Source organism: Microcaecilia unicolor, chromosome 2, assembly GCF_901765095.1.
Source record: "Microcaecilia unicolor chromosome 2, aMicUni1.1, whole genome shotgun sequence".
In the NCBI taxonomy this organism is placed as follows: Eukaryota; Metazoa; Chordata; class Amphibia; order Gymnophiona; family Siphonopidae; genus Microcaecilia; species Microcaecilia unicolor.
Window position 1 is genome coordinate 343,150,370 of NC_044032.1, and position 65,576 is coordinate 343,215,945.

Here is a 65,576-nt window from a genome sequence, read left to right on the forward strand (position 1 = left end):
ATCTATCCCTGGTAAGAGCAAAAGGGGGCTGTGTTTTGCATATAGGTGTATTAAGAGAGCTAGGAGTACACCATGATATCTGTCATAGTAGAGAGTGAGGACGTGACTGAATACAACCCTACACTACCAATATGGTAATTGATAAGAGCTGTAGCTCTTGGTCTGACTTTCAAGATTTTCAGTGCCTGGCTCTCCTACCATAAAGGAACTAGAGGACAGGAAGCAAACTTGACTAGGTAAAGATGATTGATAAACCTTATAAACCCTATAACTATTTAACTCCTGCACACTTCAGTACACTGTAATCTCTTGAACTCTTGCTTTGTGTGTAGTTTGGGGACTCCTTGGAGTTTCCATAGTTACCCTGGTGAGCTTGGATTTGTGTTGAGGGTATGGGATGAGGTATCTTCAGGTTCTCCTGGGATGATGATTGTGTTCCTGTTGCGTGTTTCAGGGATATTACTTTGACAGGGATGATGTGGCTTTGGCCAAGTTCTCCAAGTTCTTCCTGGAGCAGGCCAAGGAAAAGCAGGAGCAGTCAGAACAATTCCTGAAGTTCCAGAATAAGCGTGGGGGCCGTGTGGTCCTACAGGATGTGAAGGTAAGATTCCACCCAGCCACTGCTCCCTGTGATACCTCTTGTTGTCCCATCTTGCCCTGAAAGGGTGAAGGGGGAATATCTGGCATGGTTCTACACTCTGATTGTGGGAACTTTAAACTATTGATGGTTTGGCTATAGATTCTTCTGCCAGTTTATAATACACTATATTGAATTCCTACTATCACATGCTGCTTGTACTACCACACATTTCCTATAAAATATTAAACTAGAGAACTTGCAGGCCCACCTCTACCCTGGGCAGTAGCTTATGCTTGGTGACCCTTTTTGATTGAGGTTTTTTTTTGTTTTCTAAACTGGGGCTTAGACACCTTCTGCCTTGTTTCAGAAGCCAGAATCTGAGTGGGAAAATGGAACCCAGGCCATGGAGTTTGCTTTAAAACTGGAGAAGACTCTGAACCAGGCTCTACTGGACCTGCACAAGACTGCCACAGGCCATGCTGATCCCCATGTATGTATCACTACGTGGAGAGTAGGGGTAGAGTTAGTATAGTGCTTTGTGGTGGTAATACAAGTGAGCTCCCTTTTTGGGTTTAAACACAAGACTATTGAGCAAGTGGCACAGCAGCTACGTTTAAGGACTGTGGGAGCAAGGTCAATTTATATTGGGCTTCTTTCAGGTGCTTAGCCACCTAATTGTTGCCTAGTTAATAGCTGGGCTACAAATGTGAAAAACTGAAGGGTTGCAGACACTACAGGATAACTGCAGTCTTTCAATTACAGAAATTGAATGTTCCTGGGCTTTATTAATCTCTGTCCAAGAGCTGCAGGGGTAGACTGGGGAGTGAAGGTACAGTATTCTGTGATTCTAAGCAATTTCATTATAATTCTGGACAGTTGTGTGATTTCCTGGAGTCCTGTTTCCTGGAGAAAAAGGTGAAGCTCATCAAGAAGCTGGGAGACCACCTGACCAACCTGAATAGGATGAAGGCAGCAGAAGAGGGCATGGGAGAGTATCTCTTTGACAAACTGACCCTGAGTGAAAATGACAGCTAGACAGTAGCGCTGTAATCTTCTGATGGAACAGAAAAAAAAATAAAACAAAATAAACTGACACTGGCTGCCTATTTCTCTAGAAAGGGAGGGGCAGGGTTTCCTCATTCTGGTTCAAGGGAGTGCCTTCCCTAAAGGGGACCTTTCAGTCTGAGTTTGGCAGGGCAGTAGTGGGAGCTTCCTTATGCTTTAGAGGTCTAGTCTGCACTAATGACAGGGAACTGTCTTCTGTTCTAACCCCGTGACTGAGGCGGTGAGCCAAGACCAGGAAGGGAGGTTAGAGCAAAGACACTTGCTGCTTCAGCTCCCTTTCTCATTCGCAGTATGGTAACTATGCAGTTGTAGAACTCAGATTCCATGGCCATAAGTCACATCATCAGGGCCACCAAGAGGGGGAGCCTAGTGCCAGGGTCTCTCCTGCTCCTGTGGGTTGGGACTCGTCTAGTTGCATTAAGGTGATAACCTGGGTCCTGGCATGCAGGAGAGTGACAAGAGGAGCAGATGCAGGAAGAAAGGAGGGGGGGGGGGGAGGAAAGAGACGGCAGTGGCCCTGCTGTCTCACAGCCTTGAGTTCTCTGCCTATAGCATATAGGTGAATGGATGCATTGAACAGGCAGCAGCCAGGTTCTAAGCTTTAGCCAGGCCCAGGAAGAGTTCACATGCTGATTGCAGACCTGACAAGACTCCTGTGTGAGAGGCTCAAAACAGGTGGGGGGTAGCTCTGATGTACAGTGTCAGTAAGCAGAGGTGGTGCCATGGGAGCATGGTGTACAGTTGCCAGCTCTTTTTTTTTCTGTAACGCCACCATTTCAAAATGTCTGGGGTGTTAAACATTACAAGTTACCCTCCCTGGACCCAATAACGAAGCTTGTTCAGTTTTGGGATGCTTAGCCCCCAGAGCTGGCTCCTATGAAGTACACTGACTTTGGTCATTCCCTGCTCAAGTCTGACTTCTTATTACAAGATGCAAAATGGTGAAACAGTCAGTTTAGTGCTGCTGATTCTTACATAAGATACAAAAGAACAAGTTGCTGAAAACACTACAGACCACTACCTGAGTTGCTGTTATCAATTTACAAGCATTACAGATTGTTTTTAATTACCCTGTCAAGCTTAACTCGGGTGTTGAGGGACTGAGTAATTTTGCTTGGGTGGCTTCAGCTAAAGGAGGACACTGAGCCAGTGCAGGTTTTACTTCTATTACTTTCAAAGGAAGTAAAACCTGCTGGGGCCATCTTGTAACTCCAGCAGAGACATCTGTAGGAAACAGGGGTTTGGACCCTGCTCTCTGTTTTTCACCACAGCTCTGACTACTATAATAACTTACTGGACTGAAAAAAAAACAAAACAGAAAAGCCAAGTTCCCTATCACTTAAAACACGCTTCTCAAGTAAGTTCAAGTAACATACATGAATATAAAACATTTCATCAAATACATTGCATGCTTAATTATGAGGAAAAAAAAGGAAGGGAGATGCTATTTATTTTTGTTACATTTGTACCCTGTGCTTTCCCACTCATGGCAGGCTCAATGTGGCTTACATGGGGCAATGGAGGGTTAAGTGACTTGCCCAGAGTCACAAGGAGCTGCCTGTGCCTGAAGTGGGAATTGAACTCAGTTCCGCAGGACCAAAGTCCACCACCCTAACCACTGGGCTGCTCCTCCATAATAAATTGGGAGTTTTATTTGAATATCAAAAGGGTATGAGTAGACACACTGGTTGCCATGAGCCTTTATCCATAACACAGAATGGTTGGTTATTTTTTTTTTCATTTGATTTTAATTCAAATTTTGATATAAATACTGTATTCCACCAGAATGTAGCATCTACCATGTTTGCATTTTTCCAGTTGCCTAGAATCATCTTCAGGGCAATGGAGGTTAAAATATCAAAAAGCTTGATCTGATTGATTTCCTGCACATCTAACTGAAGATGTGCTGGATGTAAAATTATCAATTGAGAAAATGGTGTGACAGTGAAATATAGCTTGGATATATTTCCAAATTTGCATGTAGAAAAACTTGATCATCAGATATAAAGTCATATGGGTTAATATACATTTGAATTTGGTACAATGCCAACAAGAGTCATTAGGGGAGTTACACACCTTCCATTTTTTTTTATAGTCCAAATTGCCCTATGTAGTAAAAAGTAAAGGGATTGGGCCGTGCTGGTGGAATGAATATGACCCTTTTTCTAATTGTATACTGTCACAGAAAAATCATGTGCATGCCCCACTACTGGATGAAATTGTGTGTATGTTGGGAGAATGACATTTTTGAATTTGATATAAAAATGGCATTTTGTGAAATACAAGGGGGGGGGGGGGGGAAGTATTAGCCAATGAGTGAGTGTAGAAATAGAGTAATGGTCAGGGCAGCAGGCAAAGAACTAGGATTCAAATCCCACTGTGGCTTCTTTTTCTCTTGGGTGGGATGTTTGGGCCTGCATACAGTCTTGAAGATGGGTCCTCTGGAGCTAGGGAGAGGCTGGTTGTACTTGAAGGTAATGTCCCTATTGGGTACATCTATATGAAGGAGAAGATCAGCATGTGTAAAATGGAGCATGCTGTCTGGGGAAGGTTAGGTATTTTGTGAAAATAATAAATTAATTCTTTTGTTTGTTATAATACTATGTATTTCATAGTACCAGCTTTATTTTTGTAACTCACAGCCACTGCTTCTACTGATCTTGAAGGATTGGCAGCCAGTGTCAGCTGTGAGATTTGAAGTTGCTGACAGAAAAAAAAGCTGAGTGATGGCTTAACCTGAGGCAAGTGTAGCTGTTGTAGTAAGAAATGTGTGGAGTTGGGGCCTAGAACAGGGTCAAAATCTCCTGTTTAGCTATTATTCCTCTGTCCATCTGACTGGGAGAACTGGCCATGCTGGACTACCTGCTACAGCTCTAATGGCCAAAGAGTGAGGAACTGGGTACCCACTAAACTTACCATCACTGCGCCCTCAGAAAGATCTTGGTTTTGAAAGCAAAAAGGACAATATTTTCCCCTCACTGCCTATAACTGCTGTGGTGGGTTTTCAGCAGAGGTAGGTAGAGAGATAATCAAGCATATCATCTAAGTCAGGCGTGGGTAACTTTTTTAAATGGCGGGCTGTATGAATATCAGCACTACCATGGGGAGCCACACACACACATTTTTCCTTGTCCCCCTCTCTCTCTCTTTATATATATATATATATGTCCCACCCACAAAATTATTTCACCCATATATGCTCTCATTTCTCTTCTTCCCTATTTCCCTTCCCCACCTGCATGGTCTCCAGAATCTCTCTCCTTCCTACCCACCACTTCCATCCACCTGCATCACAACCTATGTGGAAGGAAATTCAGGAAAATTCCTCTGGAAATGTTTAACCAAGCACAAAGTGAAATTAAGTTTCCAGGCAAAGTATAGTGTAGCTTAAATCGCCAGCTAAGCCATCCCCAAGTTGAAGCTTTACTGGAAGACTCTCAATTTTTAAGCAAATCTTTATTGTAGTACTCATAATAAAGAAAATCCAATTTACAGTTCAGTTGCTTAGAAGAGAATTGTTGTCTTCTGCAACTAGTCTGCATCTAGCCACCTCAAAGGCAAGAAGATGGCCAGAACCTCAGCTGTGAGGAAAAGATGAGAATAAGGCTAAGGGAACATGAATGGGGAATGAGTTGGGGATATGATGACAAAAATGACTCTGGGCAAGTCACTTAACCCTCCATTGCCCCATGAAAGCCGCATTGAGCCTGCCATGAGTGGGATAGCGCGGGGTACAAATGTAACAAAAAATAAAATAAATCTTGATGGAATTACAGTAGATTAAAGATGGCTCAGTCCCTAGAACAGCTGCTGAACACAAAGGCATGCTAGCAGCAACTGGGAGTATTGCTAAGTAGTTGTGGGAAAACAAGCACATTTTGCTTAAAAAAAGCCCAAAACAAGTGAGACAGTTCAAAAACAAGCCCAATTTTTTAGATGGTGTGAAGTTTAATCATATGCTAAAATACTCTTTTAAACATTAAACATGTTGATAATGTAACTCACATATATCGATTGCACATACTCAGCCCTGGCCAATCTTAGTTAATCAAAACGTCTAAGACATTGTAGACATCATTATGGAGTAAGAAAGGAAGATAGACTATGGTTTGGTTTTGTATCCTGAGTCAAGAGTGGCCAACCCTGAGAGCTAGTCAGTGCGCAGGATGCTGGGGAAACTGTGAGACTCGGGCTACATACTATTAAAACTTTCTCACACAACACCACCTTGTAGCTGGTGAGACATGAGGCCAAGATGTTATTGGGGACCGCAGAACCTGCTGCGGGTGATACAGAGGTGGCTATAGCGCAAATACCAATCTGAGAGGAAATCGGGCATAGTTTCTGAGACCTAGAAGCCACGATCACAGCATTTACAGATGACATACAGCAGGTATTTGATAAGCTAAAGAGAAATGTCTGATCATGGTAACCAGCAGGGGAAGGTGGCAGTGCATTTAGAGAAGCATGGTGAAGATATTGTGCAATTGCAAGAGCAAGTGACCTACCTGACACAGTAAAAAAAAAAAAAAAAGAAATCTTGTTAAAATTAGAAGATGTGAGAATTGGTCACAGAGGAGCAATCTCCATTCATTCTCCTGGTAGTGTCACAGAAAAACCTAGATGGCAGCAAGTGATACAAGAGGAACCTAGAGAGTTAATCTTGAGGGGGCTGTTTTCAGTTTGCTGTGCTTGCCTCTGCTTGGCAATTACAGGTAGCCCCCTATCTAGGAACTTCTCCATATCATGTTGCTAGATTTGAAATTACATTTCAAATTAGCTGGACTTACAATTTCAATCCCCCATGGAACCCCACATAGCCAAAACCTTAACGTCCGTCTCAAAATGGCGTCTGTAATGTCAGATGCCAAAAGATCCATTTAAATAAAAAAAACTGGGAGTAACGTAATTTCCTCTAAGAACAAATATTGAATTATTTTACTTGATTGATTTTTATTTTTAAAACAGTGTTTCAATAAAAGGCAGTCCATTCTAAAGTGGAATTCAAACCGTGCAGTTCCAAAGTGTGCAATTTAAAGATCCAATGTGTCTCCTATTGTTGTATTTCTTCTTCCAGTCTCCATCTCGCTTATGCACCGGCACCCAATCTATCACAAGGCATCTTAGATCATATAGATTAAAGACTTATACAAATTGTAAAAGCGATCATGTGATCTATGCTGTCAAATGCCCCTGTAACAAATTTTACTTTGGTATGACAATCCAGGAGATTCAAAATCTGCATGCTTGAACACAAACATCAAAAGGCACATTATCAGGGCCCCTATGGTGTAACACTGTATTGAAGGTCTAAGATACCTTGTGAAAGATCGGGTGATGTGTAAGGCAGATCAGCTACTAGGGCGTGAAGCTGACTCTGTGAGCTTATGGCCCTCTTGAGAGTGGATTTGACCATCATGGAATGGGGTGGAAACTGGGCCTTCTCGAATCTGGGAGCCTTTGGATGCAATACATCAAATTCACCTTCTTAGGGAGAACCTGGACAGAGAGAGGGATCTCCCAATTCTTCATCTACGCATCCCTGAGGACTGTGTGGACAGGTAAGGTGACTGCCTCCCTAGGGGGAGAGTCATAATTCAGAATGGTTAACAACTCTGTCCTAGGCTCATCCTCGGTCTCCAACTTAAAGGGGATAGCAGTCACCATCCTTTTAACGAAACTGGTAAAGGAGAGACCCTCAGGAGGGTACTTGTTTTTCTTCTGAGGAAGGGAGAGATCTGAGGGAACGTCATAAGTCCACTCCTCTGAGTAGTAGTCTGGCTCCTTCATCAGAGTCCCATGACAGGTCTATCTCATATTCAGAGCTCCTCCTGAGAGAAATGAGTCCTCACCTGCATTGGTCTACTGGAGGAATGTCCAGACTGGTCAGGATGCCAAGATGCAGATTCACCACCCAACCCTAGGGAAGTTTCCTCCCCCAATGTTGAGCAAGATACCAACGTGTGCTGAGGTAATAGCATCAGCAGGTGCTGCACAGCGAAAACTGGGCCTCCAAAGATGGCTGGAGCTGTGCTGTGCCTGGCACAAATGCCCTCAATAGAAATGTCAAGAGTAGCCTTTTGTAAAAGTGGGACCGGTGCCAGTGTGGAAACAGCCTTTAAAGCCATCGATGCCAAACTGAAAACTTAAGCCTGGCTGGAAAGCGGCTGCAGTGTCGGCACCTCAAGAGAGGGGGGGGCGCACTCCTCTAGACATCGATGCTTCTCAGGTATCAACAACGCCAATGCCCCAGTGGTCCCGGTACTGCACTTTGAAAGGAATTGATGCTTGCTCTTCTTGGGCTTGCCTCGGTGTAGAGCATCAGACCCCCATGGTAACAATGAGGACATTGAATCCTCATGTTGCCTCAGTGTCAGGTCTGATGCAAATCAGTCCTGGGCACTAATACAGCACCTGACATTGAGGCAGGGGAGAGACTTCCTTGATACAGGTGCACTCCCAGTGTCCAAATGAGCTGCCTCAGCCATCAGGGCCGATGTTTCTCATGTCAAAAATTCTTTCACGCTGGATCTCTTGGTCCTCTTCTGCATACACAAGCAGACACAGGAATGTGCTGAGGAGGGATCATTACTGTGACCTCTCTTCTCCATGGAAAAACAAAGACTGCCAGTCCCACGCTCGCACATCAGCTGGGAAGGCACCTGCCCATGTGTGGTGGGATGTTGTCAAAGGCCTCTCAAAGACAGAGCACTGGGCAGCATCTGGACCAAGCTTCATCAGATGACATCACCCAGTTGTGAGATATGGTCTGCTTAGCCTCAGAAAAAATGGCATTATACCCCAGCAAAATGTTTTGCGATGTATAAGCAAGGGAATGGGTTATGCTGGTGACTTTGTGGAATGGAAGGCCTTTTGGTGGTATTGTCCCTGCGTTCAAATATTCTGGTCCCAATTTTTTTTGAGATCTCACAATGGAGTTGGAGATGGATAATCTCTCTCCTGCTGTGGGGCATTAGTTAAGTTACATTGCTACAGCAGCTCGCTTGGCTATAGTGACCTGCTGGAAAACTTATGATGGATCATCTTGGGAGCTTTTCCCAGCTAAATTATATTTTGTATATTGTATGGAAAAGCTTACAACAATGCTGGCAGACAAACCACAAGCTTTTAATAATGTGTGGAGTAAATATGAGTGATGGAGGGTGCTCCACGGCAACTGCCTCTCTTCATGATTCTGCAGTTTTGTGTTGGAGGAACCCAATCTACAGCTATGTAATGCAAGGATCCACATTAGGAGTCACCACCCAGGAAAACAAGCAAAGTGTCATCATTCATATGTTGAAACCCTCTGCTCAGTGCGCAGCAGCAGCAAAGAAAGCAAACAATATTAGGAATTATTAGAAAAGGAATGGAAAACAAAAATTTGAATGTTATAATGCCTTTGTATTGCTCCATGGTGCTACTGCACCTTGAATAGCAAGTGCAATTCTGGCCACCATATCTCAAAAAAGATACAGTGGAATTAGAAAAGGTACAGAGAAGGACATAAAAAATGATAAAGGGGATGGGATGACTGCCCTATGAGGGAAGGCTAAAGCAGCTAGGACTCTCCAGCTTGGAGAACAGATGGCTGAGGGGAGATATGATAGATATCTATAAAATACTGAGTGGAACGGGTAGACATGAATCGTAAGTCTACTCTTACCAAAAATACCAGGACTAGGGAGCAAGCAATAAAGCTACTAACAAACCAGAGAAAATATTTCTTCACCCAATGTGTAATGAAACTCTGGCATTCACTGCCAGAGAAATGTGGTATAAGTAGTTAGCTTAGCAGGGTTTAAAAAAGGTTCTGATAATTTCCTAAAAGACCATAAGCCATTTTTAAGATGACTTGGGAAAACCCACTGCTTAGTTCTAGGATAAGCAGCACAAAATCTGCTTTACTCTTTTGGGATTGGATACCACTGGAAACAGGATACTGGGCTTGATGGACCTTTGGTCTGTCACAGTACTGCAACACTTATATTATTATGCTGTACCAGTTCACCCAGTTCTTTGGTACTGTTTACCCTGTCTTAGTGATGGGCCATATATTTTTCAAATGTATGCTTCGCCAGATTGCATCTTCTATGGAAGGGAGGGATGGGTTTTTGTTTTTATTGCTCTTTTTGTTTTATGTTGTTTTTAGTTTAAATAAAGAAATAAAATAAAATTACTCCATGGAGCCAGGAAGTTTGACGGTATAACACCTCTCTTCCTGGCTGAACACTGGCTACCTATTTTCTTCCATTTAGCATTTAAAATCTTGATATTTCAAATTATATGTTCTAGTTCTCTCTCATTTTTGCTGTTTTCTTACCCCTTACAGACCAGTTTGTGCATTGCACACTGCTAATTAGCAACTTCCTATAATCCTTTCCCCTTTTCAAATCCATTCCCACTCAGCCCAATCTTCTTGTTTTCGTTTTGTTGCTCCTACTCTATGGAACTCACTCCCTCGTATAGCCATTCAGAACCCTCTATTCTGAAATTCACAATCTAAAAACGTATTTTTCCCCATACTTTCCCATCTCCCCCTTCTTGATCTACTCTATAATTTTTGTGCTCTCCTTGTCATTTAGCAGTAAAGCGAAGTTACTCACCTGTAGCAGTTGTTCTCCGAGGACAGTAGGCCAAGTATTCTCACATGTGGGCGATGTTATCCGACAGAGCCTGGTGTGGATGCTTCCTTGGGTGTATTAGCTACAGAAAATTCTAGCATGCATGGGTGTCTTCCCACCCAAGTCACAAGCACGGGTCTATCAATCAAATGATATAGCTGAAGACCACTCCTAGGGGAGGTGGTAGGGTATGTGGCCTGCTGTGCTTGGAGAACACCTGCTACAGGTGAGTAACTTCGCTTTCTCCGAGGCCAAGCAGGCCGATTACAATCTCACATGTAGGAATCCCTAGCTACCAGGTTCACCACAACAACGTGAGGAAAACAGGGAATCAAAATGTCAAGGCCTTGAATTCAATTAACCTGAAATTATATAGAAACTGGTCATGAAAATGCAGCCTGGAACAAAACAAACCTGGGCCTGGGAGGGTGGATTGGATTCTAGACACAAATTCTGCAGGACTGTCTAACCGAACCAGCTGTCACATCGGGTATTTTGCTTGAGGTAGCAATGAGATGTGAAAGTGTTGATCAAAGACCCTGAGGCATCCTTGCAGATGTCCTTGATGGAGGCTGATTTCAAGTAGGCCATTGACATAACCATGGCTCTGACATCATGAGCTGTGACATCAAGAGTCAGCCCAGCCAATCTGCTAGCCAACTGGAAATGGTGCATTTGCCAATGGCCACCCCCATCCTGTTGGTATCAAAAGAAACAAAAAGCTGGATGGACTGTCTATAGACTTTAGTCTGCTCCAGATAGAAGGCTAAGGCTCGCCTGCAGTCTAAGGTATGAAGTATGCTTTCATCAGGATGGGCATGAGGTCTGGGGAAACTTGGTAACTTTGACACCACCTTAGGAAGGAACTTAGGGTGTGTGCGAAGAACTACTTTGTTGTGATGAAAGTTTGTGTAAGGCAGATCATCTACTAGGGCCTGAAGTAACCACCATCTAAAACACAACATTTCAGGTTAGATATTTCAGATGAAAAGAGTCAAGTGGCTTAAAAGGAGGTTTCATCAGCTGAGAACAAAATTGAGATCCCAAGACACAGTAGGAGGTTTGACCGAGGGCTTGTCAATAGCAAACCTCTCAAGAATTGAACAACAAGAGGCTATACAGAGACGGGCTTACTCCCTATACAAAGATAAGCACTGAGGTGTACCCTTACAGAGTTGGTTTTCAAACTAAACTCAGAGAGGTCCAGGAGGTATTCAAGCAGTATTTGTGTAGTGAAAGTAAAAGAATCTAGGGCCTTGCCCTCACATCAGATGGCAAACCTCCTCCATTTAAAAGAATAACCTCCTAGTGGCATCTTTCCTGGAAGCAAGCAAGATTCTGGAGACACCCCCAGGCAGATTCAAAGGCTGAAACTCTACGCTCTCAATATCCAGGCTGTGAGGGCCAGGGTCTGAAGGTTGGGGTGTAGAAGAGATCCCTCATTCTGCATGATGAGAGTCAGAAAACACTCCGATCTTCTCGGTTCTTCAGAGGGCAACTCCAGAAGTGGGAACAAGATCTGCCTTGGCCAGTACAGGGTGATGAGGATCATAGTTCCCTGATCTTGCTTGAGGTTCAGGAAAAGTCTTCTCTATGAGAGGTATGAGAGGATAAGCATACAGAAGACTCTACCCACAATTTAGGAAAAAGACATCTGATGCTAGTCTGCCATATGACCTGAGATTGGAACAGAACTGAGGGATTTTACTGTTCAGAGGAGTGGCAAAACTATCCACTGAGGGGGTGCCCCACTCTCAGAAGATCTTGTGGGCTATGCCAATGTTGAATGACCACTCATGAGATTGCATCAGCCTACTCAGTCTGGTCTGTCTGCCAGGCTGTTTTCCTTACCACCTCGGTACATGGCCCATAGGGCCATAACCCAGTGCCACATCCCCATTGCTTCCTGACATAAGGGGAAGGATCCCGTACCCCACTGCTTGTTCACATAGTACATTGCAACCTGTTTTTTTGTTTGTATGAGTACAATTTGGTTCTGTAACCAATATCTGAAAGACTTTAGAGTGTTTCATATGGACCTGAGCTCCAAGAGGATGATGTGAAGATGTTTCTTGATCAGACTATGTCCCTTGAGTGTGAAGTCCCATCTACATGAGCTCCCCGTCTGAGGTTGGATGCATCCGTTGTCAACACCGTCTGAGGGAGTGGAATTTGAAATAGTAGTCCCACAGTCAAATTTGGCCAAATTGTCCACCAGAGTAGGGATTGAACTAGCTCTGGGGGGACTCAGATGGCATCAGTCACATTCCCTATGGCCTGAGACCACTGGGAAGCTAGAATCCACTGGGCCCCTCTCAAATGGAGGGAAGCCATGGTAGTGACATGCACTGTGGAGGCCATATTGTCAATCTCAACATCTGTTGAGCTGTGACCTGCTTGCTGCTACAGACCTGTGAGGCAAACACAATCAAGGTACCCGCTTCTCACTAGGGGCAGGGGCGGAAAGGCCCAAGCTTGGACAGTTTCAAGAGTGCTCCCATGTATAGCAATTGTTATAATGAGCCCTAGCAGCTCTACCACCCGAATAGTTCTCTGCATGGCCCCCACGTCCCTTCATGTGACATGCTCTTGATCAATCGTCCAGGCAAGAAAACACAAGAACTCCCAGTCTGCACAGCGATGCCTGATCTACTCCTAGGCATTTGATAAAGACCCTGGGAGCTGACACGAGGCCAAAAAGCAGAACGCAATACTGGTAGTGGTGCCTCTCTACCCAAAATGAGATACTTCCTGTGACTAGGAAGCATTGAAATAAGGGAATATGCATCCTTCAAGTCCAGAAAGCATAGTCAATCTTTTTCCTGAATCATGGGGAGAAGGGTGCCCTGGGAAATCATCCTGAACTTTTCTTTGACTAGGAATTTGTTCAGGGCCCTTAGGTCTAGGATAGAACAAAATCCTGTTGTCTTTTTGGGCACAAGGAAGCACCTGAAATAGAATCCCTTCCCTTCTTCCCCTGGATGCGTGGGTTTGACCGCATTGGCCTGCAGAAGGGCAGAGATTTCCTCTGCAAGTACCTGCTTGTGCTGAGAGCTGATGAATGATGCTCTCCATGGGCAATTTGGTAGTTTCCGACGCCAATGAAGCACATAACCAAGATGGACTATTTGAAAAACCCACCGGTCAAAGGTTACAAGGTGCCACCTTTGATGGAAAAAAAAATTCAGCCTCCCCCTACCTGTAGGATGTTGACTGGGGAGCCAGCAGGGACTTCTGTGTCCGTGGCTGGCACAGCCAGGACTGCCGGGGTTGGGCCTGCTGAGTACAGCAGGAAGGCAGAAGAAACCTACGTATTTAAGAGTAGTAGGGTCTCTGCCTAGGCCCACTCAAGAACCTCCTAGTAGAGGAAGATGCAGTTGGAGGCTGCTGAGAAAGGAACTGATTGGTGCCCGTGTGTTGCTTGATGAGTCAGCCAGGTATGTCCGCCAATCAGTTTTAGGTAGAGACATGTAGCCATGAGAATCTAAGCATCCCATATTCATGGCAGACAGCCTAGACCCAATACCAAAAGTATCATAGGTGCCCCTGGCCAGATGCTCTGTAGCCTGCTCCTGAGGGAGAGTCCATGAGATCAAGTGTACTGTGTGTAAAAAAAAAACTCAAGGTGAAGGCTAGTGTAGAGCTGGTAGATCTGAATGAGGGCAATGAGCGTTGAAGTCTGATAAAAACTTTCTCCCAAACAAGTCCAGAGTCCTGGCCTCTCTATCTGGGGAAGCAGAGGCACGAGTCCTGGAACTCCTGGCCCATTTGAGGGCAAATTTGATCACAGAGTCATGAGGCAGTTGTGCCCTTTTGAATCCCACAGCCTTTTGGATAGGGTATTGCAAATCTACCTTCTTTGGTATGACCTGCACTGAGAGAGGAGATCACCAGTTCTTCATCAGTGCATCCTTCAGGACAGAGTGTAACAGAACTGTGACTCTTTCCTTGGGAGGAGATTTGTAGTCCAAGACTGAAAGCATCTCAGTCCTAGGCTCCTCCTCAGTCTCCAATTTAAAATGGGATAGCAAACACCATCTCCTTTATAAAATCGCTGAAAGGGAAACCTTCAGGTGACGATTTATGCCTCTTATTTATTCATTTTTCACATATCCCACTTTGATCAAAGCAGGTAATAAGTAAACACACAATTTAAATCTACATAAAAACATATCAGATATTATTTAAACCATCATCTCAAACATCATTAATATAGTTAATCCCTCCACAACAAGCTTTTACTGGGCTTTTGGATACTTTTTAAAATGCTGTTTGTTAAAAGTCTCAGAAGCCTGTCCCACATTGTAGGTCCTGACACAGAAAATGCACGTGTGGGTCTCAGCATAATGATATGCCATTACTGATGGAAGACACAAATGCTTTGCAGTCTCTGATCACTTTGGACAATACATTTTCAGAGTGTTAAGAAAGTACACTGGTACCTTGGCACAAATTCACTGTTGAACCATCAAAAAAAAACCCAAAAAACTTTAAAGATTATTCTGTGCATCACTGGCAACTAGTGAAGCTCTTTTAGCACAGGTGTGATATGGGTGGGGAGGGATCAGAAGAGATACCATAAGGACGACTGCTCCAAGAAGTAATGTGGATCCTCTTCTTGACTCTCATGAGCAGTCCAAAACAGACTTGGTACAGTGGACGTACTGAGTCTGTGCCTGCCCCACGTCAGTGGTAATTCTACCCATGTCCTGAAGGGCGCCAAGGTACAGCCCTACCCTCAGACTCCGGAGAAGCTTCTTCACCTGATGTTGAGGGCAGTATTGCATGGGTCGATGTCTGTCGAAGCACCGGTGTCAAAGACCACTCCACAGGCAGAATGTGGGCCTCAGAAAGGAGCTGAGGTGCAGCTGGCACAAGTGCCCTCGATGCCTGAGCAGAATGCAGCTGGTACATCTGCACCAGCTCCTCCCTGAGCATGGTCTGGTACTGCTCATCAAGGACAGGTATCGTCAAAGGCTGGGGAGCCAGTTCAGAGACAGCCTGGAGAAGTGTCATTGTCAAGCTGAAAGCAGGAACCTGGCTGCTGAAGAATGATGCACCAGCACCTCCACTAAAATGGGGGAGCAATCCTCTCAGTGCCAGCGCTTCTGGTACTCCAGAGCTCTCAGTACCGCGCTTAAAAGGGGACCGATGATGCTTCTAAGGCTTCCCTCACCACTCAGCATCTCAGTGCCAAGGACGACACTAAACCCGTATGTCTTCTATGTTGAATTTGATGCTGACTGGTTGCAGGGCCTGCTATCAGCACCTGTTATTGAGGGAGGTGGAGACCTCTTCAATGCTGATGCATTCCTAGTGGTTTATGCAGTCTGGGCAGCCATTGAGGTCAATGCTTCCACTGCTGATGTCAAGGGACTGGCTTTCGAGGAGGCAAAATGTTTCCTCTGCTGGACCTGATGCACTTTGTGTCTCCTCAACTGCATTTTCAGCAAGAACAATAATCAGCCTGTTGGTTAGGCCCTAAGCACCTGATGTACCAATTATGCAGATACGTTCTACAAATCACCCAATTACATTGGGCGCACCTCTTGAAGCCACTGGGGGGTCTTAGACATAGAGAAAAGAATTGCAGCCAAATTAAACTCGTCAATCTTGGAAGTAAAAAGGGGCACAACTCAAGCTCAGGCCTAAAGAGTTCCAAAAAAAAAGAAAGAAAACTTGAAGGGCCAAATATAATGGATTTAACAGGGAAAAAGTACAGAAACTAAAATATTGAAGAAAAATATGTAAAAGGAGACAAAACCTGCATGGGAAGGCACTTGAAAAGTCAAACAAAAAAAAACCTGCTAAGGCGAGATCGCACAGACGCCACCTCCTAGCTTTGCAGAAGAGACTAGTGGACTTACGCATGTGTGGTGGAACGCTGCTATAAGTTTCTTCAGCTAATACACAATAGGCAGCGTCTGCATCATGCTCCATTGGATAACATCACCTTCATGTGAGAATTCAACTGGCCTGTTTGTCCTTGTAGAATAAGTACATAAGTACATATCCCCTTTAACCTCACATTGTGTCATTTTCTTCACCCCTCCCTCCCTCCCTATTGTATATTATTACTTTGGTTAATAGTAGCATTAATAACCTTATCTCTTCTCCTATACCCATTAATAAAATTGATTGCAATATAGGATTTCCTCATGTTCCCTCCCTTCTTTCTCTTATGTTGATATTTTACTGTAAACTGCTTAGTTACTACTGTTAGTTGAGGTAGGTTAAATAAAGGTGAACTGTGAAATTGTAATTTATGACTAACCTTATTACCTTCAGAACCCAAACAGACCTGCACATTGATTCCTTTGCACCTTCCTCTGCTGTGCTCTTGACCAGCCAATTGTTTAGGTAGGGAAATGCATGCATCCCCAGTCTGCACGGAGATGCTGCAACTATTGCTAGGCATTTGGTGAACACTCAATGCTGAAGTGAGGCTGAAGGGCAGTATTCAGTGCTGGTAATGGAATTTCCCTACTCAGAATCTGAGATACAAATCATCCCAGTCACAGGAAGTATGTGGGTATAGGCACCTTTTAAGCCCAGAGAGCATAGCTAGTCTCCTTTCTGTATCGTGGGGTGTAGGGTGCCCAAGGAAACCGATCTGAACTTTTGCTTGGCCAAATATTTGTTCAGTGCCCTTAGGTCTAGGATGGTCCAGAATACCATCCTCTTCTTGGCAATCAGGAAGCATTTGAAGTAAAATCCCTTCTCTTTTTACAGGAACCTGTTTCACCAGGGAAAAAAAGGAAGAGTTCCTTTGATTCGTAATACTGAGAACTTAATATTGATGCTCTTAGTAGGCAATTTTGCAGTAAGCATTCCAACTGAAGTGTGAACCCATTCACACTAGTTTGAGAACTACTGGTCTGAGTTTATAAGGCCCTTTGCTGGAAAAAATTCACTCCTTCCTATCAGAAGGTCATCCAGGAGAGTTACTGAAATTGCAGCCATGCTCTCCTAGACTTGGTCAAAAACTTGCCCTTTGTTTTGACTGGGGAACTGGTTGGGACTGGTTGTTTGACTGGTGGTCCCTCTACTGCTGTAGACATGAACGAAACCCTTGGTTTGTTTGGGGAAGGTTAAAAGGCAGAGGGGTGGGGGAGGATACCTACACTTTCTCTCTGCCAAAATACCTCTTAGATGTAGAGGCCGAGATGGGGAAGGGGAGCTGAGAGAGCAAGTTGATGGTTTCAGAATACTTTTTGATGAGGTCTGCTGCCTCTTCCACCTTGTCACCAAAAAGATTATCTCCTGAGCACAGAATGTCTGCTAGCTTCTCTTGAACTGCTGCAAGATCTGAGGTATGCAGCTAGGTGACTCTGCACAACCTGATCCCTGTGGTGAAGGCCCTGGTGCTGAAATCAAAAGTATCACAGGATGCCTGAACCATGTATTTTCCACACTCCAGCTCTTTGGCTACTAGCTGATACAGGACCTCAGCTTTCTCCTAAGGGATTTTCTGTGAACTCCGCATTCTGAAATAACTTCTTTCCAAAAGACTCCAATGTCCAAGCTTCCCTCCCCAGGAGCACCGAGAAGTGAGCCTCAGAACTCTTGGCTCTTTTGAGAATGTATTTGACGACCATGGAATGGTGAGGACGCTGAAGTTTTCAAATCCTAGATCCTTCTGGACTCTGTATATAGAGTCAACCTTATTTATCGGCTGTACCGGGGGGGGGGGGGGGGGGGGGGGGGGGGTGTCTTTCACTACTTCATCTGTATGAGCTTAAGAATTTTGTGCATGGGAAAACAAAGATGTTAAATGTCCTGGCCCTGTACTCATGTTCAGTATCCAAATCAAATGGGACAGGCTTAGTCATCTCTCTTACAAAGCTGAAAAAGGAGAGCTCCTCTGGGAGGCAACTGTCTCCTTTCACATGGAGTAGAGGGGTTTGAACTAAGACTAAGGAACCCATCCTCCTAGAGGACCTCTGGTGCCTCTTCAGAAAACCCAGGAGCAGTCAGAATAAGACTCATAAAAGTACTTCCCCAGAGAAGTCCAAGCTCTGCCGGTCTCAAATGGCAGACACCATGGTCTGGCCTAAGACAGAATGCTGAGATGTTCCGAGGAGTTCTCTCTCGCCCCCCCCCCCCCCCCCCCCCCCCCCCGGGACTTGAGATTAACACAAAGCCTCTATGTAGATGTGCTCCCCCTAGGCAGTGCACAGGCCTCCAGAATAGGCTGGATCTCTAGAGGTACCAACACCAATGCCCTCAATACCATAGGCTCTCACTGGGCAAATAAGCCCTGCATCTGCTCCTTGTAGGCTGCCATTTATGAAGGCTGGGGGGGGGGGGGGGGTCAGCCAAAGTGGTCACTTCCTTCAAAAGAATGTTATTAGTTACCTGGTCTTGGCTCAATGGAGGCTGTCACATCCCATCTGGTTTCCAGCAGGATGAGCGGCGCTCACATCAGGAGCTCTCAACACCATGCTTCGAGGGTGATCGATGTCAATACTTCTGTCAAGAGTACCACTAGCTATATCATAAATAACTCGGTATAAAGATAGAAAACTCTTCAATAGATGTATCAAAATTATATTATGCTATCAAAATTTATAGTTTATTTTATATGAGGGTAAAGAACCATCAGAAGTGACCTTGCTGCAATGACTGTCACAAGGTCGGTCCATGCTTTTGCTTCAAGTCCATTAAAAATGTTTTTTTTTTTTAATCAAGTTGTCATCTTTAAATCTTTCTTAGCGTAACAATTTTATAAATCAAACGTGTATATTCATAGCACTTAGCTTAAGTCATGCTAGGGAGTACATGCTGATATATGAATCCATGTTTCGTCTCAGGCTGGTTCAAAGCTCTCTCCCCAATCCGATTCCTCCATGTGTGTCTTACAAGAGGACACAATCAGAGCAGCTTGACAAAGATCTGGTTGTAAATATCCAAAAGTTGGGAAAGAAAGGGGAAATACTGTTGCCAGGAGATTTCAACCTGCTGGATGCAGATTGGAAAGCAGAGAGATTACAGAAGCCTTTCAAAGTGTTCAGCTCAGACAAATGATGACAGAACTGAGGGAAGGAGTGACACTGGATGTGGTACTCACAAATGGGGAAAGTGTGTCTAATGTCCGAGTGGGTGCACACCTGGGCAGTGATCAAACAGTTTGGTTTGATATAACAGCTAAAGTGGAGGGAAGCCACTCAAAACTCAGTCCTGGATTTCAAATATGATAATTTTAGTAAAATGGGGGAGTACCTGAACAAAGCTGCTGGGACGAAAGGACATATGAGAAGTGGAGACACTGGTTCAGGCTGAAAGGAGCTATAAAAATGGTTACTGATCTTTATGTGAGGAGAATAAAGAAAAGAAAGAGAAAATAAAACAGCGATATGGTTCTCCACGCAAGTGGCTGAGAAAATAAAGGCAAAAAGAGTTGGTGTTCATGAAAATACAGAGAAACTCTCGAGAAGAGGAACACAGAAATTATCAGATAAGAAACTGAAAGAAGCAGCAGATAAATGACTAGAAATGTAAGGATACCACCAAGATTTGTAACAGAGTGGACACCCCAGAGGGAGTGAAAAACATGAAAAAGGATCTGCAAAAGTTAGAAGAATGCACTAAATTTTAACTGCCACACAGACCAAAAAAGTGTCGAGTGATGCATTTGGGAAGTAGAAATCCAAGGGAGCCATATGTCCTAGAGGTGAGAGACTGATATGTAGAGAGAAGGATAGGGACCTTGAGGTGATAGTGTCGGAAGATCTGAAGGCGACAATACGGTGTGATAAGGTGGTGGCCATAGCCAGAAGGATGCAAGGGTGCATAGAGAGAGGTGTAACCAGAAGAAAGGAGGTGTTGATGTCCCTGTACAAGTTATTGGTAAGGCCCCACCTAGAGTATTGTTTTCATTTTAGAGGCCATATCTTGCTAAAGGATGTATAAAGACTTGAAGCGGTCCAGAGGAAGGTGACCAAAATGGTATGGGGCTTGCGCCAAAAGAGTATAGAGACTGGAAGACCTGAATATGTATACCCTAGAGGAAAGAAGGGACAGGGGAATATAATACAGACGTTGAAATACCTGAAAGGTAGTCATGTCAGGAAATTCTTTTTCACGGATAGGGTGGTCGATGCCTGGAATGCCCTCCCGAGGGAAGTTGAAGAGACAAAAACAGTGACAGAATTCAAAAAGGCATGGGATGAACACAGAGGACCTCTAATCAGAACATGGATGCTATAAAAAAAAACAACAACAACAACAACAAATGGCTGCATGTGTGCAGATGTGTCGAGTGGCGCTTAGGTGGCAACACTGACTGTGAAGAACTAAGGCCAGTGCCTGGCAGACTTGTATGGTCTGTGTCCTATATATGGCAATCCGGTTTAGGAAGGGCTGGAAAGGGCTTTGACAGCAACTTCAGTTATGTGGAATGTGAGGACAGTGTCAGGCAGACTTTTACAGCGTCCCAGAAACGCCAAAGACCATGATCAAGTATTTTATATCACATTCATTTTTTGTCTAATAATGATTGATGAGTGCGACAGTTGGGCAGACTGAATGGACTGCTCTGGTCTTTATCTGCCTTCATTTCTTTTACTATGTTATGGGCCAAAAAGCTTAGGATCACATTAATCCAGTTTTGAAAGGCTTGCACTTAGTTCTCATTTCTCTGTATATTATTTTAAAAGCTAATACAGTACAGTCTTGATTATTTGACCTTAGCTAATCTGACCATCCAATATATACAACAGATTACACTGTGAAATCATTGTATTTATTTCTATTAAAAACCTTTGTTTTTCTATTTAACCTTTTTGAAAATTAGGAACTCTATACCTTTGTTTATGCATTGTTTGAGTATTTTCTGTATTATCCAACAAAGGGTCGGACAATCGAGACTGTACTGTAGTAGTTTTTAACATAGTAAATGACAGCAGATAAAGATCTGTATGGTCCCATCCAGTCTGCCCAACAAGGCAGCCAGAGCTACACTCCTCTATGCACTGTTTAAAGTGTAAAGATCATTTAAGTTTTTCTTTGATTCTATCCTCTTCCTATACAGGAATCCTCTGAGTTATCCCACACTCTTCTGAATTCCGTTACTATTTCTTGTCCCTATTGCCTTTTAAGAAGGCTTCAAAACCTAGATCCAGTTTATTTGAAAGAAAATTTGTCTTTGTATTTTCCAACCTGAAATCTTCATAGGACATGTTGCTGAAGCTTCCACCAATTAGGGCTAATAGACTAGCGCAGGAGAAATGGGATAGTCTGTTATGCAGGCCCTAAATCCTGGAATGATTTTCCTAATTATAAGTGATATGATAAAGGTATTGAAGATTGTACTGTAATAGATATATTTGACTAAGAAATGGGTAGTTAAGAAAAAAAAAGGGATTGTATAAAAATGTGTATGGGGGTAAAGTGTATAGAATTTGTAATGTTGGGAACAGTTGAGCATGTAATAATTGATGTGAAGAACGCAGGTGGGATGGTGTTGGGATTTAGGGAATGTCTGAGAGGGGTTTCAGTACTGGGGGTTGTGTTAAAATAAATGGTTATGACAAAACATTTTTTTTTTTTTTTTGCCAGCCCGAATGTAACCCCTTGGGTTAAAAATATATTTTTCAAAAACATTGCTAGGTGCTAAATGATCGCCTAGCCTTTAGGACAGGGGTTCTTAACCTTTTATGGCCGCTAATAGTGCTGCTAGAACGTTGCTAAAATTATAGTAGTACACAGTTATACTAACAATAACTTTCCTAATAACTGCCTTCACTCTGTCTAGAAAATGTCAATAAAATTCTCTCACATTTCAAGACCCTTCTCCGTACACTGTTGCACCTCTTCCCTCACTCTTTGGAGGTGTGGGCACCATAGGTTAAGAACCCCTGCTTTAGGAAGACTATCAGAACAACTCTGTTTCAGCTGGCACTGAAGTAAGAGTTCTGACTGAGTGGGTTATCTGCTTTGTCCACCTTGGTGGGGGTATTACTTCAATCTACTGTAGTCTGCTTTTTCTAGTTTTGTGTTTGGGATAAGGAGGAGTAATGGGGTTGAAGGAATGGTTATGAAGGTAAGAGACAGAAGTTGTGGGTGGGATGGATGCAATTTTAGTTGTGTTCACAATGAATAGTTGTTACTCGTGTTTAGTCTTGTTTTTGTATTTGCTTAGATACTATTAGCCCATAATCTGCTTCAAGTACTGGTAAAGTAATGACAGACTGAAATCTTGTCAAAGAAAAAAGTTGTATCTTGTAAATAAGTTTACATCTCAACTCTGTGATAGATATATATATATTTTTTTTTTTTTTGGAGGGGGGGGGGGGGTGTTTGGCCTTCCAGCTCAGTCATAAACAGTTTCTACTGTATTACCATACCATGCAATTTTATTCACAGCTACGGGGGGGGGGGGGGGGGGGGGGGGGGGAGGGAGAGAAGGGTGTTCCCCACATTTTCCATCCACTTTCCAATTCCTACCTATCACAGTAAAGGTTCTTGGCCTGAGCCACAAACCACAGCTTTCTCCAGAACTGGGCTAATGTGCCCATCAAGTCTGGCCAATAGGTGCCACAATTAAGTAATGACTAAAATTCCTTTCCCAAGAGATGTGAAGGCTGCTGCCACTACGCCATCACCAGCAAACAGAAACAGAATGAAAATCAAGCCAGGTCTTCTTCCTGCCAATACTTGCCACCAGGCTGTAGTTTTCCAACGTTATTAAAACCATAGATTTTCCAAACATCAATAGGACTCAAAAGTCTTGCTTTACTGACTTGGGTATAGTCTATAAGGTGGTACTAGCTGTGCAGTGAATCAACTGCTAAACCAATACAGTACATTTGTTTCTATGCCCCAAAACACTTTCATAATACATAACAGCACCATGCTCCCTCATCTATGAGCTCAAGACATCTAATAAGGGCACAGATGCCCACACAAAACAAGGAGCCATTGCAGCAGCACTGGTCTATCTAGAAATTGTGAAAACAGAAATGCAGAACAATGATAGAAAGGATCATAACAGCAGCATGAAAAAGTAAACCAAATAATTAAAAGCCAACAAAACCAAGACACTGCAAACACACATAAAAGACAAGAACAAAGCAGAGACCATTTCCTTCTAGACATCACTATGTATATGGATTTTTTTTTTTTTTACATTTGAAATACAGGTTTGTTAAAATACTGCTAAAAATAGCACATACAGAAACAGTACTGTACTGATCACACAACACAGCTGCTTTTACAGAAAAAAAATGGTCAAACATCTACAAGAAATACTTGATGTATTTAAAAAGTCATTTATATACATCTAATAGTCCAAACGCTATTTGCTCTGGACTTGAGCACCATCATAACAGAGCATCCACAACTGCATATCAGCAAAATAACATTTAAAAAGAACATTCTGAACCCCCTCTACATCTATTTTAACAAACACTACATATTAAAGCATTTCATTATGGGCAAGTATAATCCTAGCCCCTTTTACATGATATGTTTTTTTTTAATCTGTAGAAAGGGTCCAGAACTGTTTGCATTATTTGTTTACACTCATGATTTATCAGTTATTGAACAGTGCTGGTCCTTTATTAAAATGTTCTCTTGCACCTTTAAAAAAATTGTGCATTTATGTTAATTTCCAGGTATCATTGGTTTCTGTATACTTAGAAACTAAGTACTCTTGTGCATAAACAACAAAAAAGGAAGAAATTAAAAAATATATAGACAGCTCATTGTTCTGCATCTTCACTGCTCAAGTATTGTACTCAAGCCATGATCACACGCTTACTTTTAACACTTCTAGGATCTACATAAGTGCTCATTCTCGAGTCCAAAAAAACAGTGTCATTAGTTTATCAGTTCACAATTCTGTAAATTGGCCTCAACAATTTTATTCTTCGGTAAGGAGGGCAGCAGTAGGAAAGTTAAAGCAGCGTGCTGGGAAGATTGCTGCTCTGCCATCGGAGGCACGTGGTTTTGGAATGCTTGTACAAGTGGCTAGACTGACTAAACCTCTTCCCACACTTTAAACACGCATAGGGCTTCTCTCCTGTATGCACGCGAATGTGCTTCTTACAGTCTGTTAAGGTCAAAAAAGTCTTGCAGCATATTTTACAGGCATACTTGCGAGCACCTTCTACAACCAAGACATTGTGCTCTGATAAAGCTTTCTTGCACTTGGAGAGAACGTCCGCAGAGGCTCTCGTCAGCTGGGGGGGACCCTGCTGTGAAGTGTGCCCATTTTCGTAGGAGGATGTGGCTCCATTCATCAGTAGCTGGGCACTGGATGTGCCGTCTTGTATCTGAGTACTCCTCACAGAGGTTACAATGGGCATTTTAGGAGCAATACGTCGATAGCTAGGGAAACTACTTGCACCTCTTCCCATCATGGATCTGTTTAGAGAGTGAAGTCCCAAGCCAGATCTTGGAAAATCCATCCCATATTGATCTGTTCCCCGGTATCCAGAAGACTGGACACATGGGAGGCCCATGATGTCCTGCATAGGTCGAACAAAATGGGAATCGGAAGGATCACTGAATGGATTGTCCCCATGAGACAATGTAGCAGAGGAATGACCACCTGGGGGGCCAGATTCAGGGCTTATTAGGTAAGAGGCATCACCTTCCATTCTACAATCACTGGTTGTATTTGGAATGTTGTCATCGCTGCTTTGATTGGCACCAAAATCACCACCCCTTTTATTCAGAAAATTAGAGATACTAAAAGCTGACTTGTGTTCCAAATTATTTGTAACTTCTAATATCTGTATGTCTCCCACCCTGTCAGTGCTAGACTGTGGATCAGAAAAGCTGCGGTCACTGCTCTCAGGACTCAACTCTATCTTCTCTGCACCAGCTATTCCTCCTTCCACTTCAACAGACTCGCTCCCTTCTGCTTGAGAAGTGACATCACTCACCTCATCTTGAGGCTCTGGTGAACTCAAGGGCTCCGATTTAACTATAACTCTCATGTGCTCCTCTTTCGCTGTAAGACCAATATCTGCATTTTCAGACTGGAAGCCATTTTTCTCACAAGCAGACTCCTGGTCATAGCTGGTTTCAACCTGGGTGGCCTGGGATGCCATGGATATCTGTGACACAGTGCCTCCACTGTTATCAGACTGGCTGGGCACTTGTGTATCTTCTTGAGCACTGAAAGACTGATCAAACATAATGGTGTTATCCTCCTGATGATCAGCCATTACATCAGACTTTGAATTCTCTACCATTTTCAGTGAATCAGGTGAGAAAAATTCCTCCCGAGAATGTATGATTGATTGGCCACTCTCTGGGGTCACATCTGAAATTGACTCATCCATAGAAGGCCTCATGCGTTGCCTGGCTCTTTCTTCAGAAGTCTGCTTCCGCTTATGGAGGCGCCGAATTGGAAAAGTGGCACGCTGCTCTACTATGTTATTTCTCATGGAAGAGCTCATTGTGTTCTGCTGGTCCTCTGTGCTCTGACTGGAATTCAGGGCAGAGCTGACTATACTTAATCCCAACTGTTGCAGCATGAAGGACCGTTGCATGCGTGCATTTTGCTCTTGGACTCTGTCATTAGGGGGAGACATAGGCAGTGTCCGGGTGGTAAGGTAGTGTTTACATGCCTTCACAACAGAATTCAAATGGAGGTGAGAAGCTGCAAGCAAGACATCCATAACGTTGCTCTCCCCCAGCATGAGTGTGGAGGTGTACATCATGTCAATTAGGGCAGCAAATGCTTCTGCAGTCACCACCTCACTGTCCAGCTGAATCATATTCATGATTTGATCTCCTTCTGCTACAGTAAAGAGGGCCCGAAAGTGAGTGCTGCAGGCTGCCAACACGGAACGATGAGCTTTGAAATGCCGATTGCCCACCACAATGACACAATCACAAAGCTGGCCATGGAGTCTCTGATAGTTTAGCTGCTGAAAGATCTGCTCGAAATGCCCTGGAAAATCCATGATCCTATAATATAAGATAAAAAAAAACGAAGAAAATATTAAGGAAACCTGACTGATGATTAACTAGAACTCAAACCGAGACAAAATGGTAATTATAAACTGAACAGTTTAAAAGTTTCTCATTTTCCCCATGACTTTCAAGGGTGAAATACAATCAGGTGGGATGTCCAGATAGAAAGTATTTGGCTGGGATAAAAAAATATTATCCTTTTAAAGTTCTCTCGGATACAAAATATGTTAGAAGATAAGGACCACAAAAGCCCAACCAGTCTGCCTAGTTTCCATCCTACTGCAATACCACATAACAGTGTTTCTTAAACATTTTAGGCAATGCTCACCTTTCTCTGTAAAAGTTTTACCATTTGGGTTAAAGACTATAGATAAAATAGAATAACGTATGCACACCAAACTGAAATTCATATACAGACCTCGAGATTACTCTGAAATTTAAACAGGTGTATAAAGCAATATTGCTTACTTGTAACAGATGTTTTCTATAGACACCAGGATTAATAATACACAGAAACAGGATGTCTTCCAACAACACTGAAACAGAATTGCATGCCTTATCAATCCGGATGTCTATAGAAAACACCTGTTACAGGTAAACACAATCACTTTTTCCATCAACATTACTTTACAAAAATTTGATTATTTTATTGTAATTTGCCTTGTGAGGTGAACAATCAAAATACATCATTCATAATATCCCACCCCATACCATCCCCGATTTCTCAAAGAAAAATCAATTTCTTTATGAAACCATGTTTTTAAATATTTTAAATCTTGCAAATGATGCTGTTTTTCTTACATTATAAGGAAGCGGAGTTCCATAATGTTGGGTCAAGAACTTGAAAAGCTCTAAAAAAAACATTGCCTGTAATGTCACCCAGCCTGGCACCTCCAATAACTCCAATTATCTCAAATTTTTACTAGGTTCATAAATTTTCAGAACTTCACTCAAATATATGGGGACCTCACCATGCAGAGTATTAAAAATTAAGCAAAGAAGCTTAAAAGAAATACACTGCTTGATAGGAAGCCAGTGTAACTGAGCCAGTAATAGTGAAGTCAGGAATACAAGTGGGCAACTCCTAAGCTTAAGGCTGCTCAGTTTCATTTTGCCTTAGTCTTTAGAGCAGCCCAAAGTCAACTGTGAGAGCTGTAAGCTCATATAGAAAGTGTAGCCTGATCCACTGGATGAAAGGCACTGTCTTATGTTTAGGCCTAGTGCAAATAATAATGTTTGGTAAAGCATGAAGGGAGGACATATGCATGATCTGCAGATGGTACTTAACAAGGCAGGCTTTAAAAGCTCCAGTGTTGTTGTAGTATATCTAGTTTGAAAGATACTTGACCTTGGAGCCAAAGAAACACCCGATTCTTTATAGCAGAATTTTAACAAAAAGAAAACAGTGAGGTAAACCAAGGAGGATAGCAACAAATTCTTTATTGAAGATGCTAAATGACCCAACATGGCCGTGTTTCGGCCCAAAGGCCTGCCTCAGGGGTCTTGATGAATCTACATGAAAAACAGACATGAAAAAAATATTGTCTATTGTCTAACAATGAATGAATGAAATAAAATGAAACATATATCGTAAAATAATAGAAAAAACACAAGGTGTGACATATAATGCAATAAAATATAAATTAATAGTCGAAAACCTTATGAATCTTTGGGGAATATTAAATATATGGAACTGTAAAATTGATTATATAATAAAACGCTTTGATCAAAAAGCATATACAAACACACGATCCAGCTTATTTTTGAAGGAGAAGGGCGGCCATCTTCTGACACAAATCGGGAGATGGGCGTCCTTCTCGCAAGGCCGGCCAAATCGGTATAATCGAAAGCCAAATTTGGCCGACTTCAACTGTTTTCCGTTGCAGGGATGGCCAAAGTTCAAAGGGGCATGTCGGCAGTGTACCGAAGGCGGGACAGGGGCGTGGTTAAGAGATGGCCGGCCTCGGCCAATAATGGAAAAAAGAACGGCGGCCCTGACGAGCATTTGGCTGACTTTACTTGGTCCCTTTTTGTTCACAACCAAGCCTTGAAAAGGTGCCCCAACTGACCAGATGACCACTGGAGGGAATCAGGGCTCACCTCCCCTTACTCCCCCAGTGGTCACCAGCCCCCCTCCCACCCAAAAAAAATTAAAACATTTTTTTGCCAACCTCTATGCCAGCCTCAAATGTCATACCCAGCTCCATCACAGCACTATGCAGGTCCCTGGAGCAGTTTTTAGTGCGTACTGCAGTGCACTTCAGGCAGGCAGACCCAGGCCCATCCCCCCCCCCCCATCTGTTACACGTGTGGTGGTAAATGGGAGCCCTCCAAAACCCACCCGAAACCCACTGTACCCACATCTAGGTGCCCCCCGTTACCCTTTAAGGGCTATGGTAGTGTTGCACAGTTGTGGGGAGTGGGGTTTGGGGGGCTCAGCACCCAAGGTAAGGGAGCTATGCACCTGGGATCAATTTGTGAAGTCCGCTGCAGTGCCCCCTAGGGTGCCCGGTTGGTGTCCTGGCATGTGAGGGGGACCAGTGCACTACAAATGCTGGCTTCTCCCACGACCAAATGGCTTGGATTTGGCCGGTTTGAGATGGCCGCCCTAAATGTTGAGATTTGGCCACCCCCGACCGTATTATCAAAACGAAAGATAGCCGTTCATCTTGTCCCTAGAGATGGGCGCCCCCATTCGATTATGCCCCTCGATATAACATATAAGGTTGTAACTTTATAAGTGATAAAAACTCCATAAAGTGGGTCAGTGGAAAATGTAATGTGCAATTCTGAAACATGAAATGGTATGACTTCGTGGTATGATTAGTTAATTAAAAGACGATGATAAAAAATAATAAAAGTTAAAAAAAAAATAGAAAAATAAATAATAATTAATACATAATGGACAAACTGATAAACACACTGCTGATGTGTTTTGTGGATAATAAGTAAACGGATTTAACGTTAGAAGCATAAAATAATGGAATTCCTGTGGTACCTTGGATGTTGTAATGTAGTACTCAACAACAGGAAAGATTACATCCAAGGATCTAGATGTGAAACCCTTCTGTTATCTGAATGAAATATAAATAAATGCATACATTCATGTATCATTGCGTTAAAGTCAAATGATAATTCTTAAAATGAAATAATGATGCTTAAAATCGGTTTGTATTAAATTTTAAGAATGTGATGTAGACGGAGGGTATATGAACTTAAGTGGAAAGTGAAGATATGGGGCTGATTAAAATGACATTTATGGGACAATGTGAAATGAGCTAGTAATAGAAAAAGATAAAAAGGATTAAAGATTGGTTCCAATTACATTTTCTACTGACCTACTTTATGGAGTTTTTATCACTTATAATGTCTGCAGTAACAACCTTATATGTCATATCATGTGTTTGTATATGCTTTTTGATCAAAATGTTTGATTAAAACACTGGAATTCGTTGCTGGAGAACGTGGTGAAGGCGGTTAGCTTAGCAGACTTTAAAAAGGGGTTTCCTAAAGCACAAGTCCATAAACCACTACTAAATGGACTTGGGAAAAATCCACAATTCCAGGAATAACATGTATAGAATGTTTGTACGTTTGGGAAGCTTGTCAGGTGCCCTTGGCCTGGATTGGCCGCTGTCATGGACAGGATGCTGGGCTCGATGAACCCTTGGTCTTTTCCCAGTGTGGCATTACTTATGTACTTATTATATAATCAATTTTACAGTTCCATATATTTAATATTCCCCAAAGATTCATAAGGTTTTCAACTATTAATTTATATTTTATTACATTATATGTCACACCATGTTTTTTTTCTATTATTTTACAATGTATATGTTTCATTTTATTTCATTCAATCATTTTTAGACAATATTTGTTCATGTCTGTTTTTCATGTAGATTCATCAAGACCCCTGAGGCAGGCCTTTGGGCCGAAACAGGGCTGTGTCGGGTCGTTTTTTTAGCATCTTCAATAAAGAATTCGTTGTTATCCTCCTTGGTTTACCTCACTGTTTTCTTTTTGTTGCTCACAGTTTCGTGAGTTTTTTTCCTCCTTTTTGGTTGTGTGGTATAGCAGAATTGTATAAATAACGTGCAAACTTAAAGCTGGTCCTTGTCTTTATACAGACACAGAATTCTGACCAAATGCCCAGGGAATGATGATTGAAAACAGACTAACCATACTTAGTTCAGGGTATCCATTAGTAAGGTACAAAGAGGACACCACTCACTAATCTGGAGTTATGTGGTTACCACTAGAAAAAGAGGCACAGACAAACAGGAAAGGGAATGAAGAAACAGCTTAGAAACAATAATTCCAATGGAATTTGAAACAATGGTGTAGTATTTTCAGGAAATAAACAGTTGCAATCCTGAGGTCTAAATGATTGGCAGATACCTGAGGTATGAAAGGCTAAGCTGTGTGTTCTGTAGGAACAGTTTGGATTTAAAATATTCCTAATTGCATAAATGAAATTAGGCTGGTTAGATGTAGGGTGGAGATCTCAAAACTGAGAACCAATAGGATAGAAGAGGGATTGAATTCCTTAGATGATATGAAGCCTGTGACTCACTGCACAATGAGAAAAGAGTCAGAAACTTTATAGAAGGTCAATGAAAAACCAAAGGTGAGGCCTTGTACTGGAATTGGTTAGATTTATGGTTAGACTAGGGAACTGCTTGAGGGTATAATGGAACATTTGTACCCATATTCCTTAAGGGTCATAGATTTGATATACCACCTTTTTGTGGGTGCAACCAAGCAGTTTACATATATTATATGCTGGTACTTTCTCTGTCCCTATTGGGCTCACAATCTGTTTTTGCACCTGGGGCAATGGAGGGTTAAGTGACTTGCCCGGGGTCACAAGAAGCTGCAGTGGGAATTGAACCCAGTTCCTTAGGTTCTCAACCCACTGAACTAACCACTACACTACTCCTCCACTCCCAATCCCTGAACAGAAGGGGAAGAAAAGTGGGGGTATGAAAATTAAAAAGTTAGTCCATCAGTGATTATGGAAAGGACTCCTAGGTCTGATGTAGTTGCTCTTGTGCAAGACCTCCAGCTGACACTAGTACAGAACCATGAGCACATGTATCTGGTGCGCTCTGGTGCGCTCTGCCACTAGTGCACATTTTTTGTGCCGACTTATTTGGTTACTGCATTTAATAAAAAAAAACTTTGGCAATAAGCTTGTATTAGCATATGGTTCCAACACAAGTTTTATGCATCAATGACCCTGGTTGCTCTTTTCTTCTTCCTCCCTCCTTCCCCCCACATTTATTTATTTTTAGTAGAATAAAAGAATGGGAGAGCCAATACTGTGAATTTTGATTTACCCAAATTTATTGGGAGGGGGAGTGGCCAAGATGACAGATTAACATTCAAAAGGGGAGGCTGTGTGTTCGAGCTACTGGAAGTGTATCTTTTACCTTGCTTTGATATGCCTCACACTAAATGCAAAGGTACCATGAAAAGCTTACCCTCACCGGCTAGAACATCGTTGCTGATCCAGCAGTCGACAGACCGCTATGCTATTCGACCTCCACAAGTTTTGTCCAGGGAAAGCCCTGCTGTAGTATTGGAGGAAGAAGCTTCCAATTCTTTGGGGCAGGATGGAACGCTGTCTGTCCCGCCCACCCCGGCTGTCAACCCGCCGCCGTGCCCTGCAATGGGAAGTCGCTGAGCAAGGTTCAGTGGTGAAGGGAGAACACCCATGGAGTTGGCTGCAGGAAAGAACAACTTATACCATCGGATTCTTTCCTGGTCACTCTGGAGACACTTTGGACAGCCATTATTAAACTGCACAATACAGTTTCAAGATCTGCCCAGGAGACAATTAGTCTTGTGAGTAAAGTGGAGCTTCTTTCACAGTGTCTTGAAAAACTAAAATTAGAGTCTTGAGAACAAATGCAACAGTTTCAGATGGAGATTAAATTGATTAAAGTTATAGTTGCAACTGTGGTGAAGAAGAATATTACTATTCATCACAGATTGGAACAAATAGAAAATTTTAACAGGAGAATTTTGCATTTTCCCAGGGCTCCTGGAGTGACTCCAGTGGATTTCTTAAAAAAAAAACAAAAACCCACTTATTGGAAGTTTTACAATTTTCAACTCAAGCATTGCCTGCCTCCTTTGAATAAGGTATATTTTATGCCTACTAAATTAGTGGACACTCCAGAGGATAAAGATCAAATGCAAGCCCAAGATGGTGATAATAGTGATTTTAAAATATTTATCTGCAATACTGGAAGGCTCTGTATCAGATGTCAACTAGGGCCACTTTGCTGGTTTCCTTTGTCTTTCAGCAAGGCTTAAATACTGCTTTGAGGCTTTATTTCAAGAATTCACAACTTTTGTTTTGTGGCCAAAGACGGTTGATTTATCCTGATGTTACTAGATCTACTCAAGAAAAAAGGAAAGATTTCCTGTTTATGAGAGAAGAGACTAGGTCAATGGGGGCTTCAATTTTGTTGGTATTTCCTTGTAAATGTATGGTCTGGTATTTAGGTATAAAGTATGTTTTCTTTGCACCTTAACAATTGAGATCTTTTTTGGACTTGAAAAAGCTATCCTGAGATTGAGGTTCATCATAGATGGTTGACTTTATTGGATTGTGGATTTAAATAGGCCGTAGTATTATTTATACATTTTTGACCTCCTTATCTGTTTTAACCACTCTCTCGCTAATTTGTGCTCTAAGGAAGATTAAATTATCATCTGTTCGTCATATTTCTTATTTTTTACAATTCTTTTTGGATGGTATTATCCTAAGCTTCTTTCAACACGATGATTATGCTTGTCAATTAATGTTGCAAATGTATAAAGAATTTTTTTTTAATTATGTGCAAAAGAATTACAGTAAAGTTTCATTAACAAGTGGTTTATTTACAGGCGCTATCACTACATACAGAAGATACGTGAACCCTGACATAAGATGTTTATCATGTGGTAATGATTTAACATGCAGGGACAATATTCTTTGCTCTCAAGGATCTAAAACAATTTAAAGTATATGTGCATAGTTCTCCCCCCCTTTTTTTTTTCCATTTATTTATAATTTTACTGAAATTTCCTTGTCACAAACAGCAGATGAATGCAGGAACTGGTGGGTTGTATCCATCTACCAGCAGGTGGAGATAGAGATAACAAAACTCTTGGGCATAAAGCAGACAGTCAGCCCCTCTATCAATTAGTATATCTCTATCTCCAGCAGGTGGATGGAAGGCTTCTCTTCAGCTCCTGGATTCTAGGCCTTTGAGAGTGCTCCTGGGCCGTTTGGCCAGTTGAGCGGAGAGGGGTGGCTGACTGAAGGTGTCAACTTTGGGGGCATACCTTATTGCTGGGTCCCTGCCTCACCCTGTACTCTCTATTGACAGGCTTCTATTCACTCTACTTGGCTCTCTTCTTCCCTCACTTAAAAAAAAAAAATCAGAGAACCATAGAATTTATTTTAAAACAAAATTTGCGGCTGCTATTGGAGCCAGAGTGGTTTCCCTTGGCTCAGGCTGCCGGGAGGATCAGCTGGTAAGTGCCGGCTTCCATTTTCTTTTAGCATAGTGAGGCGACATGGCGGCAGAGACGGTTAAACGCTGCTCCCGTTGTGGGAAGCGGCGTTCGTCGGCAGCAGTGTGTAGCGCTGGCTGAGTGCGCCGGGTGCTTGTGCCATTTTAGCTAGTGGGCCTGAAGCAGTCAGGAGCAGGCAGATGATTCTTCTTCTGTGCGTCTTTTTCAAAAAGATTAATTGTCTTCCTTAATTTCTCAGGCTTTAGAAGCGTTGAATACTGAGGATCCAGACGTAGCGGCTGCTCAGTCTGTGAATCTCAAGATGGCTTGCACTAGACACCCGGCTAGGGCTTTTCCAGTGCATGAGGCCATTGATGAATTGATTTCGGCTCAGTGGGCAGGTCCAGATAGCGCTCTGAGGCTTTCCAAGGCTATGTCTCGACTTTATCCGGTCACATCGGAGCAGTTGGAGCAGTTTGCCTTACCTAAGGTGGATGCCCTGGTGACGGCGGTCACTAAAAAGACTACTCTACCTGTGGAGGGGAGAGTAGCGCTCAAGGACATGCAGGACAGACATCTGGAGGCAGAGCTAGAGCTTGTCTCAGTTGGTTTCATTCTGGTCAGGATTCTCTTCTAGAGCATGAGAGTGCCGGGGCTCCGGCATTTCTGCAAATGGAGGTTGGCCTGGCTTATTTGGCGGACACCCTTTATAACTTGGTTCGTTCTTCGGCCAAGATGATGGCTTTGGCTGTTTCCTGTCGGAGGATGTTATGGCTCCATCATTGGTCGGCTGACATGGCTTCCAAGCAGCATCTTATTCGGTTACCTTTTCGGGGTAAGCTGTTGTTTGGAGAAGACTTGGAAAAAATTGTGAAGGATTTGGGGAGTCCAAATCCCAGCGTCTTCCTGAGGATAAGCCCAGAGCGGCTTTGCGTCCGGGAGCAGCCAAATCCCGTTTTCAGGAGCCAAGCCGTTTTCGCCCAGCTAGAACTTCTGGCTCATTTCAGCGTCCCTGTTTCCAGCAAAGATCTTTCTTTCGGAATGGGAAGCGTACATCAGGAGTCTCCGGTCGTCAGGGAGCCGTTTCTCGCACCTCACAATGATGGGACGCTGGCCCAGTCTGGGGTAGTGCAGATAGGGGGGCGTCTCTCTCTGTTTCTCCAAGAGTGGGTCAAGATAACTTCAGATCAATGGGTACTGGATGTGGTGCAGGATGGATACAGACTGGAATTCAGTGTGCTCGTCACAGAATTTTTTCTGGTGTCTTGCTGCGGGACACAGTCAAAGAAGTTGGCAGTACTGGCTACTTTGGAAGAGCTACTAAGGCTGGGAGCCATCGTAACCGTGTCTCCTTCCGAGTGGAGCAAATGCCGATATTCGATTTACTTTGTGGTGCAAAAGAAAGGCGGAGCCTTCCGACCGGTGCTAGACTAAGGGGTCGTGAACAAGTTTCTCAGAGTCCGGCATTTTCGCATGGAGACTTTGCGAGCCGTGATTGCTGCAGTTCAGCCAGGGGAGTTCTTGACAGCACTGGATCTCAAAGAAGCTTACCTGCATATTCCCATTTGGCAACCGCATCAGAGGTTTCTCAGGTTTGCGGTTATAAGTACATAAGTAATGCCACACTGGGAAAAGACCAAGGGTCCATCGAGCCCAGCATCCTGTCCACGACAGCGGCCAATCCAGGCCAAGGGCACCTGGCAAGCTTCCCAAACGTACAAACATTCTATACATGTTATTCCTGGAATTGTGGATTTTTCCCAAGTCCATTTAGTAGTGGTTTATGGACTTGTCCTTTAGGAAACCGTCTAACCCCTTTTTAAACTCTGCCAAGCTAACTGCCTTCACCACGTTCTCAGGCAACGAATTCCAGAGTTTAATTATGTGTTGGGTTGGGTCATCATTTTCAGTTTCGGGCTCTTCCCTTTGGCCTGGCCATGGCTCCACGTACCTTTTCGAAGGTCATGGTGGTGGCGGCGGCCTTCTTAAGGAAGGAGGGAATTCATCCTTATCTCGACAACTGGTTGATTCGAGCCTCCTCTCCGCAGGAGAGTCGGGCTGTCACAGCCAGAGTGATCTCTCTTCTTCAGTCGTTGGGATGGGTTATCAACTTCAGCAAGAGCCATCTTTCTCCGTCGCAGAGCTTGGAATACCTGGGGGTGCTTTTCGACACAAAGGTAGGGAATGGTCCTAGTGGTCGCAGGGTAAAACTGATAGCTCAGGTGAGCGGCTTATTGCGGATGCCTCACCCTCGGGTTTGGGACTTTGTCCAAGTCCTGGGGTCGATGGCCGCAACAATAGAGGTGGCGCCGTGGGCGACAGCTCACATGCAGCCTCTCCAGTTGTTCCTTTTGAGCAGATGGTCTCAGACGTCTCTGGACCATCAGTGCCGGATGGCATGGACAGAGGCGGCCAGGGACAGTATGTTGTGGTGGATCTGTCCAACCAAGTTGCGGAAGGGCATGCCCTTAGCTTCCATGCATTGGGTGGTGGTCATGATGGATGCCAGTCTGGCCGGTTGGGGAGCTCATTGTCTCCACAGAATGGCTCAGGGGACTTGGTCTCTCCTCTCGAGTCATCATGGTCCATAAATCGGTTGGAGTTGAGCGCAGTGGTGAATGCTTTGGCCGAGTTTCAAGATCGTCTGCAGGGGAAGCCTGTTCGGGTGTTGTCGGACAATTCAACGACAGTAGCTTACATCAATCGGCAGGGGGGAATGCGCAGTTCGTCCCTAGCGGTGGAAGCATCACGTCTCTTGAAGTGGGCGGAGTCTCATGTTCCTTGTCTGTCAGCGGCACACATTGTGGGCCAGTCCAATATCCAGGTCGATTTCCTCAGCTGGACTCTCTTGGATGCAGCGGAATGGTTGCTGTCGACGGCGGTGTTCAGACTGATTTCTCATCATTGGGGAACGCCGGTGATGGATCTTATGGCCACGGTGCAGAATGCCAAAGTGCCCAGATTCTTTTCCTGAAGAAAGCAGCCGGGGTCTGCGGGGATCGATGCGCTACTGCAGCCGTGGCCTCAGTGGGGACTGCTCTGTGTGTTTCCTCCTTGGCCTCTGATTGGAAGAGTTCTTCATCGCATCAGTCGTCATCGCAGGACCGTGGTTCTGGTAGCTCCAGATTGGGTGCAAAGGCCCTGGTAAGGAGATCTGGTTTGTTTGCTGCAGGACTCTCCACTGCGGCTTCCGGTGACTCCGGATCTTCTTTGCCAGGGTCCTGTTCAGATGGAAAATCCCTCCCGCTTTGGTCTTACGGCTTGGCTATTGAAAGGAACCGATTGAGGTCTAGGGGTTTTTCTGAACCCAAGTGTCTTGTCCACAATGTCAGTGAGCCCTTAGGTCCCATAAGGCCCCGAAGGACCTCAAAGGACAGCCGAGCAACCCCAAATCTTCACCCGCAGCGACCGCCTTTCACCAGGGGTTGAGCCCCCAGCTGCAGGCGGTCAGCGGGACTGCTGGAACCGCGGGGTTGACGGACTGACCTGGCTGGAGTCGGGAGGTGTGGGCAACTAGCAAGCAGCAGTCAGGTTCAAAGCAAGTCTCGGGGCAGGCGGCTAGCAATCAGTAGTCAGGTTCAAAGCAAGTCTCGGGGCAGGCGGCTAGCAATCAGTAGTCAGGTTCAAAGCAAGTCTCTGGGCAGGCGGCTAGCAATCAGTAGTCAGGTTCAAAGCAAGTCTCTGGGCAGGCGGCTAGCAATCAGTAGTCAGGTTCAAAGCAAGTCTCTGGGCAGGCGGCTAGCAATCAGTAGTCAGGTTCAAAGCAAGTCTCTTGGCAGGCGGCTAGCAACAGTAGTCAGGTTCAAAGCAAGTCTCTGGGCAGGACTAGGAAGTAACAACACGGAACCATGGAGCAGGCTTCGGGAACAGAACCTGAAGCAAAGTGTCAGCTCAGATTCCGTCTTTAAATATCGAGCCACATTAGCCGCCCCACCCTCGTGGGAGAAAACCACCAATCCGGCCCCGGGAACCGGCAGAGCCCCTCGGATTGGCTCTGCCTGATCCCCCAGGCGGAGCCACTGCCTCGGCCCTCCAATCCGGCGCCTAGTAGGCGGAGCTCCAGGCCCCCTGGCTCTGGAGCGAGGAAGACACCGACCCCCACACACTAGCGCCGCCATCTTGGGCGGCGCGGACCTCGCCCGGCGACAGAGAGACCGGTGGTCGCCGTTGCCGACCGCCGGTCCCGGCCTGATCCGCCATTCCCGCGGCAGCGCCCGCTCCCACGCTGGAGCCTCCGGGCCGCCACCTCGCGCTGCGGAGGACGCTGGCTCCCGCCCCCCACGGCGGGAGAGCAGGTAGGAGCGCGGGACGCGACACCAAGATTACAATGCTCCTACAGGCATGGAAGCGCTCCACTTTGTACGTTTATGCTCGAGTATGGAAACTCTTTTCTTCGTGGTGTGAGCGAAAGACCAGTTCTCCTTTTCTGGCATCGATTGCAGTAACCTTAGATTTCCTGCAGGACGGTCTTTCTAAGGGTCTCGCGTATAACTCTCTGTGGGTGCAAATTGCAGCGTTAGCTTGCTTTTGGGGTCGAGTAGCCAGATTTTCCTTGGCAGCTCACCTGGATGTGGCTCGTTTTTTACGAGAGGTTCTTCATCTTCGCCCGCCTCTTTGGCGGCCTTGTCCTTGGTGGCGGCTAAACCTGGTGCTCAAGGCATTGCAGGCGTCTCCTTTTGAGCCTTTGCGGAAAGCAATGGATAAAGATCTTACACGTAAGGCTGTCTCTTTGGTGGCGATTTCCTCAGCTCGGCGCATTTCTGAACTGCAGGCCTTGTCTTGCACAGATCCTTTTTTGTGGTTTTCCGATTCGGGAGTCTCGATTTGGATAGTTCCTTCCTTTCTTCTAAAGGTAGTTTCAGAGTTTCATCTTAATCAGACTCTGTTTCTTCCTTCGTTTAGGAAGGAGGATTTCCCGGCGGAGTTTGCATCCCTTCGACTGCTGGATGTCCGAAGGGTGCTGTTGCATTACCTTCAGGTCACCAATGAGTTTCGGAAATTGGATCACCTCTTTGTTCTTCTTTCGTGGCCGTGGAAAGGTGAGGCGGCCTCCAAAGCCTCAATAGCAAGTTGGATTAAGGAGGCCATTGTGTCAGCATATCTGTCACAAGGTCGAGAGCCACCTTTGGCTCTATGAGCTCATTCTGCTAGAGCGCAGGCGGCGTCCTGGGCGGAGACCGCTTCATGGGGATGGCATTTGTCGAGCAGCTACTTGGGCGTCTCAACATACTTTTGTTAAACACTATCGGTTGGATGTCGCTTCCTCGGAAGATGACCGGTTTGGGGCTCAGGTCTTGGCGCGGGGGATGTCGGCTTCCCGCCCTTCTTAGGGTTGGCTTTGGTACATCCCACCAGTTCCTGCATTCATCTGCTGTTTGTGACAAAGAAGGTAAAATTAGGTCTTACCTGATCATTTTCTTTCCTTTAGCAACAGCAGATGAATTCAGGATCCCGCCCGTTCGCCGACTATTTCAGTTTGACAACGCGCGATTCTGTTTTTTCTTATGCAGTTTCAATCAGATATGAAAACTACAGATATATAAAAGAAAAAACTCTGCTTCGGCAGGCAATGTTACCATGTTGTTTATGGTTCCAGTTTGTTTTACTGTTGGTTCTCTGATTGTAGTGAGGAGGGGAGTTCTGTTTCAGTGATGGAGCTGTTTTTTTTTTTTAATTACATTTGTACCCCGCGCTTTCCCACTCATGGCAGGCTCAATGCGGCTTACATATTATATGCAGGTACTTATTTGTACCTGGGGCAATGGAGGGTTAAGTGACTTGCCCAGAGTCACAAGGAGCTGCCTGTGCCTGCAGTGGGAATCGAACCCAGTTCCCCAGGACCAAAGTCCACTCCTCCACTTTGGCCTAATTGTTCTGCTTTCGAAAGATATATAGTAATTGATGGGCTGGCCGTCCGCTTTACTCCCAAGAGTTCTGTTACCTCTATCTCCACCTGCTGGTAGATGGATACAACCCACCAGTTCCTGGATTCATCTGCTGTTGCTAAAGAAAAGAAAATTATCAGGTAAGACCTAATTTCACCATCTGCAGTTGAATAATACAACATCTGAACCATCCACAACTTAGGTTCACATTAATAAGCATAAAGAATACCAACAGTTAACTGAATTTTTCTTTTGTCTTGACCCACCCATCCACCCCCTCCCCCACCCCTTCCCCCATTTACATCTAAGATTGTTGCGGAGCAGGATCGGGGTGAGATGACCATAAAACATATGGGTCTCAAATGCGATAAGCTAGTATACTACCCGTACGTAACGCTGTGAGTTTAGACATCAAATGAATATAATCCAGCTTACGTAATATCACACATATGACAGGTAGAGACTGTTGTTTCCAAGCCGCCGCCAGTGCTAATTTGCTGGCCACGAACACCTGCGTGACCAGTCGATGAGTGTTCATGTTCACTCCCTGCAGTTTAACATGCAAAAGACAGTGCTCCATTTTCTTGGGATAGCTGACCTCAGTTAGGCTAGACACAAATAGCAAAACTTTGGTCCAGAACTCTTGTGCCGAGGGGCAAGACCACCAAATGTGATACATATCTCCCTCCCCCCCCCCCACATTGGCGCCAGCATAAGGCTGATCCCACCTTGAACATTCTAACCAATCTTTTGGGGGTATAGTACCAGCAACAGTGTATCTTGTATCCATTCTCTACCAAAGAACTGGACACCAACACCTTAAGCAAGGATTTGAATACCTTTTCCCACTCTGTATATTCATAAGATACCCCCAATGCCTTTTCCCACTTCTGTAAGTAATAATTAACAGGTTTGGTCTGCTGGAGCAATGCCTTATAGATTCACGATATCCCCCCTCTCTCTCCCCCCCCCCCCCCAACCATCACCTGCTCCAATTGCGTTTCCGCTAGACTTAACTCCCCCTTTGCTCGCCTAAGGATGAAGTCTCGTAGTTGGTGATATTGAAATGCATTAGATGAGGGTATCCCATATCCTTCTTGTACTACCCCCAAACGCTATAAGTCTCCCATCTTCCCACACTTGCCCAAGCTTGCATAGACCTGATTGTTCCCAATTGCCATAACAAGGGTCAGATACCCCAGGGAAAAAACCCAGTGCGAATCGTATAGACATATGCAATAAGTGTGTGCGCGCCCTGGTCTTAAGAGGCCACCAAAGAAGGGGCGGAGCTATTTTGACCCCCCCCCCCCCCCCTTAATAGTCTCTCGAGTAACCAGGGGATAGCCCTCAGTGGGTATACTTCAAACCAAGTTTGCTCCAGTACTGTCCAAGTCTTTCTCTCCCCCTGAAGCCAATCAGCCAAGATTCTAAGGTGAGCTGCCTGATAATAAAGAAAGGAGGGGATTCCCATTCCCCCATGAGCTCATGGCTGATGCATTACCACTCGACGTACCCATGGGGGTCTCTTCTTCCAAATGAAAGAGAACACTCTCCTATGCAAGCCTTGAAAGAATTTATCGGATAGAGAAATTGGCAGTGCCATGAACAGATATAGCAATTTGGGGAGCAAAATCATTTTAACCGCATTTATGCACCCTAGCCAAGAGATCGTCAATCCCTTCCATCTCTCCAACTCTAAAAATAGCTCTTGCACTTTAGCAGGGAAGTTTGCCTCGTAAAGATCCTCTAGGCGCTTAGTCAAGTTGACCCCCAAGTACCTGATAAATCGAGGTGCCCAGCGAAAAGGAAAGCTAGATTTCAGCCTCGTAACCTGATCGTCTGGGACTGTGATATTCAGGGCTTCATATTTATCTTAAAGCCTGACACCCTACCATAATCATGCAGAATTGAGGACAGGACTGGGAAAGAGGTACCTGGCTCAGTTAAGGTAAGTAATATGTCGTCTGCACACAAAAGAATTCTTGATTCAATCATCCCCCACCGCAGCCCTTTGATAACTGCATGTGTGTGAATTTAGACAGCTAGAGGCTCGATCATCATTGCAAAGAGGAGAGGAAACAAAGCACAGCCCTGTCTTGTTCCCCGGAACAAGGGAAACTGAGAGGTATGGTTACCATTTACTCGCACAACAGCAGTGGGCCACTTATATAAAAGATGTAGCCAATGAAGCAAACAGCCCAATATTCCCATTCTCTCCGCAACTGCAAACAAGAAGGGCCAATGCACCCTATCGAATGCCTTCTCGGCATCTAGTGAAAGTAAATACATGGGAACTTTCAAAGAGTGAGCATAGTGGATAAGGTGAAGCACCCGACAAATGTTATCAAAGGTTTGACGCCCATGAACAAACCCTGCCTGATCCTCCTGCAGCAGAAGAGGAAGGTAATGTTGTAGATGAGAGGCCAGTATCTTAGTAAAGATTTTATAGCCCACCCCTAGTAAAGAAATCGGCCTGTAGGAGCTGCAGAGTTGCGGGTCTTTACCCGGTTTAGGTAAAACCGTAATGAGAGCCAAATTCCAAGTTTCCGGAAGTGTCTGTGCCTCCCGTAATGAATTAAACACCCTCAAGAGGAGAGGGCCAAAAGCCTACCAAAGATCTTGTAAAATTTATTCGTGAAGCCATCCGGCCCCGGAGACTTGGTGGGGCCAAGGCCTTGATTGCTTCTAGAATCTCATCTAGTTCAATAGGTCTAGATATCCTATGTTGGGCCCCTTCCAGTAACCTCAGTAGACGGACCTGGTCTAGAAAAGCAAATATGTCATCTTCCGAGGGATTAATATCGGAAGTGTAAAGTTTCACATTGAACTGTTGAAACATTAGCTGTAACTCCACTGAGTCTGAAGTTACCACTCCATTGCCATCCCTCATTTGTGAAATATGGGCTCGACTCACCTGCTTTTTTAACTTATGGGCCAAAAGTCTACTTGCCTTGTTCCCAAATTCAAAATGCGTCTGTCGGACCCTCTGCAGCTGCTCCGAGATGTCAGCCAGTTGCAGTTCATGCAGCTCCTGACAAAGTTTATGTGCTTGATCTACTAGAGGTTGAGGGGGAGAGCGAAAGTGTTACGCTATTATGAGTTTTTCCACCTCAGCCAAACGTTTCCGCAAAGAATTCTCCGCCTGCTGGTGCTCTTTTCGCACGTGAGCCTTTAAGGCAATGAGGTGCCCTCGCATGACCACTTTGAACCACTCCCATAACCCAACTGGTGAAACCTCCCCGTTATTGTTTAGTTGGATGTATTCTTTGACCAGACGCTCAACTTGTTGAACATTAGTCTCGTCAGAGAGCAAAGCATCGTCTAAGCGCCAGTGCGGGGTAACTTTCGACTGAGTCCAAGACTGAAGACATAGAACGACCGGACTATGATCTGATCATGTACGGGGCACTATCCGCTGGTCCTGAATACATGGGAGAATTGAGGCATCGCCTTGCCAGAAATCAATACAAGAGTAAGATCGATGGACTGAGGAGAAATACGTGTATTCTTTCTGTGCAGGGTTAGTATGCCGCCAGAGATCTATCAATTGACACCTAGCTAAAAATGCATGAAGCAATGAACGGCTCTGTTGGGCGTATTGTATTGTTACAATCGAGTTATCTAGCCGGGGGTTGAAGGTGAGGTTAAAGTCCCCCCCCCCCCCAACTAACACTGACCCCTCCCCATGCATCAGTAGTAACTGATCCAACTGGTGGAAAAATTCTCTGTGATCTGCATTAGGCACAATAATAATAGAAAACGACTCCCTTTACCTCAAATGTTTTTTTCAATACACCAGAGATGGGAATCATTAAACGCTATCAGAATCCCCTTTGTGTTGCCCCCCCCCGCACGATTAGATGCAAAATACATAAGTGGATAATTACGATGTCTACACACGTTCGTGTTGGGGCTTTAGGTGGGTCTCCTGAATCAGGGCAATGTCCACTTTCATACAGACCAGCTCCCGAAACATTTCATATGCACATTCAGACACCTGACATTCAGGAGCATTAGGTTTATATCTGACATCCTAACAGTGTCATAACCCCACTCTGGCCATCTACAACCCCTCCATTCCCAACCACCATTCAGCCACCCACCCAGTCCCACCCACTCCCAATCAGGTCCCCTCCCTCCTATGCCAAATTGAGATCCTCCCTCACACTCGGCGATGTATCTCCCCTCCATCCCACCTTCCCCATCCAGCCCCCACTTAACCATGACACCCCATCCATATCAGAAAAGGTGCCCAAGGGAAGGAACGTGACCCTCACACCCACAACTGATTATACATCCCGCTAAATCAAACCCCCACACAGCAACAAATGGCAAAATTATGGATCATCAATATATCCCCCAGCACCATAAAATAACAATCCCAAATATCAAACAGGTCCCAACATCGGCCCCAATAGCCAAAACAACACCATTCATACGCAAGCAATGACCCCATGAGGGGCCCAGCAATGTCCGCATAGAAATGACCTTAATATGTAGTCCGGATCAACCCTCATGTGAGGCAGCCAGCCGATTGCTTGTGCCCCACTCGTTGCCACTTAGGATGGGACCTCAAGGCGGAATCAGGCCAAGGTACACGAGGTTTTGAGGGTGTCACCGTCAGGTCACCCCCAGGGAGGACCTCACGCACTTCTGAAACAGTTTTAACTTGGTGCATACGTCCATCTTTATAGAAAACCAGCGCAAAGGGGTGTCTCCACCTGTACCGGACACCCATTTCACGAAGTCTGCCAGTGACAGGCTTCAGGTCAGCCCAGCGCTTCAAAGTGGCTGATGCCAGATCTTGATAAATCTCCACGGAGTAGGAGTCCCATTTGAAATCATTAGCTTGTCGTGCTGCCTTTAGAACCCGTTCTTTCAGCTTGAAATCACGCAATAATATCTTTAGGAAGTTTATTCCTTGTCGGCCCCAAGGCTCGATGGGATCTCTCCAATATTACACTGTCTGGAGCAATAGGTGACTCAATTGCAGAAAGCAGTGAGCTTACCACTCGCTGGACCACCGACTCACTGTCTTGGTATGTTGGGGTTTCCGGAAGACCACGGAACCGCAGATTGTTGCATCGGCTCCGGTTCTCTAGGTCTTCTAGTTTGTCGACCATTTGTTGCTGACCAATACGGATGTCCGCGATCTGCCTGTCCATAGACCCCATTGTCTCTGCCTGCTCATCAATCTGGCCCTTGTTCTCCTCCACCTGATGCCCCAGCTCCTTGATCTCACCTCGGTCAGCCCCTAGAGCTGCCAGGTCAGATCGTACTGCCTTCAGGTCTGACCGGATCTCCTGTAGCCAGAAGCGTAGCTCTGGGAAAACTCCTTCTTCGGGACCTGCCTGGTCTGGCGTTGGGGGCATATCTCCAGAAGACAGGTCTCCGATTATCTCCCGCTCACCCAAGGCCTCCTCCACCTGGGCCGCCATGTGCTTCTTGCTCGTGCCACCTGTGAATGTGAATTGGGATAAATTGACTGCCTCTGCACGAGCCTGCATCACCTCCCCAGAACGCCCGTGCGAGGAATGTCTCTATCGTGCAGGGCAAGTAGAAGTAGATCGCCGTGAGCCGGGGGAATGCAGAAAAACGCTGTGAGTGATCGAGAGCTCGGCGTTTAGGCAGCCATGCTCGCCGGTGACGTCACTTCCTCCAAAGTATATGTACATAGTTCTGATTGTGTAGAGTCAAAGTTCTTTACAGCTTCACACAACCAAGCAGAAATGATCCAGTAGACCATCTTCATTGGCATATGCCATTTCACTAGTTGTTTTCATCAAATACTGTATAGAGTAGAAAGTATAGTCAATTTTACAGTCCAAATACAGTAATTAATTTATAGTTTATAATCAAACTAAGGACATTGCATTTATACTGTATTATTGTATTAAACTTAATCTGTAAATAGTAGCATTGTAAATGATGGAAGATAAATACCTGCATGGTCCATCCAGTCTGTCCAACAACAGATCCTAATCTGTCTTTGCCCTATTTTGAAGCACAAACTATAGACGTCTACCTGGCACCGAACTTACTTCCCAATGCTGGAGCCTCTTCTGATCTGTCTTTATGACTATATTTTGAACCTTATCATAACAGTGAAGTAGCCACCACAATGTTTGTGCCATAGTGTTCTTGTAGAATCAAAGAAAATTGCAGAAGAGATGAGAAAAAAAGTTGTTGAAATAAATCAGTCTAGAAAGGGTTACAAAGCCAAAGCTCTGGGATTCCACCAAACTACAGTGGAAGCCATTATCTCCAAACAGAGAAGACCTGGTACAGTGGTGAACATTCCCAGGAGGGTTTGGCCTGCCCAAATAACTTCAAGGGTGCAGCAACAGCTCATCCAAAAGTCACAAAACATCTAAGACCATCCAAAGAACACACACACACATATATACACATACATACACACCACCTATCCCTAAGCGGCTTACATAATAAAAACAAATAAAAATTCAAAACCAAAAATTGACAAGACACTTTACAACAATAGATCAAGAAAGCCTAAGCTAATGAGATGCCATATTAAATGTCAGGAATTGGAAAAAGCCTGCACATACAAATGTATTTAAAGAACCTTTCTAAATTGCTGTACTGGTGAACAAAATCAGTTGACCTAGTAATGAATTCCATAATCTGGGGCCAGCTACAGGAAATGCACAAGCCAATGTTTCAGTCCTGTGAAAAGTGGTCAATGCTAGTACAGAAAGCTTCATCTCAGTAGCTGAATGCAAAAATGCTAAAAGGGATGGGACAACTTCCCTACAAGGAAAGGCAAAAGGCTAGGGCTTTCAGCTTAGAGAAGTGATGGCAAAGGGGAGATATGATAGAGGTCTATAAAATACTGAGTGGAGTAGAACAGGTAGATGTGAAGGGTAAATTAGACCTTACCTGCTAATTTGATTTCCTTTAGTCCCTCCGGACCGGCCCAGAATGTGACTGATGGGTTGTGTACACCTTCCAGCAGGTGGAGACTGAGAAAAAAACTGTGACTCTAGCCAGCCAATAAGAGCCCTTGCCAGCTAGAGAAAGATCCAGTAATAAAGTACCAAAGCAACAGTAAAACTATAGAAGACATACATAACCTGTGCATCCAAAAACCTGAGCAGCCACCTGCACTTTGCCAACAAAGGGTGAGTGCCTAATAATATATCACAGTCCTTCAAGAGGACCTTTTAGTAAACCAGAAACACTTCTGTTACTTATAAATTTGTTTTTTGTTTTTTATTTCTTAAATATAGAATTAAACTAGCAACACAGCTCCAAAAAAAAAAAAAAAAAACAACTTCCAAAAACACAGATATCTGAAGGGAGGGATCTGGGCCGGCCCGGAGGGACTAAAGGAAAGCAAATTAGCAGGTAAGGTCTAATTTACCTTTCCTTAGCGTCCTTCCAGACCGGCCCAGAATGTGACTGATGGGAAGTATCAAAGCAGTGAAATTATGGGAGGGACCCTAGCAGCCCCACCGACAAAACGTGCGCTCCGAAAGCAACCTGACGACGACTGAGGGCGTCCAAATAGTAGTGCTTAGAAAAAGAATGCAAAGATGACCAGGTCGCCGCCCTACAAATGTCTTCTGGAGGCACCAGACAATGCTCTGCCCAAGAAGCTGCCTGACCTCTAGTAGAGTGCGCCTTAACATGCTCTGGAACAGATTTCCCAGATGATAAGCTGAAGCTATCATTTCTTTAAGCGCACCTCCAATCAGAAGAAACGATAAGACCGCAGAATGTCATCAGTAGACCTAACATACAGCCTTATTTTCGAAAGTGATGGGCGCCCAGATTTCAACTCAAATCAGGAGATAGGCGCCCATCTCGCAAAGGCGCCCAAATCGGTATAATCGAAAGCCGATTTTGGGCGTCTTCAACTGCACTCCATCGCGGGAACGAACAAAGTTGATGGGGGCATGTCGGAGGAGTGGTGAAGGCGGGACTAGGGTGTGTTTTTCGGCCGAGGAGAGATGGGCGCCTTCAGTCGATAATGGAAAAAACGAAAGGCGTTTTTAGCGCAAATTTAGGTCACTTTTTGGACCCTTTTTTTTCATGAACAAGTCCCAAAAAAGTGCCCTAAATGACCAGATGACCACCCGTGACTCCCCCAGTGGTCACTAACCCCCTCCCACCAAAAAAACTCCAACTTTAACAACTTTGTTTTCCAGCCTGTATACCAGCCTCAAATGCCATACCCAGCTCCATCACAGCAGTATGCAGGTCCCTGGAGCAGTTGTTAGTGGGTGCAGTGGACTTCAGGCAGGTGAACCCAGGCCCATCCCCCCTACCTACTGCACTTGTGGTGGTAAATGAGAGCCCTCCAAACCGCCCCCAAAACCCACTGTACCCACATGTAGGTGCCCCCCTTCAGCCATAAGGGCTATGGTAATGGTGTAGAGTTGTGGGCAGTGGTTTTTGGGGGGGGGGGGGATTTGAGGGGCTCAGCACCCAAAGGAACAGAGCTATGGACTTGGGAGGTATTTTACTTTTTTTTTTTTTAATTGTTACAAGTGCCCCCTAGGGTGCCCGGTTGGTGTCCTGGCATGTGAGGGGGACCAGTGCACTACGAATCCTGGCCCCTCCCACGACCAAATGCCTTGAATTTGTTCGTTTTTGAGCTGGGCGCCTTCGGTTTCCAATATCGCTGAAAAACGAAACCGCCCAGCTCAAATCCGCACAACTCCAATGCATTTGCCGGGCACAAACCGTATTATCGAAAAAAAGATGGGTGGCCATTTTTTTTTTTTTTAATACAGTCTGTCCCGCCCCTTCATGTACCCGTTCTCGGACATAGACGCCCATGGAGATGGGCGTTCGATTATGCCCCTCATAGTGTCTCAACACCCGTATAACATCCAAACACTTCAAAAGTCTCTGCTCCTGTGAGCCGGAGAAAGAACCTAATACAGGCAATACCACCAGCTGAGAAACATGAAACCTAGTTACCACCTTGGGAAGAAAGGAAGGAACTGGCCGCAACACTACTCGATCAGAACCAAAATCAGACATCCCCTGTGCGTTTCGACCTCCTGAAGAAGACGCCCTATCAGAGGCCATGGAGGAAAAGCATACACTAGACCGGCTGGCCAAGATTGAAGAAGAGTGCCCATACCCTGCACTTTGGGATCCTTGCAACGACTAAAGAACAGAGGACATTTTGCATTGCGTGCGGAGGCAAACAGATCCATCTTGGGTAACCCCCAACGATCGACCAGCAGCTGAAACGCCACTTCGCTTAGCGAACACTTGCCAACTTACAAAATCTGTTTGAACATTTAGGACACCCCTGCTACGTAAGCCACTGACAAAGCCACCAGATGGACTTCTGTCCATTGAAACAGCAGCGACGCCTCACTCTCCAATGGTAGACTCCTCGTCCCTCCTTGCCGATTGATATATGCTACTGCTGTGGCATTGTCTGACATTACTCGCACTGCTCGGCCTCTCAGGAGATGAAGGAACTACTGGAGCACCAGACAAATCGCTCTGGCCTTAAACAGGTTGATGGAAACAATGTCTCCTGATGAGACCAGAGACCCTGAACAAACTGCCCCTGACAATGAGCTCCCCAGCCACTGCAACTGACATCTGCTGTCACCATCGTCCAGCTGGGATGATCTAGCGGCAGACCTTTGGTCAAATTGGCCTCCCGAAACCACCAACATAGACTGGTTTTCATTTGGAGCAAAAGTGGCAACCTTTGATGAAGGGAATCCTTCTGGGACGACCATCTGGACACAAGTAACCTCTGAAGAGGGCGCATGTGTGCTCTGAACCAGGGCACCATTTCGATCGCCGCCGTCATGGAGCCTAAGATCTGTAGGTAGTCTCTTGCCAACGGACTCAAATTCTGCAAGAAGAGACGAGTCTGAGCCTGCAACCTGAGGACCATAGTCTGCGTCAGAAACACACTGCCCTGGTGCGTGTCGAACCAGACCCCCAGATACTCTATCGACCGAGAATGCTGAAGACGGCCCTTCTGGACACTGACTACCCAACCTAGGGTCTACAAGAATTCTACTACCTGAGCAGCAACCTGAACACTCTCGTGATAAGACTTTACCCGGATCAACCAATTGTCTAAGGATGCACCAAAATGCCTGCCATTCTTAGAGCCGCCTCTACAACAACCATGACCTTGGTAAACGTAGGAGGAGCAGACGCAAGACCGAAAGGAAGGGCCCGAAACTGGAAGTGCCGACCTGGCCCAGCAAAACGCAGGAGAACGTTGATGAGCAGGACCAATAGGAATGTGGAAATAGGTTTCTGAAAGATCGAGAGAAGTCAGGAACTCTCTGGGCAACCATGATGGCCCACAAAGTATGCATTTGGAAAGAGGGCACCTAGAGGGCTAGATTGACCGCCTTGAGATGTAAAAAAACGGATAGAGTAACGACCTTGACACTGGTCCGCTCGAGGGACAGGAGCCAAATGCTCGAAGGGCCAGAAACCTGCCGAGATAATGTGTGATGGCTCCGGCTAGGATGCGAGAACGGCAAAGAGATTCTAGGAAAACATCGGATAAAGGGCGAGCGAACTCTAATGCGCACCCTTCTCGAAAAAGCTGCACTACCCACTGATCCTAAGTAATCTGGACCCACCTCTCCTGAAATGGCGTCAATCGAGCGCCTACCGGAAATAGAGGCTGGGCCCGCACCCCTACATTGCTGAGAACGGGAGTACGAAATGATATGTGCCTGACAGCATAAGATACATGATTACAGACCTATGTTAGTATGCTATAAGAAGACATGTAATTACAACATTCCGCCACCTAAGGTTTAGTAGACCTGTTGAGAATAACTCACATAGGATCAGTATACAAAGAATTAGTGGGCAGTCTGGGAACAGCTGTGGCTACTGACGGAAGCGAAACGAACTCGCTGGATCCTCGCACTGTCCCAGCATGGCAACGCCTATGCACTTATGTTATCATTCAACCTTGATCAGATAAGTCTGTCCAGCCAAATAAGACGACAAGCTGTTGCTTTGGCTGGTTTGAAGAAGCTAGTTAGGGCTGAGTGTTGTTACTACCCCAGGTAGGTGACAGCTGTCCACAGATCTGAAAATATTCAAAACTGCTGTTTGAAGGTAAGCCAGCATCGGGCTAAAGATATAAGAAAAAATATACACCGAAGCTTGAAAAGTGCAATAAAAAAACTTTTTATTCCAGACATCTGCACCCCACTGAAGGGTGGAGAAAAACGGTGGAGAGAGGGGAGGAGGGATAGGAAATATGAGGTTAGAGCAGCCTGATTCTATCCTGCTTTCCAAAGGAATCCTTTCCAGCCTGAAACCAAACTGGCCATCTGCAAAGCTGCAAAAACCCTACAGACCTCAGCAAAATAAAAACAACATAGCCACAGCCTTAATGACAATATGAAAGCATGGCTGTTAAGGAGAGAACCCCCCCCCCCCCCCGCCCCACACACACACACTTTTTTTTTTAACTGAGGCTGACATACTGAGCAGGCTACAGAGGAACCCCTGTTTAATATAACATAAATCAAACGGGTATCTGAATCTTTTTTTTTTTTTTTTTTTGGCCAGGAAGCTAAATATAATAGCTTTGCCTTCTGAGCTGATCCATTCCACTTGCTCTGAATCACAAAGTGTTGCACAGAGTGCTATGCAAAGAGCTGAAAGACACTGTAGATCCTGACAAATTTTACTCAACTGATCATATACCTCAGAGACGCCCAATCTAAGAGGGTGAAGAAGGCTAAAGCCACCCCCCCCCCCCCCCCCAAGCTCGCGGCTCATATACAAAGCACCAGGTTCCCTGCATCAGGATTGTAAAATATCTCTGTCGGTGGACTCTACACTGCTACTTCCCTACTACATTATTAAAATCAAAATGGCAGAGTTTCCCGCCGAAAACGGGGAAGAAGCGACTGGCACCACAACATCAGACTCGAGCCATCCCTCCCGACGGCACCATTGATTTATCGATCGCTGCACCGTGGAACTCAACCGAGGTACAGACCCGCCAAAAACGGGAGCGAAGGAGACGCGATCGCCGGCCCAATGGAAGGAACCCCCAACTGACGGTACTGATGACTGCCCAACCTCAGTACCCTAGTTCTCAGAAGCTACTCCACTCGCTCCTAAAGCCCGCCGCTGACAGGCGGCACAGCGGTGGAGTTTCCCCGACATCGCTAAGGGCAAAATAAACACAAAACAGCTGATCAATTAAAGCTTACTCTACAGAGAGAAAAGAATAGAAAAAGTTTCAGACTGAAGGGTTCACCAACTTCCACCTGCTGGAGACTGAGATTACTGGATCTTTCTCTAGCTGGCAAGGGCTCTTATTGGCTCACTAGAGTCACAGTTTTTTTTCTCTGTCTCCACCTGCTGGAAGGCGTACACAACCCATCAGTCACAGTCTGGGCCAGTCCGGAGGGACGCTAAGGAATCACTTGTTTACTCTTTCCAAAAATACAAGGACTGGGGGCAATAATGCTGCTAACTAGTAAATTTAAAACAAATTGGAGAAAATATTTCTTCACTCTGCATGTAATTGAACTCTGGAATCTGGTACCTGAAAATGTGGCGAGGGCAGTTAGCTTGGCAAGGTTTAAAAATAGTTTGGACAAGTTCCTAAAAAAAAAGTCTATATGCCATTCTTTAATGGATTTGAGAAAATTCACTGTTTATTTCTAAGATAAGCAGCATAAAATGTTTTGTACTTTTTTTGGGAGCTTGCCAGGTACTTGGACCTGGATTGGCCATTGTTGGAAACAGGATACTAGGCTTGATGGACCTTCGGTTTGTCCCAGTATTTATTTGTTACATTTGTACCCAAACAACAAAACAAAAAGTACCAGGAGCCTTCAAAAAAGGGGATAAGAATTTTAATCAAATGTGTAGATGAAACAATCCTAGAATGGACCCGACACGGTCCGTGTTTTGGCGCACAGCGCCTGCGTCAGGGGTCTACATTAAACATAAAAATAATCTATATAAATAATTCTCACCTCCAACGTTCAGTGAAGCACTGAATCTACTTTTCTTAGGGTAGGCTGTCAGGACCACTCACCCTCACTCAGTAGACATGCCCTCAGCCACGCCCCTTCCAGACATAATTCACAACCCCAACGTTCTAATGAAGCAACATTTTCCAACTCCAACTTCCGTCATGGTGTAGATCGCAGTGGAACCATGACTTTCTGCCCCGCCCTCGCGTACGTCATGACGTTGAGGGCGGAGCCACGGAGGACCAATCAAACAGCACCCACAATGCTACGCTACCGAACGACACACACCAATACCTTACACACGCACGAAGCACCGATCCAGGAGCTGCAATAATGCAAGGATACGGGACCACACGGTGTCGGTATGTCACTCACCCCTTCCCCCCAAACATCGCTAAAACAACAAAACCTTGCTAGCGCCCGTTTCATTGCTCTCCGAAACGGGCCACTTTTACTAGTAGTTTAATAATAAAATACATATATGCATGTTAAAACATGTTGTATGTAAACACATCTAATATAATAATTTGCTCTTGCAACATTCCAGTGAGGCTACCTGCGTTCGTAACCATCTCTTGACGTCACTCTCCCGCAGTAGAAGCCTGCTTGCCTGACGTCAGGAGATGGTTTCCGCAATGAGAGACATTGGAACGTTGCAGGAGCAGCTTCAGCCCTTCCTCCACACGCATCAACATTTCCACCCAGGGCCGCCGACAGACTGAGCCGGGGCCACCCCCGGGACCCCGCCCCTGCCGCCCTCGTCGCCACTGCTGCTCCCCCCTCCACCCCCCCCCCCCCCTGAGGTCGCCGCCCAGGCCCAGCCACTTTCCCTCCAGGCCTGCCCACCCAACACAGACCTGTCAAGACTCCCGTGAAACATGCAGCGCCAGCTCCCATTTTCGGCCACTGCTGCTTCTCCTGTTGAGCAGCAGCAGCAGCCGCTACAAAAACAAAGAGAGCTATTTAAAGCACCAAAAATGTTTTTAAAAAGCAAGCACGGCACCGCAGGCAGCCATCAGGCATTGGCTGTCGGCTCTGCAGCCGCTCCTCACGTCACTGCCCCTGGAGCAGACCCCGGAGGAGCGCAGCGACATGAGAGGCGAGAGGAGCGGATGCAGAGCCGACAGCCAATGCCTGATGGCTGCCTGCGGTGCCGTGCTTGCTTTTTAAAAACATTTTTGGTGCTTTAAATAGCTCTTTTTGTTTTTGTAGCAGCCACTGCAGCTCAACAGGAGAAGCAACAGTGGCCGAAAATGGGAGCTGGCACCGCGTGTTTCATGGGAGACTTGGCAGGTCTGTGTTGGGTGGGCAGGCCTGGATGGAAAGAAGGGGATAGAGAGAGAGACACGGGATGGAAGGATGGGGAGAGAAATGGGGAGATGGATGAATGGATGCAGAGAGAAAGGGGAGAGACTGGAAGGATGTGGAGAGAGAAGGGACACTGAACAGAAAAGGGTTGAGATAGAGAGACACTGGATAGAAGGAGGGGGAGAGAGACATTAGATGGAAGGATCAGGAGAGAGGGTAGATGGGTGGAAGGATGGGGAGAGAAAGAGGTAAGATGCTGGATGGAAGGGTACAGAAAAAAAAAGGAGACACTGGATGGAAGGATGCAGAAAGAAAGAGGGGAGACGTTGGGAGGGGGTCCTGAGACCAGAGGCGGGGGTGGAGGGGGTCCAGAGACCTGAGGGGGGGAGAGGGGAGGGAGGGGGATAGGGGAGGGGGTCCTCAGACCAGGAGGGAGGGGATCCCTCTGTCATACACACACTCTCTTTCTCTCTCTCTCACAGTCTGTGTCTTTCTCTCTCTCTCACACACTATGTCTCACACTACATCACATTCACTCTCTATGAGTCACACAGTCACTGTCAAACACTCTCGATCTCATACACTCTCTCGGTCTCACAGAGAGTCTGTGTATCGCACACCTACTCTCACACTCTGTCTCTCACACACACTCTCTCTCTCTCTCACAGACACACTCGCACCCACACTCACTCTCTCTCTGTTACACACACACACACTCGCACATTCACTCTCTCTCACACAGTCACTCTCACACACACTCTCTCAAACATACACACTCCGAGGAAAACCTTGCTAGCGCCCATTTCATGTGTGTCAGAAACGGGCCTTTTTTTCTAGTATGTATATAAAACAATAGGAACCATGAGTATTGAAGCATAAAATGTAACATACAGTGGGGGAAATAAGTATTTGATCCCTTGCTGATTTTGTAAGTTTGCCCACTGACAAAGACATGAGCAGCCCATAATTGAAGGGTAGGTTATTGGTAACAGTGAGAGATAGCACATCACAAATTAAATCCGGAAAATCACATTGTGGAAAGTATATGAATTTATTTGCATTCTGCAGAGGGAAATAAGTATTTGATCCCCCACCAACCAGTAAGAGATCTGGCCCCTACAGACCAGGTAGATGCTCCAAATCAACTCGTTACCTGCATGACAGACAGCTGTCGGCAATGGTCACCTGTATGAAAGACACCTGTCCACAGACTCAGTGAATCAGTCAGACTCTAACCTCTACAAAATGGCCAAGAGCAAGGAGCTGTCTAAGGATGTCAGGGACAAGATCATACACCTGCACAAGGCTGGAATGGGCTACAAAACCATCAGTAAGACGCTGGGCGAGAAGGAGACAACTGTTGGTGCCATAGTAAGAAAATGGAAGAAGTACAAAATGACTGTCAATCGACAAAGATCTGGGGCTCCACGCAAAATCTCACCTCGTGGGGTATCCTTGATCATGAGGAAGGTTAGAAATCAGCCTACAACTACAAGGGGGGAACTTGTCAATGATCTCAAGGCAGCTGGGACCACTGTCACCACGAAAACCATTGGTAACACATTACGACATAACGGATTGCAATCCTGCAGTGCCCGTAAGGTCCCCCTGCTCCGGAAGGCACATGTGACGGCCCGTCTGAAGTTTGCCAGTGAACACCTGGATGATGCCGAGAGTGATTGGGAGAAGGTGCTGTGGTCAGATGAGACAAAAATTGAGCTCTTTGGCATGAACTCAACTCGCCGTGTTTGGAGGAAGAGAAATGCTGCCTATGACCCAAAGAACACCGTCCCCACTGTCAAGCATGGAGGTGGAAATGTTATGTTTTGGGGGTGTTTCTCTGCTAAGGGCACAGGACTACTTCACCGCATCAATGGGAGAATGGATGGGGCCATGTACCGTACAATTCTGAGTGACAACCTCCTTCCCTCCGCCAGGGCCTTAAAAATGGGTCGTGGCTGGGTCTTCCAGCACGACAATGACCCAAAACATACAGCCAAGGCAACAAAGGAGTGGCTCAGGAAGAAGCACATTAGGGTCATGGAGTGGCCTAGCCAGTCACCAGACCTTAATCCCATTGAAAACTTATGGAGGGAGCTGAAGCTGCGAGTTGCCAAGCGACAGCCCAGAACTCTTAATGATTTAGAGATGATCTGCAAAGAGGAGTGGACCAAAATTCCTCCTGACATGTGTGCAAACCTCATCATCAACTACAGAAGACGTCTGACCGCTGTGCTTGCCAACAAGGGTTTTGCCACCAAGTATTAGGTCTTGTTTGCCAGAGGGATTAAATACTTATTTCCCTCTGCAGAATGCAAATAAATTCATATACTTTCCACAATGTGATTTTCCGGATTTAATTTGTGATGTGCTATCTCTCACTGTTACCAATAACCTACCCTTCAATTATGGGCTGCTCATGTCTTTGTCAGTGGGCAAACTTACAAAATCAGCAAGGGATCAAATACTTATTTCCCCCACTGTATACACGACATATATATACAAATAAGAGTATTTTTTTAAAAATGTGTATAAACACACACACACACATATATATATATATATATATATATATATATATGTGTGTGTGTGTGTGTGTGTTTACATACAACATGTTTTAACATGCATATATATATTTTATTATTAAACTATTATTTTTATGTTTAATGTAGACCCCTGATGCAGGCGCTGTGCGCCGAAACACGAACCGTGTCGGGTCCATTCTAGGATTGTTTCATCTATACATTTGATTAAAAATCTATCATCATGGGAAAACTTTGTCATGTACTTTTGGGAAGGAGGCTGGGACCATATCCCCAGGTTTTCCATAGCAGATAATAAATCAGAGGGTCGTGAGAACTAGTGCATAGGAATGCTTAAGATTCTATCCTGAAATATGTATGGGGGGGGGGGGTCCTCCCCTATTAAACATAGCAAAATCCTTCTGTCTCTAAACTGCCACAGGGCTTTTGTAGTATTTCTTCAAGAAGCACACCTAAATTCCTTTGAACACAGTAAACTACGCCAAATAAGAAAGCAAGAACAATTATTTTGTTTCATAGGGGTTTGACAATGATCCAACACACAGTGATAGCAGATGTTGGGGGCCAATATATTGTAGCTCGTCTCACAGGGGATAACCATTATTGCTTTGTAATGTCTATGCCATGAACACTTATGACCCACATTTTTATAAAAGGTCGATAGTGCATATTCAACAATTTGAACACGTTCTTCTAGTCCTTGGAGATTTTAACTGTGTTCATGACCCACTGTTGGGCAAAGCCCACCACCATCAGCACCACCACCATTATGACCCTAGTAGAAGTCTTTCTTTAGTATACATTCTTTTAGGTATTTTAGATGTCTCAAAGGTTCTGCACCCACAGGGCCATGATTATATCCATTTATCATTCAACACAATCACATATTGTTGGTAGCCAGGAATTTATTCACAAAGGTTCGATATGCAAGAATAGGCCCCTTTGCTATCTCTGATCACACCATGATCTGGATCAAGCTCCAACTTTGGCCCTCCATCTCAAAATCTTCTCTCTGGAAGTTTCTTCAGGACCTCTATACTTATGAGAAGTTTCATGAATTTATACTCCCTAAATGAAGGATGTATGCCTTGAATGGGGCTCATAGGCAGCAGCCTACCCTGTTTTGGGATGCTGCAAGGGCAGTACAGCAGGGGAAATATTAGCCTATTCTAGTCATTAACAAAATGCTGGAACTCCAAGTCAGGAAGAATACACAGGCTTATGGCACACACCCTTCATCCCACACTAAAGTCCAACTCCTGAAGACACAGCAAGCTCTGAATAAGACGATTCACTGACGTCGTAAAATCCCATTTGTTTTACAAATATACCCCTGTTTACTAAGTCATACTAGCGGCGGCCTTGTAACAATACAGACACAGCCCATTCAAAGTGAATGGGCTGTGCTGGCATTAGAGCACGGCAAATATAATCTATACACATTTGGAAATGGGGAGAAGGGAGGGAAAGCTGCTACCTAGACTTGCCAAAACATGGGATGGTCCTCATAGAGTAACACAACTACAGGATGAAGACAGATGGATGGAGCATTCTGATCAGGGCTGTGGAGTCGGTACATCAAACCTTCGACTCCGACCTTATTAGGATTTAAATTTTTTCTTCTGTATCCAAAGTACTAGTAAATATAACTTTAGATCCAGAATGAATATATGTACATATAACAATAACATTATTTTTTTTAAGCTACAGTCGGGTTTCTGTTTATTACTTTATATACAAAATGGTGATTTACAACTTCTTATGACTGCTGTATCGAGACCCTGTACGTTCCTTGAGGAATCTGAAATCCGTTCTATTGTTGTTTTTCATCAATAAAAATTTGTTTTTGAGTAAACAAACCAAAAAACAGTGAATAAACAAAACAAAAGGTTTGGCATGAGTTCCTGGAGGCAGTGCTGGATTACTCAATAGGCACATGCCTATATACCCCCTTCTGGTGCTTGACAAGTTTTCTTTGAATTTAGGAGCCAGCCATTGAGACTTCTCCTGCTGCTCCCTCCTCCTTGCCACCACCGACTCCAAAATTTAGGGGTATTCCCTCTGAGGTCTGCTGCAGCTCATTAGGGCCTGATCTACCAGGACTGTTTTCCCTTGCTGTCTCTATGCAAGCAGTTAGTAAATTTGACTTCTGGGAGACTTACAGCTGGACAAGCATTGCAATTAATAGAAGGACAGAGTCCACCAGTATACAAAGGGAAGGAAGCAAAAGAATTAAAAAAAAAAACTTCACAGAATTAGACCAGCAAATAGGGAAAAATAAGTGGCAAATGCATAAATATAATGGAAATACAAAGTGTTACTCCAAATCAGACACATGAATGGTTGAGGAGAGGTGAATTGAAACCTATCAGCAAATGATAGTTGCAGCCCAGGACACTGGATTACAGTTGAGATGATACATAGCAAACACAGAACAAAAGGCATCTATAGATTTTCTACGCAACAGCTAGAAAGTTACTCATCTCATAACTGGCTGTGAAGTCCTGTTGGCAAAAATAAAATAAAATTTCTATACAGAAAGGCACAATAAAGTGGCACATCTCATCCATCAAAGAATGACACGGTTATAAACACTTGGGACATTCCCATCACAATCAATACAAATCTGGATGTAGGGGTAAAAGGTAAACACCAGAACAACACTGAGTATTGAGGTGTCAGTTTGAAGTGATTATTCTATGGATCATAAAAGAGACAGAAGATCCTCAATTACCCAGAAATGCAGAGAGAGAGAGAGAGACCATAAAAATGTCACAGAAAGATATTGTATTTCTCCATCAGTTTGGGTACCACCAGCTCTATTGAAAAGAATTTTTAATAACATCTTTCTAAGCACCAGAAGAAAGCGATTTGCTTTGAAGTATTGTGAAAAGCATTACAGTAAATTTGAGAGATACCCTAGCTTAGGAGCGAAGTTCATTAGCATGGTATGCACGAAACTAACCCATTTAGAGACATCTTCCCAAAAAGGCCCACATTTTTACTATGAAAAAAATAAACACTTGTCCCAGATCTTCTAACTTTCAATTACTTCCACTACTGAATCCCCAAATGCATAGCGAAGAATTCTGTTTGGGGCCTCGAAGAGAACCAGAGTAAATGGATTTCAGAATTCTCTTTCTAATTTGTTCCCAGGATAAAGACATTTTTTCCCCTCTTTGCAATTTTTTCCCATGAAAAAGGGGGGGGGGGGGGGTGTCAGATGGCTCTCCACGTACATTTTCACTCGCAGCATTTGTTCTACCTGTGGTTTATAAACATCAAAGCACTAAGGTCTATATAGCAACATATTTTATACATCCCCAAAAACAAGCTAGAAAGGAATGAGGGAACAACTGTGGCTAACACCACAGTTACATTACAAAGCGACAGAGCCACAAAGACAACCCCGAAAAGGGGGAACAACTATCAGAACGCCTGCGCGTGCGCACGTATATCTAGCTCCACATCCCCGCCGACATCAACCAAACCCAGACCTCCCAAAACATCAAGCGTTGCACCCTCCCTATAGACGCCGAGCTCCTCACCGGTACAGCTCAAACACTCCGGCTTTCTTTTCTTTCCCACCTCCACTCCCTCTCGGCGGCGGAGCTTGTAGGAGCCTCTATGTCAAACGGAACTGACGACACTACCACGGTGCGGGCACAGAAAAGCCACAGCCAATGAGCAACCAGATTCCTCCCCCAGTCCCCACGCCTTGGTTGCTGACGCGACCGACGTCACGTGCCGTGCACTACTGAAGTGCGTGCGTGTGTATATGTCACTAAGAGCGCCCGATAGAAGAGCGAGTGTTTGAAAGGTCTCATTAAATGCATTTTTTAAACCCAACAGCTAATTGTTTCAAATGCAGCAGCAGCAGCAGCAGCAGCAGCAGCATATCTACGATCTCTTTCAAATGCAAAAGTATTAATAGAACCCAGATAATCATAAAACAATAAGGAAAGCAGTAGAAAATACAACAAAGTAACATGTCGCTCTGTATCGCTTCACTAATCTAATGATTAGTTCAGACCAGTAGGAGAACCCGGGGGAACTGGATTCAGTTCCCATTGCAGTTCCTTGGGACGCTGTGCAAGTCAATCCTCCCTCCAATGCCTCGGTACAAAATAAGTACATGTATTTGTAGACCGCTTTGATTGTAACGACAGAAAGGTGGTAGGTATATCCAGGGGTGTGCTGGTACATTTTTAACAACAGGCTTTTTCTCCGGACCCACGTAGCCAGCTCTGCAGTTGGAAGGGCTAGGGATGGCCGGGGTGGGGGAGTAACACTTGCCTCTCTCATCTTCCTCCCTCCCTTCAGGGTTGCCAGGTGGAAAATTTTTTTCCAGCCTAAAGGAGCCCAAAATCCAGCCCAAAACCCGCCCAAACTCAAACCCCGCCCCTGACACCCCCGCCCCCGCCGTCATCAACCCCGCCCCCGCCGTCATCGGCCCCGCCTCCCCCGTCATCGGCCCCGCCTCCCCCGTCACTAACCCCGCCTCCCACGTCACTAACCCCGCCTCCCAACGTCACTAACCCCGCCTCCCAACGTCACTAACCCCGCCCACCGCGGCCGAAAAGCCGGCCAAAAAACCGCCCAAAAAAACGCAACCCGCCGCGGGCAAAAATTTCCCGCGGCGGGTCGCGGAAAACCGCCCAATTGGGCGGTAAAACCGCCCACCTGGCAACACTGCCTCCCTTCCTTCATGTGGGCACGCTAGGCATACTTTTGCTGGCAGCCAATAAATGGACTACTACTACTACTACTTAACATTTCTAGAGCGCCACTAGGGTTACGCAGCGCTGTACAATTTAACAAAGAGAGACAGTCCCTGCTCAAAGAGCTTATAATCTAATAGACAAGTGAACGGTCGGTCCGATAGGGGCAGTCAAATTGGGGCAGTCTGGATTCACTGAACGGTAAGGGTTAGGTGCCCAACGCAGCATTGAAGAGGTGGGCTTTAAGCAAAGACTTGAAGACGGGCAGGGAGGGGGCTTGGCGTAAGGGTTCAGGAAGGTTGTTCCAAGCATAGGGTGAGGCGAGGCAGAATGAGCGGAGCCTGGAGTTGGCGGTGGTGGAGAAGGGTACTGAGAGGAGGGATTTATCCTGTGAACGGAGGTTACGGGCGGGAACGTAAGGGGAGATGAGGGTAGAGAGGTAGTGAGGGGCAGCAGACTGAGTGCATTTGTAGGTAAGAAGGAGAAGCTTGAATTGAATGCGGTATCCGATCGGAAGCCAGTGAAGTGACCTGAGGAGAGGGGTGATATGAGTATATCGGTTCTGGCAGAATATGAGACGTGCAGCAGAGTTCTGAACAGACTGAAGGGGGGATAGATGGCTAAGTGGGAGGCCGGTGAGGAGTAAGTTGCAGTAGTCCAGACGAGAGGTAATGAGAGCGTGGACGAGAGTTTGGGTGGTGTGTTCAGAGAGGAAAGGGCGAATTTTGCTGATGTTAAAGAGGAAGAAGCGACAGGTCTTGGCTATCTGCTGGATATGCGCAGAGAAGGAGAGAGAGGAGTCAAAGATGACTCTGAGGTTGCGGGCAGATGAGACGGGGAGGATGAGGGTGTTATCAACTGAGATAGAAAGTGGAGGAAGAGGAGAAGTGGGTTTTGGTGGAAAGACGATAAGCTCGGTCTTGGACATGTTCAGTTTCAGGTGGCGGTTGGACATCCGGGCAGCAATGTCGGATAAGCAGGCCGATACCTTTGCCTGGGTCTCCGCGGTGATGTCTGGTGTGGAGAGATACAGTTGGGTGTCATCAGCATAGAGATGATACTGGAAACCATGAGATGAGATCAGGGAGCCCAGGGAAGAGGTGTAGATTGAGAAGAGAAGGGGTCCAAGGACCGATCCCTGGGGAACACCAACAGATAAGGGGATGGGGGTGGAGGAAGATCCATGAGAGTGAACTACCACCACTCCCAACGTTTTGCTCTGAGCAGCATGCTGAAACTTCTCACACATGCTGGAGAAGTCCCAGCCTGCTGCTCAGAGGTGGAAACAAGGAGCGGGGAGCAGCAGCAGTCTATTTACTTGGCTGGCAGGGCTCAGCATCCTCACTAGCAAAGTAAAAGAGAATTCAGCAGGGGGCCCAAGCCCACATTTTGGGAGCCAGTTGTTAAAGTAGCCACGGAGGGCCCTACTTTAACAACCGGCTCCCAAAATTCTTAAAAACTTAACAATCGGCTCTTGCAAGCCTGTGAGAGCCTGCTCCAGCACACCACTGGGTATATCAAATACAACCCCCCTTTGCCTCACTCACCACATCTCGAAAAAGAGAAAGCCAAATGAGAAAAGGTATAGGGATGGACAACCAAAAGGATTAAAGGGATGGAAATTATTCTCATGAGGATAGTCTAAAGAAGCAAGGGCTCTTCAGCTTGGAGAAGAAACGGCTGAGGGATATGATAGAGGTCTATGAAATCGTGAGTGGAGTGGCACAGGTAAAGTCAAATCAATTGTTTAAGAAAGACTGGTGGGCACACAAAGTTACTAAATAGTACATTTAAAACAAAACATGGCAGCCAGACTCATTTTTGGTAAATCATGATTCGAAAGTGCAACACCTCTTTGTGAAAAACTCCACTGGCTCCCCATCAAGGAACAAATACATTTCAAAGCCCACACACTGATCCACAAGATCCTCCACAGAGAATCTCCAAGTTACATGACCAATCTAATCGACCTTCCAGCCAGGAACGGGTCCAAATCTCGAACATATCTCAATCTTCACCTGCCTAATTGCAAAGGTCTCAAATACAAAACCTACTATGCATCCAACTTCTCCGTTATAGGCAGCCAACTTTGGAACGCCATACCAAGATTCATCCGAACTACAAACGAACATCTATGCTTCCGAAAGCTGCTGAAAACATACCTCTTCAAACAAGCCTATCCTAACGACCCAACTTAATTTACCCTTCCTCACCATAAAAAAAAGAGAGAGAGAAAACAGCTTCAGTACTAGTTATACAGCTCCTCTGTGCAGCTGGTTTAAAAACAAACAAAAAAAAAAACAAGAGGAAGCAGGAATGGCATACATCTGGTGTTTTACTGTCTGTCTGACCAGTGGTTTTGTTCTGGGAGGTTTCCTGTGCTGTTTGCTCGCGTCAAGCGAGTGTTTTACCTTTATTCCCCCTTTCCGCGGAGTGGCCATCGGCATGGTGGCGGAGGTGGCGGAACTGTGTTCCCGCTGCAGTAAAAAGAGATTTGCAACAGGGCTGTGTCTGGTGGGCTGTTCTAAACCTTTGCTGGCTGATCTGGCACCCATCATGAAGTCTTCTGTTTCCCGTGCTGATGGTGCGTGTGTGTGTGCCATTTTGCATTTGCCTTCTGACACGGCTCCCGCCAGTCAGCTGTTGGCAGTTTCGGAGCCCTTGCACGCTGCAACAGAGTTTCTAATAACTCTAGAAGCACTTCTTCCTCTCCTTCATTACTGACTCTGGAGACCCCTTCTGTGCCTGGAAGCTCCGGAGAGCCGTTCTCCCTGTGTTTGTTCTCCTGCTACACCAGGCCTATATGCTAAAGAAGGCGGTCCCTCAGCATTCCCTGCAGGGTTCCTTGTTGCCTTTAGGCAGCTCTGGGTCAGGTTTTGATCAGGTATTAAACTTGGTTCCGGAGAACCAGGCTCCAAAGAGGAGAAAGATAACCTCTTTTTCTGAGGGGGTGTCTTTGGGCCCTGGCTCCCCTTTGCCTTCCATTGCTGCGTTTTCGTGGGATTCCCTCCACCCATCTAGGGTATATGAGTTGGAGGAGGGTGAATTAGTGCAGCAGGAGTCTGATGATCCTACTGCAGTCCAAATTTTCCATAAGGATGCGCTTCCATCACTTATTTCTAATGCCTTGGCGGCTTTAGATATTGCTGATCCTGATTCGCAATCTTCTTCCTTGGTCAGTCTTAAAATGACCAACACACGGAAGCCTTCTAAGGTGTTCCTGGTATACGAGGCCATTCAGGAGCTGATTTCAGCTCAGTGGTCAGATCCTGAGGGGTCCTTTTAGGTGTCCAGGGCAATCTCGCCTTTATCCGGTGGTTTCTGATCAAGCGGACATGTTCTCCCTACTGTGGATGCCTTGGTGACTGCGGTCACCAAGAAAACAACTCTTCCTGTGGAAGGTGGTGTAGCTTTCAAGGACATGCAGGACCTTCACCTGGAAGCCTCTCTGAAGCGTACCTTTGAGGTATCCGCTTTGGCTATCCAGGCCTTGATTTTTAGTTCGTATGCGGCCAGGGTGTGCCTTAGTTTGCTTCATCAGGCTCAGGAGCAAAACCCTGATGAGGGTTTATATTATGAGTCTGTCGCCGCTCACTTGGAATCAGGTTTAGCTTATCTAGTTGACTCCCTTTACGATGTAGTCCATACTTCAGCTAAGCAAATGGTGCTAGTGGTTTCTTCTCGCCATTTATTGTGGTTACGCCATTGGGCGGCGGACTTAGCCTCTAACCAGTGACTAACTCGGTTTGGAGAAGATTTGGAAAAGATTGTCAAGGATTTGGGTGACTCTAAAGGTCAATGCCTCATAGAAGACAGAGCTAGATCTGCTCCGCGGACTGCTTCTTCACGACCTTGCCTGAGAGAGGTTCGATGTTATTGCCCCAGTCGTCCTGCGGCTACCTTTCAGCAGAGCCATTTCTAGCAGCGTTCTTCCTTTCGAGATGATAAACGGTCCACGGTCTCCTCTTTGTGACCAGGCATTTCAAGGCGACCTGTGCAATGATGGGGTGACGGCCCATTCTTCCGTAAACAGGATTGGGGGTCATCTGACTCTCTTCTATGAAGAGTGGGCCAAGATTACTTCAGACCAATGGGTCTTGGATATTATCAGAGATAGTTACAAGCTAGAGTTTGCCTCTCCTGTAGGCAATGCATTTTTGGAATCTGATGTGCTTCCGCCTCCAAACAGGCGGCAGTCAACGCCACTCTCTGTTCCCTGTTGGATCTCAGGGCAGTGGTTCCTGTCCTGCCTCGCAAGGCACAGACGGGGTGGTATTCCATTTATTTTGTGGTGCCTCAAAAAGGGAGCTCCTCTCAGCCCATCCTCGATCTTTGCAGGCTAAACCAGTTGAGAGTATGGCATTTTCACATGGAGATGTTGTGGTCTGTCGTGGCAGTAGTCCAGCCTGGAGAGTTCCTCATGGCATTGGA

General features: G+C 45.3%; 2 protein-coding genes across 2 annotated transcripts in view; one reads left to right on the forward strand and one right to left on the reverse strand.

The window, feature by feature from the left end:
* LOC115462456 (ferritin light chain, oocyte isoform-like) overlaps nucleotides 1-1,673 on the forward strand; it is a 1,846-nt gene extending 173 nt beyond the window's left edge. Inside the window, exons 1-4 of the mRNA XM_030192456.1 lie at nucleotides 1-11; nucleotides 455-601; nucleotides 948-1,070; nucleotides 1,457-1,673. The exon at nucleotides 1-11 is cut by the window's left edge and continues 173 nt beyond it. Of these exons, the coding sequence (XP_030048316.1) occupies nucleotides 1-11; nucleotides 455-601; nucleotides 948-1,070; nucleotides 1,457-1,615 (440 nt within the window). The 3' untranslated portion in view covers nucleotides 1,616-1,673. The remainder of the gene's footprint in view (nucleotides 12-454; nucleotides 602-947; nucleotides 1,071-1,456) is intronic.
* Nucleotides 1,674-23,508: 21,835 nt separating this feature from the next.
* On the reverse strand, nucleotides 23,509-60,066 carry ZBTB5 (zinc finger and BTB domain containing 5). Its single transcript, XM_030194413.1, has 2 exons — nucleotides 59,973-60,066; nucleotides 23,509-26,193 (listed from the first exon to the last, which is right to left on the reverse strand). Exon 2 carries the CDS (start codon nucleotides 26,187-26,189, stop codon nucleotides 24,168-24,170), a length of 2,022 nt encoding a protein of 673 aa, XP_030050273.1. The 5' UTR covers nucleotides 26,190-26,193; nucleotides 59,973-60,066; the 3' UTR covers nucleotides 23,509-24,167.
* Nucleotides 60,067-65,576: the final 5,510 nt, after the last annotated feature.

Excerpts from the sequence above, each read along its gene's own strand:
- ZBTB5 (XM_030194413.1), bottom strand. The coding sequence starts at position 26,189 with ATGGATTTTCCAGGGCATTTCGAGCAGATCTTTCAGCAGCTAAACTAT.